Source organism: Lygodium microphyllum, chromosome 27, assembly GCF_053477565.2.
Source record: "Lygodium microphyllum isolate KBCC chromosome 27, Lygodium_microphyllum_v1.1.10, whole genome shotgun sequence".
In the NCBI taxonomy this organism is placed as follows: domain Eukaryota; kingdom Viridiplantae; phylum Streptophyta; class Polypodiopsida; order Schizaeales; family Lygodiaceae; genus Lygodium; species Lygodium microphyllum.
The window spans coordinates 119,027,733-119,099,821 of NC_141161.1; the positions used below are offsets into that span (position 1 = coordinate 119,027,733).

The 72,089-nt window shown below is 43.0% G+C and overlaps 1 pseudogene; it reads right to left on the reverse strand.

Annotated features, from left to right (window-relative positions):
• Positions 1-25,673: 25,673 nt before the first annotated feature.
• Positions 25,674-26,487, reverse strand: LOC148012756 (tryptophan synthase beta chain 2, chloroplastic pseudogene; annotated as a pseudogene).
• Between the last annotated feature and the right edge of the window lie 45,602 nt (positions 26,488-72,089).

The window sequence follows — 72,089 nt, forward strand, 5'->3', positions numbered from 1 at the left end:
TATTTGCAGTTGGAGATTGCTGATACAGATAACTTCTTGGGGCGTGGCAAAGGATCGAGAGCTGCTAGTAACACATTCAAAGACATTGCACTCGGCCACTACTTGGCTAGGATTGACCCTGATTCCTTTTTTGTACTTCATAGTAGTTTCTCAGAGGATGCAGCATGGCCCATACTTTGTATTAAAGCTCTTACAAGGCTTCTAGGTTTCTCAGGATTACAATATAATGCCCACAAAGTAATGTTTCTAGAAAAGACTGCAGCAATTAGGATTTTTGGCTACGGTCCAGGTTACTCTGCTTCTAGAGCAGGATACTTTTTGGCGTTTTCATCCTACGCCTTAGCTGCAGACCGAACTGATGTAAAATCTATAGCTGGCTACAAGAGAAAAAAAATTTTACGTTATAGAGGAAAGACTCCTGAGGAGGAAGAGAATGTGAGAGTTTTGGAAAACTAGCTTTGTATATATTCTTTCTTATATATAAAAGTGCGATTGCTCATGTGTCATTGGCGTCTTTTATTTGCATTCTTTGAAGTTGTTGTCGAAAAAACCAGTTGAATAGCTCCTCCAAAGCATTGCTTTTTGTAACTCCTCCCCCATGCCTTGTGCTTCGAAAATAACTTGTGCATTCTTGATAGTGGGATTTTTCCATCCCTTGGTTACTATAAGTTGCTAAGGGGCCATGCTCCTCCACAAAGAAAGGTCCATGAATATGAAGAATATGCTGCAATACAAAGTAACACAAATTTTATACCAATTGAAAAACCTATCAAAATAAGCCCATATTAAATAATTATTACTTTACCAGATAAAAAGTGATATATTTTTCTCCCCATGCCTCTTTTATCGCCTGAACAAGCTTTGTGATTGATCTTTTGAACTCTTCCGCATATGTATATGTTGTCTTATGTTGCCTGAGGAGTTTCAGAAAAACATCAAGGTGTATCCAGACCTCCATTCTAAGAAATGCAAGCCTCGGCGTGCTTGCAACATTTGTTGTGATCTCACATAGCTCTCTCCAACACTCCCAAGCCGCATTCACCTGCCTTCCTGAATGGTTTCCTAAGAATCGTCTAGCTTTTGAGCCTCCCATAGAGACATCGACCAAGATATCTCTTGTTTTTCCTGAAAGTATTGGATCCTTTCTCAAGTGAACTTGGCCCCCATGAAATCCCATTTTCAATAGCAATGCCTCGCATTTATCAATACACTCATCTGATAAAGATAATGGCTTAATGGAATATGCGTAGTCAAGATGCAACCTGAGAAGCTTATCGATTATTCTAATCTCTGCATGCAAAGTACAAATATGAACATTCTTAAGAGAGATGGAAAGAATGGGATCCCAGATGTCTTCTATGTTTTTAAATTTACTCAAATCTATAGAGTCTCTATTTGGGGCTCTTCTTACTGGTCGCAAACTACTCCAATCTTTGGATCCAATACTTTCCATGCAATAAATGCAAGGGTATTTTGCATTTGCACCATTACATATTCCAAGCATACATTTGATAGTTTTCAAATCAGCACTCATATGCCATTCCACATTAAATTTACCAACCCCATCAACTACCAACATTTCGCCTTCACTTTGAGACTTAATGATATTTGGAATACCTGTATGGTTGAACAACCATTTCAATGTTTGATGATTTTCAATTGGTACCTGGGCTGCATCAATCCACCAAATCTCCATCTCGGATTGGATCTTAAGCAATGGAGCTTTGCCCTCACCATTGCCATGGTCCAATGCCATGTTCATGAGGCAAATGCTAATTCTTTCCATCTTCTGTCCCTTTTGAATCTGTGCTTCATCCAACTTCAAGGCAAACTTTAGAACACCATAACTTTCTTCTACTGTGATTTTATACATGTGAACCATTGCAATTTGCACCTTTTTTAGATCAACCCATATATTGTTAAACTCATTGTAATAAAAAATTGCCTGTTTTTTTTGTTTTTCATAGGACATAGACCTTTCGATGTGAATGTAATCTCCAAAAACATGTCGAATCTTGCGATTCATGGAAATTCTTGCAGTCGAAACTGCAAGGGCTCAGGGCAATCCAAATATAGTTACCCTATTGTGTTTAAGATTTTTAAACCATAATCCAGAGATAGCACGATAACCTTTTCGACTTATACCCACAGTATCACATGTCTCTACGATTTCATTTGCTTTCACTGTGCCTTTTAAATCCTTCACTAACTCTCTCAAAGTTGGACCTCTCAAATCCACATTTTCTGGTGACTTAAGAATCCTCAAAATATCTTTCTTATTCATGGTTTCCTTCAAAAGTTTAATTCTTTCCTCATTCTCTCGGATATTTATGCCTAGTATGTTAGAGACATATTTCTTTGTAAGATTTAGTCTCCTTTTGTTTGCTCTCTCACACAAGCTGGTTATATTTTTTAATGGTCTCTTCCTCTCTCTAAATCCTACTGGAGTTTCTCTCAAGCGTGTTAGCTTATCCTACAATGAATTGTTAACATTTTTCAAAATATCAATCTGATTTGTCAACTCTAAAATATTTGTTTGTGTAGTTTCTAGTGCTTCTTTCATTTCGTGCACTTGAGCTATATATGTGTAAGATGCAGAGTATAACCTCATACAGTAGCCAAGCATTCCATTGTAACCTTCTCCAGCATATCTTATATAGTCATGGACATTCAAAAAAGGAGGTGGTTTACCTGTAGAAGGATCCCTGGGATAGATATTTCCATCCACCCACAAATCTATATGCTTCATTCCTTGTGTTCGCAACCTGTTGGCTTCAATCTCATCTATCAATACTCGATGATGTATACTTCTCCAAGATGTGTAAGTCGGATCTAGCTGAATAGATAGCTTGTATTTACGTATGCTTGCGCCTGTGTTATTTGAAGTAGTATTGCTAGACATTCTAGCAAATGAACCGAGCAAGAATCTCACAGTGATAGGAAGCAAGTGCAACAAAAGGAATGGTAAAAGAGAATAGTGTGTAGAAAGAAAACACGGGAGCAAACAAATGCGAAGTTCGTACGAAAATCACGAAAATACAAAATCTCTCGAGTTCCAAGACAATAAACGGCCGAAAAGGTGACCCCTGCTGGCCTGGATTAAAAGATGAGGGGAATTAATGGCCGACCTCTTCAATGAACCAAATATTCTCTCATTAATCACATCTGGACAACCAAATTTAGAGGTTTTATTCTTCCTAAACCTCAACTAATTAGCAACTTAATCACTTTCTTACAAGTGCCATTTTTGAAGTGTTTTTGGCCCTAATGGTGTGAAAGTTGAACTTCTTGGGCAAATAGAGTTGTCTTTAGAAAGAGGTCATGTATACAACTTCACATCTTTGGGCATTGGAGGATCTGGCATTTCTGCTCTTGCTTTTCATGCTCTAAAACAGCCTGCCCAGCCTGGGGTCACATACATTTAGATTCCTAGTGTGCAGGATTTTTCTGTTCTTCCAAAGGGTTACACATTGTCAAGCTTAGAGGCATTGCAGAAGGAAGGCTTCTGGAATGTGCAAACTGGGACAGCATTTGTGGATGTGCAGTTTCAGTTTCAGGAGGAGGTGAAAAGTGGGAAACTTTCTTCATTGAAGGTGGTCTCTCTGACATTCAACAGGTCTATCGAGGGGGCTTTTCCCCGTGAGGTGACATGTCGCTCGAGCTCCATAATGTGGAGCTTCTAATCAGCCAGTCTATCAAGGAGGCGAAGAAAGATTTCAAGAAGGATGCGGATAATGCCTTGAACCAAGAAACCCGCCGGCTCCATGAGAGGATCCAGCGACCGGAGGAGATGGTGAAGACACTCACGGAAGAGAAGAGGGATCTCAAAACCGACCTGGACAAGCTACAAACGGAAGTGTCACATCTACGGGAGGCAAGAGAGGATGCGGATTTCAAAGCGGACCTCCAAGAGGCTATCACGAAGGAATGTCGAAAGGACCTCCAGGTATGCATTAAAACCGAAGTTGAGGCTTCGAGAGAGGGATGGGAGGAAAAAATCAAAGCAAACATGAAGGAAGAATTAGAAGGGAATAAGGAGGGGTGGATTGAGGTAGTGAAGAAGAACATTAAAAATGGCCATATTCAGGAGGTCTTACATGCTTCCTACATGGGGGGGGAGGGGGGGGGCGAGAGTACTATAGATTATCTGCTTGGACTGATCGATGGGATGCATACTATCGAGTCCTTCGGCCTTGGGAGACTTCCACTCAGTGCCAATCACACCTTTCTCAGTTTCTCACTCCTCACCTCATTACCATCACCACCTACAGATATCATACCCCACATGCATACTACCATACACTTCACTCATGAGCTCTCACATGTTTACTCACAGCATCTAGAGGAGCACATCACGTCACTTGATCCATACGCACCCCTTGATACACTGACCACTGATATCACACGCATTCTGCATGATTTTGCTACACTCAGTTTTCCACATCACACATACACGTACCCCCCTCGGGCCGGTACCATGCCACAAAACAGGTGGTATGATGATGAGTGCAGAGATCTACATTGACAGCTACGCGATTTGGAGGCCAAAGGAGAGATCACACACAGATAGGCGCAGAGATGCATGCATCGCTTGACCCACCGTAAAAAGTGGGAATGGGAGGAGGAGAGATATTGGGATATATACCACCTTCTTATGAGCAGAGATTGTGCAGAGGCATGGAGGCAGATCAGAGAACCACGCTCACCGACACCGATACATGACCTTGCAGTATGGCATGGATATGCACAGAGTTTATATCATGTACCCGCACAGCCGTTGATACCCACACCATGTACACCGAGACCAGGTATTTCATCCTTTTTCACCACTAGTATGGTGAAACATGCTATCTCACGGTTACAGCATGGCCGCGCTCGAGACCAGTTTGATCTTCAAGCAGAGCATATTATATATGGCAGAGACACATTGGCTCCACTCATTGCTCACCTCTTTAACCGTGCATTGTCTGAGGGGTTCCCTGACTCGTGGACAGAGCACACCATTGTACCTATCCACAAGTCAGGGGATCCTACGGATCCTAACACATATAGGACCATCATGATTGGGCCAGTTTTGTCCAAACTTTATGGCACGGTGATGGAGGAGGAGCTCAGCACGCTGGCAGAGAGAGAGTGCATGCGCACACCCGGACAGGCAGGGTTCAGATGGGCATTTTCTACCATAGACCACATCTTCACTCTCCGTTCTCTGATCGACCAGACACGAGTGAAGAAATAGAGATTGTACTGTTGCTTTGTGGATTTCCGCAAAGCCTTTGACACGGTTCTGAGAGAGAGGCTTTTCATACGCCTACTTGATCTGGGGGTGGATGATGACATGATGTGGGGTATTTATGCACTATATGAGCAGGTTACTGGCAGAGTCAGATGTCTGGGAGGTATATCAGATCCCCTTGTGAGCACCATTGGTGTGAAGCAAGGATGCCCACTCTCACCGACTCTATTTGGGCTATACATTGATGAGATAGCAGAGTTTATTCAACAGCGAGCCGGTGGAGGTATAGATCTCAGTGGAGCCACAGTTCATATCTTACTATATGCAGATGACATTGTGTTGGTCTCAGACTCAGCTCAGGGATTACAGCAGCATTTATTAGCATTGGATGATTTTTGCATACAGAGAGGCATGACAGTGAACCTTGGTAAAACCAAGGTTCTTATATTCCATATATCAGCTCAGATACGCAGACATAGTATTTTCATGGCAGCAGGAGGGAGTATTGAGGTCACTGGATCATATGTATATTTGGGAGTCACCTTTACAGCAGCTTCAGGGACTTTCTCGATGACACAGGCAGCTCGTGACCACCTCACTAGAGGATACTCAGCATTGGCTCTTATGGAGCGACAGTGTCATCAGGCACATTTCCAGGAGACCCGCACCAAGGGGTGGCTCTTTGATACTCTAGTCACTCTAGCACTGATGTGTGGAGCAGCTATATGGGGGCGAGGCCTTGCTGATTATGTATGGACATTGATGGAGAGACCTCGGGTGATCATGATATCTAGATTGATTCGCAGCAAGGCCTCAGTCCCACATGACATTGTGCGAGCAGAGCTTGCCACACCGCCCATGCTAGTCGAGGCATTATTTCAGACAGTCTGCTTCCTACACAGATTTCAGGATATGGACAGAGATCGCATTGCATATAGAGCATATATGGCATCTCAGGAGAGGGCTCGAGCGGGGGATACCACATCATGGTATGCACAAACTAGAGCTTGGTTTGACAGACATGGGCTGGACATTGATAGACTCCCACCTCTTCTATATGATACTCAGGCTCCCACTTACACCCTCTCTCTCTCTGAGAGGAACAGAGTCATCAGATAGGAGATATGGCATATTTATATACAGAGGACATGGGTCAGCCCTGCACAGCCACTGCCATCGAAGATGGTGCCATCGAAGATGGCACATTATTATACACAGTTCTTGAGGATATCAGAGCAAGGATTCATAGAGATTCCGAGATATATGCAGGTCTATATGCCACATCGATTGAGAGTTCTTATTGGACAGCTCAGGGTATCATGACATCAGCTTATGATTGAGAGTGGCAGAGCCAGTGGCATCCCGCGGGAGGAGAGGATATGCCCCCTTTGCAGATCAGAGGTGGAGAGTGAGGAGCATTTTGTTCTCAGATGCCCGGCATACTCAGAGTTGAGATCTAGATACACATTGAGTAGCTCACTTCAGGGATGTATGATTGATATGGATTAGAGATCATTTGGCCGTTTTCTGGGAGAGGCATGGCACATCAGAGAGCAGAGTACACAGCGGGTCCCAGTCAGAGAGGGGCCCACCCATACGACTATTACACAGTTCTTTTAGACAGACAGAGTGAGAGCTACTGTACCTGCCTCCAGCCAGACCTCCGAGCTCACACTACAGCAGGCTGAGGACTAGCGTACCCGACGCCGCACGAGGATCCGTGGGTTTCGGACCCCACAGCCACACCGACAGGAGATCCGGAGGATTCTTGATCTACATCGATAGCATACTGAGATCCGACGACACTCGACACATTGGATCTCAGATCTCCAGTTTGCTCTTTCTCCACCGCCGATGTACCACATCCTGCATCCAGGAGGGATCACCTGCTATTAGCGACTTCAACGACTACTACTACATCCCAGGATAGTATATCTCCCTGCATCTGTTACATATACACATCGCACCACTTTATCACAGCCGACAGTTGTTCCCCTATCACAACCGACATTTGTTCCCCTCTTGTAGCCATTATCTGGAGTACCAGAGCTACATACGCACATACACATACACGACACTTATCACACTCACAGCACCGTATTTTCAGTTTCCAGTTTTTAGCTTTTCATTCAGCACTTTTATTTTGGATAGCTAGACCTCATAGGCTAGTTTTGGTCTTTAGAAGTCTTTCTTTCTCTCCCTCCCTCTTCTTCTTCTTTCCTTCTCTTCTTCTCCTCCTCTAACTATTCGCGCACTGAACTGGTTTAAAAACTATTATCCATGCTCTACCATTTCATGCATGCAACCTATCACTTGGAGTAAACACAAATCCTAAGGCTTGTTCTTGTTCCATGCATGTAACTACCCCTTTATTTCTTCTTCAAAAAATAATACAGAATTATTTATAAAGCTTAAGATATCAAAAGAACCTAGGTTGGATTTGTGATCGTAGGGGTATTTGTTGCGTTGGTCGCTCTGCTCGCCTCTCCTGCATTACCGGTACCATTGGTAGCTCTAACACATACACTTCCTGGAACTCTCTTTTTGGGAGCCATTTTCCATGCAAAATTTGGATAGTCCTGACCGTAACGGGCCCTCAAGATGACAGGCTTGGGAAAGGAAAGGTTGTGAGAAGGTGACCTTCGCCTATGAGGGGGGGTGGCTTGAAAAAAATGGTTTCTCGAACGCGGCTCCTCAACACCTTCTCTACACTCCAACTCTCTCTCTCTCTCTCTCTCTCTCTCTCTCTCTCTCTCTCTCTCTCTCTCTCTCTCTCTCTCTCTCTCTCTCCTTCTCCTCTTCTCCTTCTCTCACTCTTCCTCTTCTTCTTCTTTTCTTCTCTTCTTCTCCTTCTCTCTCTCTCCCTCTCCTTCTTCTCCTTCTTTTTCTTCTCTTCTTCTCCTCCTCTCTCTCCCTCTCCTTCTTCTCCTTCTTTTTCTTCTCTTCTTCTCCTTCTCTCTCCCTCCCTTTTCTTCTTCTTTTCTTCTCTTGTTCTCCTCCTCTAACTATTCATGCACTGAACTAGTTTAAAAACTATTATTTTATGTGAAATAATGCAAAAACCTTATCATTCTATGTGTGTAAAACCTATCATTATATGCACATAAACTTATGCAAACTCCATGCTCTACCATTTCATGCATGCAACCTATCACTTGGAGTAAACACAAATCCTAAGGCTTGTTCTTGTTCCATGCATGTAACTACCCCTTTATTTCTTCTTCGAAAAATAATACAGAACTATTTATAAAGCTTAAGATATCAAAAGAACCTGGGTTGGATTTGTGATCGTAGGGGTATTTGTTGTGTTGGTCGCTCCGCTCGCCTCTTCCGCATTACCGGTACCATTGGTAGCTCTAGCACTTACACTTCGTGCAACTCTCTTTTTGGGAGCCATTTACCACACGGAATTTGGATAGTCCTGACCTGAATGGGCCCTCAAGATGATAGGCTTGGGAAAGGAAAGGTGGTGAGAAGGTGACCTTCGCCGATGAGGGGGGTGGCTTGAAAAAAAATAGTTTCTCGAACGCAGCTCCTCAACATGGCCCTCAACACCTTCTCTACACTCCAAAACTCTCTCTCTCTCTCTCTCTCTCTCTCTCTCTCTCTCTCTCTCTCTCTCTCTCTCTCTCTCTCTCTCTCTCTCTCTCTCTCTCTCTCTTCTTCTCCTTCTCCTCTTCTCCTTCTCTCTCTCTTCCTCTTCTTCTTCTTCTCCTTCTCTCTCTCTCCCTCTTCTTCTTCTTTTCTTCTTTTCTTCTCCTCCTCTCTCTCCCTCTCCTTCTTCTCCTTCTTTTTCTTCTCTTCTTCTTCTTCTCTCTCCCTCCCTCTTCTTCTTCTTTTTCTCTCTTCTTCTCCTCCTCTCTCTCCCTCTCCTTCTTCTCCTTCTTTTTCTTCTCTTCTTCTCCTTCTCTCTCCCTCCCTCCTTTTCTTCTCTTCTTCTCCTCCTCTAACTATTCATGCACTGAACTGGTTTAAAAACTATTATTGTATGTGAAATAATGCAAAAACCTTATCATTCTATATATGTAAAAGTTATCATTCTATGCACATAAACTTATGCGAACTCCATGCTCTACCATTTCATGCATGCAACCTATCACTTGAAGTAAACAAAAATCCTAAGGCTCGTTCTTGTTCCATGCATGTAACTACCCCTTTATTTCTTCTTCGCAAAATAATACAGAATTAATTATAAAGCTTAGGATATCAAAATAACCTTGGTTGGATTTGTGATCGTAGGGGCATTTGTTGCATTGGTCGCTCCGCTCGCCTCTCCTGTATTACCGATACCATTGATAGCTCTAGCACTTACACTTCTCACAACTCTCTTTTTGGGAGCCATTTACCACGTGGAATTTGGATAATCCTGACCTTAACGGGACCTCAAGATGAGAGGTTGGGAAAGGAAAGGTCGTGAGAAGGTGACCTTCACCGATGAGGGGGGTGGCTTGAGAAAAAATGGCTTCTCGAACACAGCTCCTCAACATGGCCCTGCCAGACACCTCTACACTCCAACTCTCTCTCTCTCTCTCTCTCTCTCTCTCTCTCTCTCTCTCTCTCTCTCTCTCTCTCTCTCTCTCTCTCTCTCCTTCTCCTTCTCCTTCTCCTCTTCTCCTTCTCTCTCTCTCTCTCTCCCTCTTCTTCTTCTTTTCTTCTCTTCTTCTCCTTCTCTCTCTCTCTCTCCCTCTCCTTCTTTTTCTTCTCTTCTTCTCCTCCTCTCTCTCCCTCTCCTTCTTTTTCTTCTCTTCTTCTCCTTCTCTCTCCCTCCCTCTTCTTCTTCTTTTCTTCTCTTCTTCTCCTCCTCTCTCTCTCTCTCCTTCTTTCCTTCTTTTTCTTCTCTTCTTTTCCTTCTCTCTCCCTCCCTCTTCTTCTTCTTTTCTTCTCTTCTTCTCCTCCTCTCTCTCCCCCTCTTTCTCTCCTTCTCCTTCCTCTCTCTCTCCTTCGCTAAGCATAGGGGGGGTTTCTTTGATCACGGTCATCAGGAGGGGGGGTTTCAGACGATGGCCACAGGGGGGGTTTCCACCTGACGAGGAGGGGGGGGGGGGCTCTGTCAAAAGCCTAAGAGGGCACAGCTACTACCGCAACGGAGGGGGGGAAGGTAACGAGCACGAGGGGGGGAGGATCTATCGTTTTTTTTTTTTTTTTTGCAAGGAGGAGGGGGAGCTTCCCTTATATGGTGGAGGGGGGAGTGAGGGGGGAAGACGGCCGCCACCCCTCCCACTTGGGGGGCTACATGCCCCCCGAACACACACTTCACTCCCTCTCTCTCTCTCCTCGATGTACTATCGGTGGGGAGAGAGAGAGGGATAAAAAAATTTGCTCTAAAATTTTATAAAAATTTAAGGGGGGGTATATTATAGTTTGAGACAAATTCAATCAAGCATCGTGAAAATTAGAGTCATGCAAATAAGTATCTTTCATAGTATCTAAGGAAGATGTAGAAAGCACATAAATATTATCTATAGACAATCGACAACTTAATGCATCACCTACAATATTTTCTTTATGGGACTGATACTAGATTAAAGGATGGAAAGACTGAATGAAAGATTCCCATTCAATATGCCTATCAAAAATTTGTGGCTGAGAAAGAAAATGTTTGATATTTTTTTGATATGTCTTAATCATAAATTGTGAATCCATTAAATAATGTTTTCATATTCGTAATGCATGTACTACATCTAAAAGTTCCTTGTCATATGTACTATACTTATGTTCAGAGAGTCTCAATTTACAACTAAAGTACCTAATTGGATGGTCATCTTACATCAAAATGGCACCAATGCCAGAACCATTAGCATCCATTAACGACTAGAAAGAATGGTCTACTAAAATCGAGGAGTTTTAAAATAGGTACATGATTTAATGCATCCTTTAATAAATTAAAGGATCGTTGATGGTTGCCTCCCAAATGAAATACAATATCTTTCTTGAATAACAAAGTTAATGGCAAAGCAAGTAATGAAAAGTCTCTAGTAAATTTACAATAAAAAGTAGCTAGTTCTAAAAATGAGCAAACTTCATGCATATTTTGGGTGTAGGTCATGTATTAACAACCTCAATTTTTCAATGGTCAACATGTATTCCTTTAGCAGACACAATATAACCTAAATATTCAATTTCTATTTGAAAGAAATTACTCTTTTCTAGGCTAGCAAAAAGATGATTTTGTTTTAGTAAACTAAAGAGTAAAGATAAATGATTTTCATGTTCTCTTTCAGCTTTACTAAAAACAAGGATATCATCGAAAAAGACAATAACACAATGCTAAAAATTTAGAAATATTTGATTCATCATCCTACTGAAAGTGGCAAGTGCATTAGTAAGATTGAAGGGCATTACAAAAAATTGGTAGTGGCCAAATTTGATCCTAAAAGTAGCTCTGTAAATATCAGGTGTCACCATGCTGACTTGATGATAGCCGAGGACTCAAGGTCAATCTTGTTAAACATAAGAGCATAGGCTTGCAATTTATCTAGCAGGTTATCCACACGAGGAATTGGATATCGATTCTTAATAGTAATTTTATTTAGAGCTCTATAGTCTATGCACATACAATAGGTTTGATTATTTTTATTTACTAAAAGAATAGGAGCTCCAAAAGGTGAACTGTTAGGTCAAATTAATTTTCTATTTAATAGTTCTTCAACTTGTTTTTGGCTTTCTTTTTGCTCTATGTGATTATGGCAATAAGGAGCTTTACAAGGAGGTTGACTACTAACTAGAAGGTCAATTTGATACTCCTCGAGTCATGATGGAGGAAGTTAAAGAGGAAAGTTAGAATAAAAACAATCAGAAAATTTATCAATAAAATTTTGCTATTTTATGGTTAACTTAGACTTGGTAGCTTCAAATTCATTAATTAATATGAGAAAAGCTTTATATTTTTTTCAAATGGCACACTTCGCCTGAGTATGACTAAATAATGGGTATAGCTCAGTGTTTGTTAGTCCTTTAAGAAAAAGAATTTTAACTTCATATTGAATATGCATCAAATTATGCATGTCATAATCAATGTTAGGATTAAATTGATGCTACCAAGACATACCTAAAATTACATTGGCAGATTGTAACGGTGCTACTAAAAATTTTCCTTTTTTCCTATAGGGTCCAATTGAAATTTCTAATCCATGTATTTCTTTAGTTCTATTATATCATTGCCCTAAAAATATTACCTTAATTTTATAATTAAACAAAATAGTTTTAAGTTACAATATTCTAACTACCTTTTTTGAAACAAAGTCATGTGTACTGCCATCATCGTGCAAGATAATCATTTCATGATTATGGATTTTATATCTCATTTTCAATAAAGCATAGATAGAAATTTACAAGCAAGTTTGTTAGCATCGTTAGAATTTTCTCCCATGAGCGTAGCTTCATAAAAAATCAGGCATCACTTTAAGGTCTTTAGTTGCTTCATCAGCTCCAAGATAATTTAAATGTGTAGTAGGCTTTTGCAAATCATGAGTGTTGCCCATAGAACATTGACTTGCAATGTGGCCAGAGTAATTGCATTTATAACAAATTACATTCTTGAAATTGGTATTTGAGACACTTGGATTAACATTTTTAGGTTCAAATGACTTAGGCAAATTATAATATTTTTAGGTTTAGACAACTTAGACAAATTATAAGGCAAAGTAGAAATCTTGGATTTAGAATTTGAAGTAGAATGTCCTACATTATTATTAAAAAAATCTCATCCAAGGTCGACAATTAGGACGATTCTTTCCAAATTGAAAGTTGGAGGCACAAAAAGAATTAAAACAAGAGTTTCTATTACCCATATTATTTCTTGTGAAAGCTTAAAGTTATCGTCGCGATCTTTAGTTTATTTCTTTTCAGCGTCAAGCGCTAAAGAGATAGCCTCATCCAATGTGTTGGGTTTAAGCATGTTGACTTTAGCTTGGAAAAATAGAAGAAGGCTAGACATATACTTCCTTTTAAAAGTCCATTCGGCTACAAGCTCAACCATTTGAAATTGCAGTAAAGTGTTCCATAATCTTTCAGTGTACTAAGAAATGGTCTCTCAGTCTCGCTGCATAAAGACATCCCAATGTTTTTGCACGCAAAGCTTGAATGGCCAAGAAAAAAATTAGTGAGAACCTTCTTACAGAATGCATGTCACGTAAGAGGATGGTCAGTGCTTTTGCATGTGACATCCCACCATAAAGAAGCTTTGTCAATAAAATAATGTGAAGCACACTTGATTTAATCATTTTTAACATAACTTTCATTATCAAAAAATGAGTCGAATCGACTTAGCTAGGAGAGAACATTATGACCATCTTTAATACCATCATAAGTATTAAATTTTAAGGTATGTTTACTTATCTTTGCCTCTTTACAGATGGATTGCGCTTCAAGGGTGGTATTGATGGTGTGGACCATAGCATCATCCACAAAAGAAATTTGGGATGCAGGTTTCTTGAGAGATCACAGGTCTTACTCTAGTTAGGCTTGATGTTGCCGCTCTTCTTCTAGTTTCATGGCTAATAAATCAGCTTTTGCATCCTTAAATCACTTGCCAAGTCCTTTAGCCATTGTTAATGTGTAAATCTTGAGATGGCTCGTATGATTCTTGTGCATTGATAACATTTTTGCTTGATTTTTTTGAGCTTAAGTATTTGCTAACTAATCGCACTCCCTCTACTGCTTTCTCCTAGCCCAGGTCATATGTGAGTATTTCCTTTCTCATTTCACTTCATTATGATCGTACTAGTTCCCTTATGATCATGAGATTCACTATCCTAACATATCTGTTTGAATTGTGGGGTTAAGTGTTCCTCTTCTGTTCCTTTGCTCATTAATGCTTTTTAGAGAAGGTGTTAGCTTGCTCCATCATGTGGAGGACTCTCTACTTCCATCACAATGTGACATAATTGTGGTCATACATATGAAGGTGAAGAGAAGGAATGGTGTGGCATAATGTCACATTTGAAGAGGAGGATACGAAAGACATGCTACTTCTTCGTGTGGTGGATACCATGGTCATGCTTGGTGGAGCACAATACCATGTACATGTCTACATCATCTTGGTTTTGTTGAGGCTTATCGATGACTCTAGTGGATGGTTCTTCTTGGCTCTAATGATATTGCACGCTCTCACATGCTCTGAGCCACAAGGGGCAAGTGTGCAGGTGAAGAGAGGGCATGCTGATGCTCATTCATTATTGGTGGATTTAATGTGTATTGTCAAGTTGAAGGCCTATGAGAAGGCTGAAAGAGTGTATGCTTCCATACCTGGGGCGAGCCTAAAGAAACTGAGCCTAGGACTCATCTCGAGTATGTGGAAGCCAAGGTGTTTAGGACCCAAGGTCGAAACTAAGAGGGCAACATGTAAAGATTTGGACGAGATGCAATGGGGTATGGGACCCAATGTGGAGCTGAAGGATTTGTGGCATGCAGGGGATGAGGATGGAATGTGTAACCGGTATCTAGAAGCATGTTTCAGACTTGTTTCCTTACAAAAATAGGGGTGAAGACACTTGTGCAAGAGAATGGGACCCTATGTATGAGTGGATGCATTTCTTATAATGGAGCCCTTCATGAGGCAAGGGTAGTTGATCTCGACCCCGGAGTACGAGCAGGGGGCAGGGCAACTGTAGGAACCAACCAAGGCAAATTGCATTGTGCTAGGGAACACGTGAGATATACTGTAGGAGGCTACTATAAGTGTTGTGCAGTGGAGCCCTTCCCATGGAGCCTTTGCAGTGAGATGGCTAGTCTTGCCATATATGCTCGGAGCCGACTGGTCTGTGCGTCCGATGCATAGGTGGTTTGCCCCAAGTTATAGGGGAAAAGCAACCCTTCTTGGATATGGCACAAGGCATATGATGGGACGCAGCTTAGGCCTTGGTTGAAGCAACATCAAGTCTACTTGCCTAGGAAATGAAGGGGGGAGATAACTTTGATTCAAGTTCAGAAAACAACTCAAGGATGCAAGTGGCAATTGTGTCTTTGATGCAGAAGCTAGAGCACGTGGCAGTGCCTCAACTATCTAAATGAGGAGAGAAGCAATCAAGGCAAGTGACCCTTCTTTGGTCTTTGGATCAAGGTCGGACATGCAGCCTGTGGGTTGAGATCTAGTCAATCAAGGTGAGCTCTTCCCCCCCGTGCAAGGTGGTTGGGGAATCTTGCAAGGGTGCTAGAACGTATTACAAATGACCCAAAGAAACTACTGCCTCCAATCTAGAGTGATCTACACCAAAGGCATTTGAATGGTTGATGAATCCTCATACGACTCCTCTTCTGAGTGATTAACCTTGGTCTTTTTCATAGGGAACCAACTCAATTCAAGTGGACTCGAATATTCGATCGTGGCTTCTAGCTATCCAAACCTTGATTTGTGTGTCCAATGCCAAGTTTATGCTAGGATGTGTAACATAATGTGTTCATGTGGTCTCACATGAGGAGAGCTGAAGTGCATGCTGATGCTCTAGGGGTTGAATCTTGGTGTCACGGCAAGCTATCGATAGAGCTTGTGTGGCTGCAAGAGGTGCAAGGCGACTAGCTTGACTATTTTACTTTCAGAAAGGGCTTATGATATCTGAACTTCTTCTTCAAGATGTTACCAAGGCACATCTAGTGGAGTGCATGCTAGTAGAGTATCCATGGTGCATCTTCGGTCTTCTTGTTCATTACTTGTTCACCTATGCTCTAAGAGAGGGTGTTAGTAGTGATCATATCACAAATTCACATGTGCCCATGGCCTTACTTTTATGAGCACTCGCTTTATTCTTTATTTGGTAATTTTCCAGCCTATTTTATGATAGGAAAACTCCTTTTTTTTTAAAATAAAAGGTGAGAGTGTGGCCTCAGTGTGGCCACATTCCACTATCATACTTGTACTTGCAAGTTCTTGGTGTGGAGAGAGGGAGCTTGTGGAATGTTTGAGTGGGCACTCAACCATTGTACTCTTGTCACGGTGGATTCCTATTCCTAGTTACATTACGTGCTTTATCTCTTTCATCAATCTTGGGTCTTTCATTATTCTATTGTGTGTTTTACTCTTCTAAGAGGATTCTCATTCTACTAAACCATACCAACACTAGTTACAATTATGGTAGAAAGAAATGAAACCTAGTCCTTATTGATAAGACATGCAACTAACTTGAAATGAAGGGATGTACTAAATGAAAATCATGTTAATGATTAAAGGTAGAATGGATGAGCTCTCTTTTTAGCTCACATCTCTATCTCTCATGCTCTTTATTATAGAGTGAGCATCCACAACCTCTTTTATAGGCCATTACAATTTGCAAGGAAAGTTGTATAGTGACATCATTGATGACTGCATATATAATTCTTCCCTAACTACTAAGAGCTGGTTCTTGTGAGCCTATTGAAAGGGCCTATTTGCAATACCCTTCATAGCCCATATAACAATTTAAGGATACGATAGATAGGATAAATATTATAAATAGGATAGGTAATTTAGATAGGGGATGCTACTTAGTGCTCTGTCTAAAATGATAGAAGATGAGACATCTAGAACTTACCTAACTAGTCCAAGATTATAAGGTTTCAAGACATGTGGCACTTATATAAGTCTAGGACTACAACAAAACATCTAAAGGTCTAGGATTGTAAGGAAAAGAAATATCTCAAACTTACATATCAATTCTAGGATTACAAGAAATATTTAGGAGATACCAAGAACAAAAAATACTTAGCCATTACAATGATAGGAATTGGAATGCATAGTCAAGAAAGGCTGATGTATATGCTATAGTTTCTTCTTTGTCTTCTCCTTTGTTCTTCATCAAATTTTCTATAGTAGGTTCCTTTGAAAATTTTATGGTACTTTGCTCCATGGATTAGTCTTTCACAATTCTTTCAAGCATACATTAAGAAGTAAAACTCTAACCGATGAGTGGTTTTTTTGCATTACATGCATGGGTTGAGCTTCCTAGCACTTGTAAAGTCTAGGGCTATAACAAAGCATCTAGAGGTTCAACATTGCAAGGAAAAGAAACATATCAAGTTCAAATATTACAATAAATGTTGAGGAGATACCAAGAACAAAAAAAAAACCTCGCCATCACAATGATAGGAATCAGAATGCATATTCAAGAAAGGTTTGGCCATATGTTGCTATTTTTCATTTATCTTCTTCTTTGTTCTCCACCAAAATTTCTAAAAGTAAGCTCCTTTGAAAAACTACAGTACTTTGCTCCATGGCCTAATCTTGCACAATTCTTGAAAGGATACTTCAAGAAGTAAAACTCTAACTTATGATTGGTCTTCTTGCAATGCTTGGATGGGCATAGCTTCCTCATTTCAAGTTCATAGGCTAGCTCTCCTTCATAGGGTGTTAGTACCATGTTATTCTCTTCTTTCATAAAAGATTTATCACAATCTCTATGCTTGGAATTGGTTCTTTCTCCTTAAGTATTTTGACCCTTTGATCAAAGTTGGATGGCATGCTTTTTACTCACTACCACAACATTTGTATCTTTAATTGATTTGCCAACATTAGAAAGTTGGGTCTTCAAGCTCTTTCTTTATTTGACTATGGTGGCAATAGATTCTCCATCTTCCATTTTCAAACCATAAAGATCAATTTTAAGATTGGCAATGGAATGTTTACCTTTGGTTCCAAATGTAGTCTCCAATATATGCTAGGCTTCAAATGTAGTATTTACCCCATCCACATGATGGACAAGTTCATCTACAAGGCTAGTTACAATGATTCCTAGCACTTGTTCATCTTTCTCCTTTTGCTCAAGGGTTAGTTGAGTTACTTGATCTTGAGTTCTAGACCTTGCACATGAGACACGTTCTTCTTCATGAGGTAGCCCTTCATCTTTGGTTACTAAGTGTAGAAAGGATATTACATCAAACTTGGTGGTCTGTCAATGCATAATGAGTCTTAGGTAAAAGCAATGAGGGTGAAAAAACAATTAGAACATTCTTCCAAAGAATTTTTCATCCATTGGAAGCACTAGCAAATGGTTAGAGAAATGAGAGAAAAGAAGTGTTTGTGAAGCTTGGCTATGGTTGCCACTATACAGTGTCTAAGTATTCTGATTATAGCAACTAATAGGAGAAAATTTTCCCTGATATCTCTTTGTTGAAGTCAAGGTGATATATAGGCTATAAAATCTCTAAAATAGTTCTTGAGATTATCCTTTCCATGAGGAGCTAGATTAGGTTGAATCTATACTTGAAAAATTTGCACACCAGATTGGGGAGAATCCAAATGCTACCTGCTACATAGAGCAAACCCACCAATTTTTGTGTTGGAGAGGGTCAACTTGACGTGATTGAAGTCCTTAAAATCTTATCTCAAATAATTCGATGATTGGATAGAATCAAGCCCTCCAAGACGGGGTGGTAGCTAGCTACCTATTCTTGGACTTGGGAATGTTAAGTGTAAATGCTAAGTGGGTGGATGGAGATTCTTTCCCTTAATGTTAGCTGCTAACGCATGCTCTTGGAGTGAATCTACTTGGATACCATGTTGGAAACATGGATCCTCATTGCAATAAACCAAATAACTCTAGTTATAGATATGGTGGAAAGAAATGAAACTTAATCTGTTAGCCCCAAGTCAAGATAGCAAAGCCAAGATGGCGAAAAATGGAGGAAAAGCAAAGGAAGATGAAGAAAAAGGGCGAAGACACGCAAGCGGCCCCTAAAAGCACAACCATAAAAAAAAAGGCGCCTCAAAAAACTCAAAAAATCTTTATAAAAGAGCGCCAGGCTCCCTCCTGTGCCCATTGTAAAATATTAGACAGGTGTAGGCTAGAGGCACGGGGCTAAAAGAGAAAAATGGAAAAAGGACCTTGCCACAATGGCCAGTCATGTAAAAAAGGGATGGGTGCCCATGGGATTTTAGGGTTTGTATATAAAGTTCAAAAAGTGAATAAGAGATCATTCTTTGGTATGTGGCAAAAGGAGTCTTCTTCTTCTTCTCTCCTTCTCACCTTCTCGCTTGTGTGTGCTCTTGAGAGAGTGTGTGTGAGAGTGTGAGGGAGTGAGTGTGTGAGAGCGGAATTTTGATGCCGAGAAGTGCTTAAAAATAGCTAAAAATTACGAATATCAAGGGAAAAATATTCAATGTCGAAGGCGGCGGCTCGATCTAGGACGATTTTAAGCATCAAAGTGCTTTAAAGGCACCCGAGCGACACTAGTTGATTTTTCATAATTTTTCAGACTGTCGTGTGGGTTGACAAGAGTTACCTGCCAATGCGGGATGTCAAGCCAGACGCCCAAGATTTTTTCAGAGCTCAATTCGGAGTCCGGACGAGGAAGGAGCCAAGAAATGGGCAAGATTTGAAGAGGTGGACACTTGGGAGGCCAAGTGGGCATGCCCTTTGGGGGGGGGGGGGGGGGGGGGGGCATGCAACTTTTAGTGTAGCATGAAATTTTTCATGCAAGAGAGGAAAAAAAAACGTGGAGAGAGGAGGCACCTACAGGCACTGAAAAATGCGCCTCCTCCTCTCTCATCATGATCATAGGGTTGAATGCAACCCACCCAATGAATCTTGGGCAGTGAATCCCCTCTGTCTGCTAACTATATCACCATCCTTCGCTCCTCCAATGGTGGTCTCTATGAGATATGACAAATAAAAACCCGCAACCCGCAAAGAACGGTAATCCAATTTTTACAAAGGAAATTGATGTTTTATGCAATTTGCTTCATGAATATTTGTTCCCATGGGATGATTATGCATTATAATGTTGCTTGCTATGAGTTTGATCAGTTGATGCTTAGAAAATCAGAAAATCATAAGTGTTGTGATTGAAATTAATAGTGTAAAACCCGTAAAACACGCGAAATATGGAAAAATTGGGTGTTTTTTATATATAAATGGAAAATATAATAAGACACACCAACTAAATTTATGGTTCTGTTGCAAATGAACCTAAGGGCCACATCCCACAACTCATTTTGTATTTTTAGTCATTTAATATTGCAAAAAATACAAGAAAAATAGGGAAAATAGAGAAAAATAGGGAAAAAATAAATTTTGAGTGCCGAAAATTAAGGAAACATAAGAACCATGTTTGTGGATGTATGAGGGGTCTGAAGTATGAGGTTTAGCCTCAGTTCAGCCCTACTTTTATGTTTTAGTGAGTTTTTATTGCTTTTCATACAATAAAAATGTGGAAAATGAACCCTAAACCTATGTACCATGCACAACCTAAACGGGTGAGGGGGTAGAGTGTATTAAAGGTGTTTAAATGCTGAATGAAATTATGAAAAGCTTGCTGGTTTTTATGCATACAATTTAGGTTGGTCGATAATTAAAAATTAAGAACCTAGTAGCACGAGGGTTTCTCGGTGCTAGGTTCATGCAATGTCGCATACGAGCGATAGTCGAAATCATTGAAAGAAATGTTTTCCACATGTGCACCAATGCTCATTTTCTTAATTTTTTGAGCACATAGACATTCACAATTTGCATAAATCATAAAGAAACTTAAAGGTATCAGACAATACCTCCTGGATGCATGGCAATTGCTTTCTAGAGGAACATGAAAACAACAAAATTTGATAGGAAGTAGATACCCAGATGAGGGTGTATCTTCGAGGTTTAGCTGCAAATGGTGTGGTGGGCAGCATTATCCACGAAATTGCCCAAATGTCAAGTGCAACATTTGTGGAAAATCCGGCCATTTAGCAGCCACTTGCTGGAGTAAGATTAGTTCTCTCCAGCAAGATAGTTGGCAACCAGGCCTTGTTAATCATCGTGCGCAAGGAAATGATTCCTAGCAAGAAGACGGACCTAAACAAATACTCCAACGACCAAAGACTATAGTGGAGGAGCTGCCTAGTGGTAGTGGGGTTAGTTTGATTGAGGCTGTGTGCATTAATGACGCTGAAACCTCTAATCTGTGAGCTGTCCTTACAAGAGGTCAAAAGGGTAGAGAGGCCGACAAGGATAAGCCTGTCAATGGAAACCCTAAACAAGGCGACAAAGGAACGCAAGTTTTGGATCCTGCCATGGAAGGGGGACCTCTGAAGCCCGTGGAGAGTAAAGCCGATGTTAAGAAGGATAAGGAACCACCGAGGAAGAAGGTGAAAGTTAAAAAAGAAGCAATAAAGCTGGTTCATCGACCTAAAGAGTGGATGGTTTGGCGTGAAAAGCGAACTTTGCCGAACTATCATGAATTCGATTTGGCGAGCTCTCTTTGCGAAGTCAAGCCAGATGTGAACCTTTTACAGCTTATTAAGCTTTCCTTAGGAGTACGCAAGGAATTTAGAAAGATCCTATATACTGGGTATATCGTAGAACCTTTGGGTATTGCACGAGTTGGTGATGACTCGTTCGAGCAAGCTGAGAAACATTGCCCAAGGGTTGCAGCCTATGTCGATGGGATATTAGTAGATTATGCCATTGTCGACACGGGATCATCTGTTAACATTATGAGTTCTGAACTAATGGAAAGGTTGGGTCTTGCGATCTAGAAATATACCTCCACAATTCTCAGAATGGCGGATTGAGACAGCCGGAAGGCTGCATTACTAAGGTCCATGTCACTGTTGCAAATGTAGAATGCCTGTTGGATCTTGCAAGCGGACTGTCAAGTGGATATACCCGCCAGTTGGCTAATATTCGGCAGAGGTGCTCAGCACGTGGTGATTGATACCTATCCTGAGTCCCCCGCAGAGTGAGAGAGCTCCTCTATCTTCCACAGAATTGGAGACATTAGAGGATTTATCCACCAGTGAGACATCATCGAGTGATGAGTCCAAAGAGGGATCCACCACGGAAGACATCTATCAGATCACTTTGAACGAGCCGATAGAGGCCCAAGATCGTATAAGAGATGCAGATGTTATCGAGCTAGACCTTGGTACGCCTGATGAGTCGCGACCAATCAAATTAGGGTCCATCCTTAGTGTCCAAGAATGCGAGAAGTACGTCTCTCTGATCCAAGAGTTCCGCGATATTTTCACCTGGAGTTATGATGAACTTAGAGGCATTCCTCCTAGTTTCACCGTTCATACAATTCCATTGAAGGAAGAAAGTCACCCTATATGACAGAAAGTAAGGCGTATGCCTTTTGAACTGAGGGACGGGATGTTTGAAGAGTTACAAAAGCTTCAGAGAGCGGTTTGATTTTTCATGTGCAACACACGGAATGGTGTTCGCCAGTTGTGATCAAAAAGAAGAAAAATAATCAAATCCGATTATGTGTGGATTTTAGAGAGCTGAATAAGAAGATAGTTAAGGATTACTACCCGTTGCCATTTATTGACCAAATTTTGGATCAATTAGCGGGTAGGGAGATATATTCATTTATGGATTGCTTTACAAGATATAACCAGATGGCAATTGCAGAAGAGGACAAGTTGAAAACAAATTTTATTACTGTCTTTGGTACTTTTGTGTACTATGTGATGGCCTTTGGTTTATGCAATGCGCCTGGTTCGTGGCAACGAACAACAGATAAGACATTCGGTGACATATCCCCTGAAGAGTTGAAGGTGTTTATTGATGACTTAGGGGCCGCCACCATGAGAGAAAGGCAGTTGATCATTTGAAGAAAATGCTTTGAGCGCTGCAGACAATTTTGTATCGCTTTAAACCCACAGAAGTGTGTTTTTGGTGTAGCTTATGGGCTATTGCTGGGCCATGTGGTCAGTTCAGTAGGAATTGTGACAAATCCCGAGAAGGTCAAAGTCATAGTTGCTATGAGTCCACCACGTACTCCGAAAGAGGTTCATAGCTTTCTGTCATCCATAGGGTACTATCGAAGGTTTATAAATGCCTTGGCAGAAAGAACGTTGCCATTAACGAATTTATTATCCTATAACTGTCTATTTGCATGGAGTGATGCTTGTAAAATATCATTTGAGGATGTGAAGCAAGAGCTAGTAAAAGCACCCGTTTTAAAAGCACCTAAAAGAGGCGAGGTGTTCTATATATTTTTAGCAGCCACTATGTATAGTATAAGCTACTGTTTAGCCCAAATCTGGGGGGGAAAGTGGTATCACCCGATAGCCTTTGCTAGTCGAAAATTGGGCATGTCAGAGATCAATTATACCTATATGGAGAAGTTGTGTCTTGCGATGGTCTTTGGGACTAAGAAATTCAGGCACTATATCCTCTATGAAAAAGTTGTGCTTTATACGAAGGCGGAGGGGCTTCGATTATTGATGAATAAGCTGCAGCTACTTGATCGTCTAGCGAAGTGGTTAATCACTTGTTTGATTATGAGATCAGGAGTAAGCCACCAAGGTTACAGGGTATTGTGGAATGTCTTGTGGACTTTGGGGAGCTGAAAGAATCTGTGGCTGAAGGTAGTGACATGGAGTCGTTATTTAAGATAGATACGGCATCTATTCCCTCCTGGTATGCTGCAATAACGCATTATTTATCGACAGGAGAGGCTGGATCCGAACTATCTAAAGCTGAGAGAAGGAAAATTAAGCAGCAGGCATTAAAGTTTGCCTTGATCGGAGGTAGATTATATCGGCAAGGGGTTGATGACATCTATCGCCGATGTGTGATGCCTGACGAGGTGCCATTCATTTTGGAAGAGTGCCATGATTCTGCTTGCGGAGGTCATTTTGCTGGATGGCTTACAGCACAAAAGGATTTACGAGTAGGTTACTGGTGGCCTGCCATTTTCCAGGATGCGTTCGCATATGTTAAGAGATGTGATATTTGTCAACGACATGATAGTCGAGAGAATCGGAAAAGACCACTCACCCCTATTATGGCGATACTCCCATTTGAGAAGTGGAGAATAGACTTTGTGGGGTCCTATTACTCCATCGTCGACTGCGCAAAAGAGGTATATTATTGTAGCAACTGACTACTTCACAAAGTGGTCAGAAGGACATGCAACAAGGAAAGATGATGCTAAAGAAACTGCTAGTTTCCTTTTAGAGCAGATAATATGCCGTTTTGGTCCCCCGAAAGAATTAGTGTCGGACCGTTGTTGAAGGGTTTGTGAAAGCAAAGTCGCGTCTTCAAAAGACCTTGATATATGTCAAGATGGAAGATCAATCAAATGAATAATCCAATGTCAGAGATTAAACTCATCATCAAACTAGTTTTAGCATTCAACTCTGAGTCATATATTTTTAATAGCCATACAACAATTCCAGAACTCAATCAATAAATTCTGATTAGGCTTCAGCATGTCATACAGGTAGATAAGTGATATTTGTGTAAGGAACGGCTTTCCAAGGGAGCTTGCAACACTTGTATTTGTCTTATTCAACACCAGAGAAAAAGGCAAGCTAAAGTACCCTGTTCTGCAATTTTTCCTTTCAGACAGATTTCAATTTATGTTCCAGGATAATAAGAAGAGGAAAGAGATTGGATACAAAGCTTAGCTGTTATTAAGAAAACTTCTCACGAGGTTATTATTTCGCAAGTCTAGTTTGAGGAGGTTTGGGAGATTCTCAAAAGATGAGGGGATGATTCCCTACAAGTTATTGACATGTAGATCCCATGATCTGAAATTCACTCTGCAGACGATGATATTTACTCCTAATGAAGGCGAATTTTTGCTGATGTTGCAGAGCTTGATGAATGCCAACAAAACCCCCTCAAGGCAATCGCAACCAGTCCAAAAGGTAGAAAGAAAGAAGATCATGGGTTCAATGGCATCTCCCTATAACGAGCCACCTGTTAACAACAACAACACATGAAAACTAATCTGCTATGGCAATCACTCTACCCTGTTCCACAACTCGTGAAGCAACCATGGCAAATGATCACGATTTGGAAAATCCCAAAACCACTCTGCGAACAGGCGAAGGAGGTGCTGCATGCGCTGTTGACGCGTAGCCAGAGTCTACAATTGCACCACGTTGCATCACCACGAGCATACTTTCTTCCCCATGGTTAGTGGGGAAGGAAGTGAAGCCATGACAGACCGCCATGTCAAACCATGGTGACTTCTTGCCTTGAAAGTCCCTCGTGTGTAAGGGTTATGAACAGAGTACAATGTCGTTGTCGAGAGAGGGAGAGAGTGTGCCTGTAAATAAGAAGTTTCGGTTCAGCCTTAGCATTGAGAATTGTCTATCTCCCGTCTCTCAGAATTCTCCATCTCTTTTCACGCCAGTTTTTGTTTTTCTTTTTTACGCTCTTCCCTTCATTCCTCCCTTCCAATTGACGACTTCTTCTTCCGTTTTTCCCCAGAGCAGGCGACGATTTCTCCTTTCTTCCTTGAAGATAAGCATCATGAATTGAGGTACTGAAACCTCATTGGGCCAACGAAAGCAGAATTGTTAACGAACAAGGAAGCGGAAAACAAATGTCTGTGTGTGTATCACGTTTTCCTGTCTGTCACGCACTCTCGTCACAAATTAGCTTTTCTTCCCCAATGGAGCAGCAGAGTCCAGGATTCCGAAATGTTTCTCATTGATGAAGCCTCATCACCAGTCGTCAGACTTCTCCTCTCCCAGATTAGCCTCGCCTTCCTTCCTTTTCATCCCACCCGCTTACTTTTCCCTCCCTCCTTAGCTTTTGAATCTGCTAATTAGCGGCTCTCCTTCCGTGTTTTTTTTTTCCCCTTCTGTTCCTCCCCACTTATCTAGAGCCTATCGTCGAGTCTCTTTGCCAATAATGGCGTGAAAATCTCTCACCAGCATTGGATAAGGGTGAGGTCTAGCTACGGACCCTAAAATATAGTGTGTGGTCTCTACATTTGTAACCCAGTCTCTTATTGCTTCTGATGTCGCATCTTTCAACGTACCTGTACCAGACTGGACAGCACGTACCTCAGCTCCAAGGAGTCTCATTCTAAATACATTAAGAGCCTGTCGTTCCATATCTTTGGCGCCCATGTAAACAACACATTGTAACCCAAAGCGAGCACACACTGTAGCAGTGGCAACTCCATGCTGCCCTGCACCAGTTTCTGCTATGATACGGTTTTTACCAATCCGCTTAGCCAGCAAAGCTTGCCCAATGGCGTTGTTGATCTTGTGAGCACCTGTATGATTCAAATCCTCTCTTTTCAGATAAATAAGAGGCCCCCCCATCTTGACCTTGCTTATAATGTTATGTCAATCTCTCTGCAAAATAACGTGGTGATTCTCGCCCAACGTAATCCTTTAGGATTCCTGCAAGCTCTTCTTGGAAGGCAGAATCTGCCGAGAGATAAGTGAATGCGGCCTCCAGCTATGCTCCATGCCCCATGCTTCTCATAGCACGTTTCAATGCTTGGCCTCCTTCTTTCCAACTCCTGGATGTGGAGGTTTGGTATCATTAGGTATTTTTGATGTAGCTGGGGAAGGAGAAGACAAAGTCCTGAACGAATACGTGTAACATGTTCACCAGCATCAGTTGTGCTTTCCACTTGACCTTGCTCAACATAGGCTGAAAGCATCTCATCGTTCACCACTATGCCTCCAACTCCTCCCCACTATACTCATACGCAGAAAATAAATGTAAACACAACAACTAAGTATGTACAAAGTATCAAATCACACACACAATTTTTGGATGGTTTTCACACCTCGAATGCGCAGCAATATGACACCGTGGAACCCATTTTTTGAATAAGGTGATCAAAATCTTGACAGAGGCTTGGCAAATCAAGCACAATAAAATGACTCCTTATAATCCACAAGCGAATGGGCAAGTTGAAAGTACTAATAAACAGCTTGTGGGTATCCTGTCTAAGATAGTCTCTAAGAAGAAACAAGACTAGGACAAGAAGTTGTATGTGGCAGTATGAGTGTATAATACCATGTTCAAGTGAGCTACCGGCCATACTCCATTTAAATTGGTTTATGGGGAAGAGTGTGTGTTACCCCTTGAAATCGAATTGCAGACCATACGGTTTGCAATTAACCACTCTTTGGGAGATGAGGATCCCCTTTTTGAACGTTTCACGACTATAGCCCACCTGGATGAGCTGAAGTTGCAGAGCTTGTTACACCAGGAGGTGGCTAAATGTCGCATGAAGCAGTTGCATGACCTTAGAGTGAAGAAATATACCTTTTAAAAATGCCAATTAGTCCTCTATTACGATGCGCATAGGGAGTTGTTTCTAGGGAAGTTGGAACCTAAATGGGATGGCCCCTACAAGATTGTCAGGTTAGGGAAGAATAGGTCTACGGCCCTATTAGCTAATCTACAGGGAGTAGAGTTTAAGAATAAGGTTAATCTTAATAAGATTAAACCTTATTACTTCTAAGTATGCTAATACAAAGAAAATGCATTGCAGGTCCATGCTAGGAATGATCTGAGACCTGCAGAAGAGCTTAAAGCTAGTCAATGGGTTGGTTAATCCCTCATTTGAAGCACCCATATCTGGAGCAAAGATACCATCAGGGGAAACTCATCTGGTGGAGCAAAGGGTATAAAGTGATTGAGCAAGAAGACGGAACCTTTGTGTGGGAGATCAAAGTCTTCTACCATCACTGCTTACGATTGTTGAAAAGTATCCCTGTTGAGTTCAATGAAGAAGGTGGGATGGAGCCATCAGTTCATCCTCTCAACATGCTAAACTTTGATTATCATAATTATGAATAGAGGAGTTTGTGATGGCCAGCTGTGTAAACCCATTGTGGATGTATACATTATATTTTGACGGAGCGTCCAGGGGCCCTAATAAAAAAGGAAGTGTTGGAGTAGTAATGTGAGATCCCCGACGTAGAGTGACAATAAAGTTAGTTGCTTGTCTCGGGGTAGGATTCACTAACAATATGGCGGAGTATAAAGCCTTGATTATGGGACTGTATATTGCCAAACAAGGTGATATTCGTCGATTGTTAGTAAAAGGGGATTCCTAGTTGATCCTGAATCAGTTAGATGGGACATACACAGTGCGGAATCCCATTCTTTGTATGTATCATCGAACTGCGATGACCCTACTTGAAGAGTTTGAGAGAGTGTCTCTTCAGCTGATGCCACGTTATTGGAATCAATTTGCGGATTCATTAGCAAATCTTGCTTATGAAGAAGACCTCTTATTTAATTGTGGTCCTAGTCTGGATATTGTTATGAATGATGAAACAGGACCCGGTCGCTTGTGGGGAATGTTATCAGAGCATGCAATATATGGCAGACGATGGTTGATATGGGTGATGCAAAGAGTAGCCGAGACCAATCTTACGTTATTATCTAGGACCCATAGGTTGATTAGACAACATGTTATGCATACGTCTCTTGCTATTTATGCACGAGGGATGGGTCATAACCTTATGCATTTAGTTTAGGGCTACGAGCTTGTTTTTCCTCCTTGGAAAGGAGCTTATTATTGTATATCTGGATTCTTCCAGGGAGGGATGTGTAGGTGCTATTCTGTTTGATCTCGTTAGGCCAAGAGGGCCCGTGTTGCAAGGTTTTGAAATGTTTTATTTCGTTAGGCCAAGAGGGCCGATTCAGTTTTGTAGTGAAGTACTTTATTTCGTTAGGCCAAGAGGGCCAGTTGTATGTTTAGTGCAAGTGCGGTTAATGGTTTCTTGTTTGAGTTTTGTGCTAGATAGGTTCAGAAGAATAGCTTGGAAGAAGCCTTTTGTTGTGTGAAAGCTTCTTGTGGCCCTATCCAGGTGATATCTTTCCTTTATGAGTACTGTGGTTTTATGTTATATGTGTTTGTGTACTTGTTAAGGAGGGTTTTTCGTTTCTTATTGGGGATCAATGTCCAAGGCATGAAGTCTCGAGGTTTAGGTTAAGTATGTTTGGGGGAGGTCTGAGTAGTTGTTGCCTCCTGTAAAGACATTGTCAATCATCAGAAGACTTGTTTTAGAAGGGAGCCCTAGTGACCCTGTTCTGCTAGCCTGCTAGGCAGCCATTCTAGGAGTTCTTGTTAGTTGTGAGGCAGTTAGCGAAGCCTGCAGAACGAAAATAAAGAGGATAAAGGGAAAAAAAAACCCTGAATATCTTAAAGCTAATAAAGATATACAAAGGTGTGTAAAAATGGGTTCTAACCCCTATAAAAATCGAAAAGGAAAGAAAGAAAAATTTATAAGTAGTTGATCATCGCCTTGCAAAGGCCTGGTAGGTTCCTGGGGATGAGTCAGACCCGAGGCCGATGCCTTGTCCTCCTAGGGGTGGCATCTTGCTGAAAAAGAACAAAATGAGGAAGGTTGGAGCGAAAATAAAAGTGAGCGTCAGAAAAGAATTAAGTGTCGCCTTGCGAGGGCTTGGTAGGTTCTTAGGAACCAAGACAGGTCCTGAGGCCGATGCCTTGTTCTCCTTGGGTCACTATGCTCAGCTCCCTCCTTTTTACATGCCCGAGTATGTCAATAAAATAAAACCCTAAAAGAAGAAATGTGCTGAAAGAAAACACTACTTGATCAGGCTATAGGAGTCCTCGCCTAGTAGGAGTTCCTAGTTGTGTTGTCCTTAGTTAGGTAGGTAGTTCAGACCACCACTTAGGGCAACCTCTTTGATAGTTCTTTTTAGTTTGGCCGTGTTGGAGCAGTCGGTTAGTGACTAGCCTTGGACCTTTTATCAAATTATGCTAGGCCTACTCCTTGTGGATGTCATGCCTTGGTTCTCTCAGGGGGTAGGGAGAGCGTTGTGCTGTGTTTAATATGTATTTATTTTGTATCAGCTTGATGCTTCCTTTGGTTGTTTTGTGCAGATATATTGTGGGATTCGATGGGTTGAGTCGCTCTATCCCGTGGTCACCAATGAGAGAAAAATTTTGATGCTGAGAAGTGCTTAAAATAGCTAAAAATTACGAATATCAAGGGAAAAATATTCAACGTCGAAGGCGGCGGCTCGATCTAGGACGATTTTAAGCATCAAAGTGCTTTAAAGGCACCCGAGTGACACTTGTTGATTTTTCATAATTTTTCAGACTGTCGTGCGGGTTGACAAGAGTTACCGGCCAATGCGGGATGTCAAGCCCGATGCCCAGGATTTTTCAAAGCTCAATTCAGAGTCCGAACGGGGAAGCAGCCAAGAAATGGGCAAGATTTGAAGAGGTGGACACTTGGGAGGCCGAGTGGGCATGACCTTTGGGGTGGGGAGGGGGTGGGACATGCAACTTTTAGTGTAGCATGAAATTTTTCATGCAAGAGAGGAAAAAAAACGTGGAAAGAGGAGGTGCCTATAGGCGCCGAAAAATGTGCCTCCTCCTCTCTCATCATGATCATGGGGTTGAATGCAACCCACCCAATGAATCTTGGGCAGTGAATCCCCTCTGTCTACTGACTATATCACCATCCTTCGCTCCTCCAATGGTGGTCTCTATGAAGATCTCTGATTTCAGTATTTCTCTCTCCTCCCTCTCTCTCCCCTAAGGGCAGATTCATGTGGTGAAGAAGAATAAGAAGAATGGATGACGGATGCTTGTCCAATGAAGACCGGATTGCTCCGTGATGCAAGAGGAGGGAAGATTGCTGATTGTGGACTATCATGAGCATTAATGGTGGCTGGAAATCAGTCCCGAGATATGATAAATAAAAACCCACAACCCGCAAAGAACGGTAATCTAATTTTTACAAAGGAAATTGATATTTTATGCAATTTGCTTCATGAATATTTGTTCCCATGGGATGATTATGCATTATAATATTGCTTGCTATGAGTTTGATCAGTTGATGCTCAAAAAATCAGAAAATCATAAGTGTTGTGATTGAAATTAATAGTGTAAAACCCGTAAAACACGCGAAATATGGGAAAATTGGGTATTTTTTATATATAAATGAAAAATATAATAAGACACACCAACTAAATTTGTGGTTTTGCTGCAAATGAACCTAAGGGCTAGAGCCCACAACTCATTTTGTATTTTCAGTCATTTAATATTGCGAAAAATACAAGAAAAATAGAGAAAATGGGAAAAAATAGGGGGAAAATGGATTTTGAGTGCCGAAAATTAAGAAAAAATAAGAACCATGTTTGTGGATGTATGGGGGGTCTGAAGTATGAGGTTTAGCCTCAGTTCAACCCTACCTTTATGTTTTAGTGAGTTTTTATTGCTTTTCATACAATAAAAATGTGAAAAATGAACCCTAAACCTATGCACCATGCACAACCTAAACGGGTGAGGGGGTAGAGTGTATAAAAGGTGTTTAAATGCTGAATGAAATGATGAAGAGCTTGCTAGTTTTTATGCATACAATTTAAGTTGGTCGATAATTAAAAATTAAGAACCTAGTAGCACGAGGGTTTCTCGGTGCTAGGTTCATGCAACGCCGCATACGAGCGATAGTCGAAATCATTGAAAGAAATGTTTTCCACATGTGCACCAATGCTGATTTTCTTAATTGTTTGAGCACATAGATATTCACAATTTGCATAAATCATAAAGAAACTTAAAGGTATCAGACAATACCTCCTGGATGCATGGCAATTGCTTTTTAGAGGAACATGACCAACGTTGAGTGAGTAAGGTTGTCCTAAGCTGTAGGCTAGGCGTTGGGTCTAGGGAAAAGAAAGTGAGGAAAATGGTGCATTCCTGGATACGATTAATTGGTAACTGTCCACACATCCAATGCGTGTACTGTGGCATAAACCACTTGCCAGCCGAGTGTCAAGACCCTAGGTCATGATCTTGCGCTAACTACGGTAGGTTTGGTCATGATGTTGCGCATTGTAGACTGCCAAGGAGATTTCCATACTCACAACCACACGACCAGCCTTACATAGTGAGCAGGCCGCAGTCATTCTTCGGAAGGGGAGCCCCATTAGCCCTTCCCGCACCCAACGACGTTAAGCCGGCTGTTCCTAGGATGGAGATAAATCCTATAGGCATTCCTAGGCTGCCTTGTCCTTACGTAACCCACCCAACCGAGTGATGCTCCTGTCCATTATGTGGAAGAACCAAACGAGGAGAAAGCTTACATATGCGCTTATGTTTCGCATGACGATGAGGGCAACGTTGTCCTCATGGACTATCAACCAGTCCCGGTGACGGCGTTGGGAAGAGGACGAGAGGTAAGGGCCTAGGAGGGCAGGCACAGGACCCAATTACCTGTTGGACATGTGGCCACCCAGGTCACGTCTCGTCGTGCTGCCCTAAGAGGGAGCACAAAATAGAGATAAGGCTGACCAAAGGTGCGCTGAGTGCGGAATCACCCATCTTTTCATCAATTGCCCAAGGAGAAAACTGTCACCTAGTTCAGCCAATGAGCCGCCTGTCCCATTAAGGCTGTTCGGTGTCAAGAACCACGACGGGGAGGCCACGCCTATCCCGTTTCGGGTCATGTCCCATACCCAAACAAAGGAAGCTGGCATCTCTCTGCCAGGACCTAGCAATCTGGATGCGGCCTCGATAGGGAAGAAGAGCCATAGACGGTGGAAGAGGAAGTCGAAAGCTAAAATCGCACTAAATACTGAGAGTGTTACAACTCTGCCCGCTGGAAAGAAGGTCTCCGACGAGGAAGTAGAGACGTCAGCCCCTAAGACGGCCGAAAAGGGAAGCGCTAAGGTAGGAGAGTACCCGCAACCAAAGCGACAATTAGAGGCCATAGAGAAGGTGAGGGAATGGGTGAAGGAAGCCCAAGAACACCTAAAGGACGCTGAGCCCATCATAGAGGATGGGATGGATGACCTCTCCAACATAAGTACGCCGACCTCACTCCCACAACCAAAGTCAAGAGAAGAAACTGCACCACAAGCAGTGCTATTAAGGCCAAGCCTCGATGCTGCTATAGGGCCGTGGTTCAGTCACGGCCACTGGTCATGACAATCCAGGTTAGGAGAGAGACGAACACCCAATGATCTCCTAACCACACTAGTGACTACACCTGTAACACTCAGTCTGGGAGATCTACTTAGGTAGCGCCCCACCCTATGGCAGGACCTTAAGCAATGGGTTGAAGGGACACAAGAGCAGGTCACGACAAACCCTCATGACCATGAGGCAGAAACGCAAATACCAAGTTTGACGATGCACACTGCGCCTAAGTCCTTGCATGTCAATGCCTTTTGGGAAGGCTCCGAGATGCATGCAATCTTGCCAGTTTTAGGCCTAGGCGACACAATGAGGAAGGGAATCGTAGACACGGGAGCCGGGGTTAGTGTGCGTAGCCACACAGTGCTTCAGACTTGGGGAAACCCACCTTTTTTGAGACTGCCAGGTTTGATGTCATGCTAGCGAACGGTATGAGAGTTAAGCCATTAGGGGTGCTTAAGAATTGGCCAGTGAAGATCGCAGGTGTCTAGTTCTCCATTGACTTTATAGTCATGAAGGGAGTGGACTACGACATCCTATTAGGCCGCCCCTGGATGCGCAACGCTTTGGTCATCGAAGATTGGGGCAACGGCTTGATCTTTCTTGGCAATAGGACAGACGTTGTGAGAGTGGAGATGGACACTTGGAAGACTTCATCCGTCGACTTAGATGCCATCTCTCCTATGCTCAAGGGTAATGCTCAGGCCAAGAAGTCATACGGGCCCTTGACCAGGTACATCCCATGCCCAGAGGACGAGCGGGATTGGATGCATGTCCTTGCTACAATCGACCTGCCGTTCTCTGAACACGAAGCATGTGAGCAAGCCATCAAAACAATCGGCAAAGCTGACAACACACCCTCCATGCCAATCTGCATGATGGCAGGAAGCCTTCAAGGGAAGCGAAGCCCGTCAACTCCCATGTTCCAACCAACAAAAGGGAACTCTAGGAGATACTAGAATATCTATCGAAAAAGCTAACTGGCAATCCTGCTCCAAATCTCAAACCACTGCAGGACCTCTTAAATGAATCCAAGTGGCAATGGACCAGAGTGCATGACTTAAACCTCATGTATAACTAGGCCCTGGTGCCTGACCAACGACCAAGGACAGACCGAGTCCTAGGAGATGACGAGCAGTCTAATGAAGGAAATTCGAACGACAAATACGAAGACTGTCAGTCCTTCAGTGATGAAAGTGAGGGTGAGGTAGATACTGTGGAATATGACACTAAAGGACAAGAAATAGAGCAAATACGAGCAAACTCCAAGCCATAGAGAAGGAGTATCTTCCTGAGGGAATGAGGAGTCATGAGCGTGGAATGTGACCGTGCTTGGTTGGAACACGTAGGAGCCATAGACCTCGAGCAAGCGAGACTAGCCCGGCCAGGAATGCCATCTGTATTGAGAACTAAATCACCATCTGAACCACCACCTCTTCTAGCAAAGGAGGGGAATTCGACTCTGAATCAGAGGTTAGCTCGGAGAGTGATCCAAAGATCCCTAGACTGCCCACAACCAGACGCACCAAGGGGGACCTACTGGTCCACCTGAGGCGTAGGCGATTGAGACAAGAGAAGGCAAAACAACCCAGGGAGGATCGAATGGAAGAACAGCGGAAGCCGAAGGACCTCCCTAAACGATTCACGAAATTCAAAAAGGGGGATAGGGTGGTAGTGCTGTTAGGTGCCAAACGTCAAGCACAAACAAGCGAACCAATCGAGGGACCAGCCGGGGTCAAGGAGATTGACCTAGCCCAACACGGGGAACCACCCCGACCAATCTTCATTGCTGATGATTTGACTAATGAAGAAGAAACGAGTCTTGTCGCTCTCTTGCAAGAGTACATAGACGTGTTCGCCTGGTCCTTAGGAGAGCTTAAGGGGGTAGACCCAAGTGTTGTGACCCACAACATACCCATGATGCCGGATGCAATACCGGTCAAGCAGCGACCGTACCCTATGAATCCTAAACATGCTCATGCTGTCAAGGAGGAGATTGATAAGCTAATGAGAGCAGGATTCATTTATGAAATTGAGCACACGGACTGGGTATCACCCATAGTCATCGTGATGAAGAAAAATGGAAAAATCCGAGTGTGCATCAATTACAAGAAGGTGAACGTTGCCACCAAGAGGGATAACTATCCGTTGGCGTACACCGAGCACATGCTCGAGAGAGTGGTAGGCAAGGAAGCCTACAGTTTCTTGGACGGCTTCTCAGGGTACAACTAGGTGCAAGTGCATCCTGCTGACAAGCATAAGACTGCCTTCACCACTGAGTGGGGTGTCTTTGCTTACATAGTGTTGCCCTTTGGGTTGACTAATGTCCCTGCCACTTTCCAATGCCTCATGTGCACCATCTTTAAGGACATGCTTTGCAAGGAGTTACAAGTCTTTGTCGATGACCTCTGTGTCCATTCAGCATGGGTCAAACACTTAGACAAACTCCAAGCAGTCTTTAAGTGGTGTCGTTTATACCGCCTCTCCTTAAACCCCTTAAAGTGCCAATTTTGGGTGAAGCATGGATGCATTCTAGGGCACGTGGTTTCAAAGAACGCCATTTCCACTGACTTCTCGAAGGTCAGGGTCATCGTTGACCTTCCACCCCCGAGCAACTACAAAGGAGTTCAATGCTTCCTAGGCCATACCGGGTACTATCAATGGTTTGTACTCAATTATGCGCTGATCGCCAGACCATTGTACAAGCTACTTATAGTCTTCGAATGGACTGAAGCATGCCAAAGGGCATACAAAGAGTTGAAGAAGGCTCTAACCATAGCACCAATCCTACGAGCCCCCGATTGGACCATCACCTTCCACGTGTATATCAATGCTTCTAAGTTTGCCGTGGGGGCAGTGTTGTGCCAGCCTGGCGAACACAATTTAGACTATCCAATGAGCTTTGCTAGCAAACAACTCACTGAGATAGAAATGAATTACTCAATGATGGAAAGAGAAGGACTAGCCATGGTATTCACAGTGAAGAAATTCCGGCATTACCTCTTGGCCACACCCTTCACCTTCTTTGTGGACCATCAAGCCTTGCTATATCTAGTAAACAAACCTTGTGCTACAAGACGCATAGCTCAATGGCTCCTTCTGCTTTTAGAGTTTGACTTCTCCATAGTGGTACGGAAGGGAAAACAGCATTACATGGCTGATCACATGTTGCATGTCCCCACCGGAGAAGCCGCTGGACAAGGTGTTATTGATGAACTGCCCGATGCACATTTGTTTAACCTCTCCAGCAAGAGAGACCTAAGCACGAGCCACATGAAAAAACGACGCTAGAATGATGGCTAAGTTCTTATGGGATCAAGTAATCTCACGATTCGGTTGCCCCATCAAACTGGTCAGTGACCAAGGCATGCACTTTATCAATGAAGTGATCGCACATCTCCTGTCCACCTTCCTCATCATCCATCGCAAGTCCTCGTCGTACTACCCGCAGGCAAACAGCTAGGCCGAATCAACAAATAAGGTTCTCATCAATGTCCTAACCAAGGCCATTTCTGCTTCACACAGCGACTAGGACAACAAGTTGATGGCAACTCTGTGGGCTTACCGAACCGCCTATAAAATGGCTGTAGGTCAAACTCCCTTTAGGCTAACATATGGGATAGAAGCGATTCTACTAGTAGAGTTCTTCGTCCCTAGCTTGAGAATAGCGCTTCAAGAGCGATGGGAAGGGAAGGAGGCATGGACGCAGTGACTAGTTGAGCTCGAATGTCTCTCAAAGACTCGTCTTCTTGCCACCCATGCACTGATCTACAAAAAAGCCCGATGCAAGAACTGGTTTGACAAGCACGTTAGGTAGCACGAGTTCGAGCAGGGTGACTTAGTGCTCCTCTACTCAGTTAAAGGGCATAAGCAAAAGATGAAATTTAGAGATCTTGGACCATTCAAGGTTCGTGCAATTAGCCGAACAGGCAATGTCGAACTCGAGACCCTAAACAGTCAAGGAATAGGCTTCTTCAATGGCAACTGTGTCAAGAAGTACTATCCCCCTACGCATACTTTGCATGAACCGCCAATGTTAGAACCGCCTGTCAAGGTTCGAATAGCCACAATCACTGAAATTGACGATGAGGACAAGGAAGCTGTGGAACCCGCATACCTTCGTATCACGGTCATGGCCAAACAAACATGTGCTTTCACCGCCTTGATTGACGAGGGAGCAGACTTCAACGTCCTGACCTACAATCATTGGACTCAACTTGGCCAGCCACAACTTCAACCCACCACTGCAAAATTAAGCCCATATGGGGCTCATTCCTATGATTACTTGGCAAGTGCAAGATAGTCGTTTCTATCGAGTCTGAGACTGTTCCTATGCTTTTCTATGTGCTGTCAAATGCTAAAAACGTAGGCACAGAGTCACTATTGGGGCGCACCTTCAAAAAGCAGACCCACTACAATGTCGACTACACATCGCAGCGCATCCACCTAGCAATAGGCAATGTTCTCATTGTTATAGCTTTCAGCAAGGGTTACGCGACGTCATCCCGGGCCACCCAGCCACCACCGATAGAAACACCCGTAGGCAATTCTAAGGAGGGGGGTGGATTGCGACTGCCACTCCCCGAGTCTCATCGCCCGCAACCCATACCAGCCCAAGCTAAGGCCCCACAATCCCGCCTCTAATGGGTGCCTAAACAACCGCAACAGCCACCTAGGAGTCGACGCTCCTACCCTCAGAAGACCAGAAACTCTAAATCTAGGAGGCCCAAACGTAGCCACAGGAATAGACGTGTAATCAGTCAGAGATGGGTCCCCAAGGCTTTCTTGCGCACACAAGGCTACTATGAGGGCAATGCTTGGCTATGGATACCTAAGGCCCATGTGGCCAGAGGCACCACTCGCACGCCAACCTCAAGCTCGATCATCCCAAAAATTGTAAGACCTCGAAACCACGAGTCGCAGAGCTTCCCCGATCCGCAACCATCGAGTCCATCCATACGCAAACCAACGTGAATCACCCAAGCCTGTCAGACCAATCAACAACTGCAAGCTCGAGCATCATTATAAGCAGGAAACGATCCGGGTTTCCAACTCCATCCTGAAAGTAATAGGCCATCATGCGAGGCCGCTACTAACCTAGCTTCCATCCCAACGACCCAATCGCAAGCTCCTGAAGTCCTACCACAGCAACTCTCTATAGTCAAAGGCTCAAGTCCTACCAAACCCCAACCACCCACAAGCCTTAGGCCCTCGTACGAGAGGAAATCCTTTCTCTCGCTAGCAGCTGATTTAGCTGAGGAAACAAGGGATGATGTGGTGGATTGCATTAAACGAATGGACGCTACTTTTGTGTCGCTAGCTCTGAGCTACGATCGCCTCGACTTAGGCCTATTGGATGAATCCTTCGCAGCCAAAGTTCAAACAATGCCTTGTTCTTGGGAAACATTTGAATTTGCATTTGCAAAAGCCCCTACCTCCGTTGCTAAGTTGCTTAGTAGTGAGATCTCAAAAGAGCAGGCAATCAAACAACACCTCATCACGTCGTATGATCAGTGAACCACCTCCGCCATCACTGACCAAGAAGTGGTAGAGTTGTCAAATTTGGCTGAGACGAAATCCTAGTTCTTGAGGCACTAGTACGATCTTAGACTGCAATGGGAAGTCAAAGGATGCTGAGTAATGACCAACACCGAGCAGCGACGCACTATCAAGACGGCAGAGTACGACCCCACATACATCACGTCGACATCATATCGAGTGTTAACCATGCTGCGAGGCCATCCTGTAGAAGACCACATCAAGGGACACCCCTACCTCGACTGCCTATTGACTGAAGAAGAGTTACACATCGCTAGCCGAGTCAACTCAGGCGACTTTCTAACTGATGTTCTCACATACATCACTCAAGTAGGAATTAAACCCTCCGATCTGGACCATGAAGCCCATTTGGAGTACAACCCCAATTTCTATACTTGGCTCCTTCACAACTAGTCGTCCATGCTGAAAGACCTACACCTTCTAACCCTCATCCTAGGAAGGATTCTTCTCAAACAAAAAGGGGAAGGGGTAAGGTGAATCAGATCAAAAGTAATAAAGCAAATCAAAGCCATGAAGTATGTAGACATGCATTGTGGAAAACGGATGGGGTAGAAAAGAGGACACAAAAACTTTGAATTAAAAGGCAAAAAGTCAAAGTCTGAAAAGTGAACCTGCACTAGACTTTAATGAGTTCATTTAGAAGCATAAAGTTTTTTCTATTGTAACAATTACTATGTCATAAGCACTAACAAAAATTACCGCTATGATAGGAACAAAAGATGACACAGCATGACCGAGCCCACTGACTCCCCTTCACAGAGGAAGAGAGAATGCGGTACAACATCAACCTGGAGAACCGCGCCTATAATCAGCTGAAATTCTGAACTATCCACAATTTGGAAGAATTAGTGGCCAAGGAAGAGGCGGCCAAGAGCATCGTGGAAAGTTGCAACCTTAAAAAGTACCTGGAAAGTTTCTCACGAGAACCTGAGCACACGAGCTGTGTGGAATTCCGCATGATCTACAATCCCGATGGAGAGTGCGGCACTGTCACAGTGGGGAGAGGACAAAATGCTAAGCGGATGCTGGTCCATCTAACCCCAGCCTTGGTGGAGAAGGCACTAGGGCTAGAACAGAAGGTGGATAAGAAGCAAAAGAGAGACGTGTTTGCCATGCTGGGGATGAGGAAGGAGGAGGTGCTGACAAACGATGGCATTAGTATCCAAGACATCCTCAGCGCAGAGACCAGGCTACAAGCGAAGCTTGTACATGCGCTCTTCTCCAGCCAGTGCTATAATGCGCTAATGCATAGGAGTAGCGTACCAATCTTGGAAAATATAGCGATCCAGACCCTGCACAAAGTCGACTAGAACGGCTGTGTGCAAGACTATCTATCAGGCAGCTCGAGCTCTAGCATTAGGAAGCCTGCCAAGCAAGAGGAGAAACCAATATCGAAGGCCGCAGAAAGAAAAAGGGCTTCCTCCAAAACCTCATTCATCGCATACGGGGGCATTTTAACGGTGCTTATCCAGGAGGCCGTAAAGGAAGCAGAAGAGGGGGAGGGAGAAACACCCGACCGATCACCGCCCCATCAACACCAAGACAGGTCTAGCGATAGGACGGAGACAGAGGAAGAAGGGGAAGAACAGAAGAGCAAAAAGAAGGTTAAGGAGACTAAGAAAAAGACAACACAGAAGAAGAAGAAACAAGATGAAGGCCGTAGAAAGGAGAGGGAGGACTTGGAGAAAGCAAAACGACAATCCCTCAAGGAGGCAGAGGAGAGAGAAAGGAAGAAGAAGCAGGAAAAAGAAGAGACAACGGAACAAGTAAGGCAGGCTAAAAAGGCATCCAAGCGAGAAGCCGAAAGGAGAAGAAAAGAAGAGCAGGAGGAAAAAGAAAAACTAGAGGAAGAATGCAAAAAGGTCGAGGAGGAAAGGAAAAGAAGAGTCACAGAGGAGGACAAGGAGTTAAGAAGAAAGGAGGAGGAGGACCTGGTAGAAGCTACCCACCGGCCCATTGAGCAGCAATGCAAGGCAAATGACCCAGAAGCCTAGAATCAGCCTAGGGAAGAGAGGCCTAGCTCTAGCATGCAGGCCCCAGAACCCGCGCTCCCCGCAGCTCCAGAAGGAAAAGGAAAAGCACCCCTACATCCCATCCCCACCCTCATGGCACCCCCGCTGAACCCACTACGCCCACCCCTAGCATCCCCACCAGCTTGGAAGTGTCCAAGCTAGTGGCCTGGATGCAATACTTCATCAGCAAGGAAATGGCCCAAGGGAAAAGCACGGAGACGATGACCACGGGACCAAAAAGGCCAGCTGCAGATGTTGAATCAAGGCAGGATCAAAAGCGCCCGCGTATGGAGGCCTCCACCACCCCCACCCACATAACAATGACGCCACCAGCCGGTTACGATGACTACATCGCTAAGCTGCTCTCCCAACTGGAGAGAGCAAAAGAGGAGAAAAGGATGGCTGTGGCTGAGTTGATGGCAGAAAAAGAGTCAGTGGCGGCTTTTCAATTGGGAAAAACCCGCATCATCGCCATGCAGCAATGCCAAATTTTTGAACTCAAGCAAGAGTTGAAGGCCAAAGAAAATAAGGAAGAGAGTTACAAGCAGCGGCTAGAGGACGAGAACCAGGAACTTGTGTAGATGCAGCGGGAGTACAAACTCCTCCTGATGCAATATAAGGAACTAGAGTCAAAGCATAAGGAACTGGAGTCAAAGACCGCCACCATTGAGCAGATGATGGGGGAGTTGAACGCCAAGGAAGAGGAGAGGAGCCAAGAGAGGGAGCAACAACGAAAGAAGATCGAGTCTATCTCCGATCAGCTACGTCTCGAAAATATAGAACACGACAACATGAGCAGAGAGCTCAGGGCCCAAGAGCAGAAGCTTGTAACCCTAGCTCAAAAGCAGGGGGAGAGCATGGAAGGAATAAGCAAAAGGGCCAAGGAATGGGCTATGCAAAACGAGGCGCGGGTGAAGGCTCTGGCGCGGTGCCTCGCCTTGGTGGAGAATGAAAAAATCTTGGCAGAAAGCAAAGCGGGAGCCATCCAAACAACCTTCACCACCCAACAACAAGCCTTCCTCAATACGCTGCTGGATACAACTCAACCAGAGGGAGCGGAGCCGTTGGAGGTGGTAAAGAAGAAATTAAGCATCGCATGCAGAGCTCTGCACACGGTGCTGCAAATGCCACCCCAACCTGCAGAGGTAAGGCTGGGCCTAGAGGAGCAGCAGAAGTATCTACTACTGGCCGGCCTAACTCCCTAGGAGGCAAATGCCCTCGGCTTTGAGAAAAGAACACAACAAGAAAATTGGTAGGGAGAGGAAGTCGAATTCAGAATTGACATGAACAGATTCAAAGAAGATGTAATCCCGCAGCCCCCCTCACCACACGAACAAGATCCAGCAACAACCGACCCGCCCCTGGACAGACGTGCCATTCTTAAAGAGCAGCGAAAAAAGCTGGTGGAGGAGGCCAGAAAACGGATGCTGGCCAAGCCCGTCATGCAGCCATCTTCTCCCCTCCCACCATGCCCCAAAGATCTACCTATGCAATTCCACGCGAAACTGGTGGTCTGGGAATGGCAAGAACTGGAAAAGGACCCTTTCTCCTTCAATTTCGTTATGTTTGATAGTTTGAGAAGGGTCCTGCCAATCAAGGCGGTGGAGGAGGTGATAGCGGCTGGCAACTGACTAGGCCAAAGATTGTTGGAGGACAGGGCAAGAACCCGCACCTTGTGGGGCACGGAAGAGGTTGAATTCTGGCAAGACAAGATATACGAGGTGCCACACATGGTGAGGGGCTACGACTGCCAACCCCTCTGGAGGAGGCGAATATGTAATACCAACATGCTTGCCTGGATGGCTATTTGTAACACCCTACCCCACGAGCAGAACGACCCCACGTTTATGGCGTATCCCTATAGGGTAGGTGTGGATTTTGTTGCCACCCTCCATGGGAGGCACGACTTCCCCATTATCTACAATGCCAATGCCACTTTCTTTGAAAACGCTCTACTTTTTGATCTAGGAAGCCTGCCCGCCTCCATGACGTGTTTTCTTGCCGAGTTCTTCTTCTGCCCAGATCTCGCATTCATAACCACCTGTAATTACCTTAGGCTCCTTAAACTCCTACTTAAGCAAGATCCAGAACCGCAAGAAAGCGGCTTGTCTCCCCTCTTTTTTGATCCTAACGCTATCAATAGTTGCGCCATGACCCGCTTAATGATGCCGGCTAGCCTTCTACCTCATTTTGCCTAGCGCTCCTAGAGGATATGAGCGACAGCCAATTCACTAGGTGCAACCACCCCTTCCTATCCAACACCTCTCTCCATGTCTGCATGAACTTGAAAGGGTACATGCAGAGCCATCAATTTTTACGCAAATCCATCCGCCCGCCCTCCCCCCCTCATTCTGACGACGAGAGCTAGCCTTGGCTATCCTGCTCCTCATATAATACTATCCCGCAATGTTTAAAAAAAAACAAAAAAAAAAAACAAAGATCACTGCACCTAGGGGTCCTTAAGTTAGGCGTGTCCAGTGACCTTGGTTGGCTGGCTCCGCTCCTAACCCCCTAGCCCTTTTTGATCCCCCACGTCACGCTTAAGGCACATCAACAGCAGGACACACCTAGGGAAGTAACACTCCCCTATGGTTCGACCTGTCACCCTAAGCCACTAGCACCACTCCCCCTTGGCACAAATGGGGTCCTCAAGTGTGGGAAATCACCCGGGTCCACCTGCGGTTAGACCCACTTCCCCATTTCACTAGCACGAGCACACCACACCAACACGCTCACGACAGCACCCCCCTAGGTAGAGCACCGCACCTTCTTCTTCAGGTACACCACTTCCACCCAACCACCAACTTCGGAGGCCCTCGTTCACCCATGCAATCCACAAAGCTGCTCCAACGACCATCGTTCTTGAGTTTCCACAAACCCCTGAGTCTACATGTGGCCCTTAACCTTACACCCATGCCAAAAGTGCCATGGGACTGGCACCCATCTAAGAGGGGGGTAATGTTAACCCCAAGTCAAGATAGCAAAGCCAAGATGGCGAAAAATGGAGGAAAAGCAAAGGAAGATGAAGAAAAAGAGCAAAGACATGCAAGCGGCCCCTAAAGATGGACCGGGGCAAAAAGCGCAACCATAAAAGAAAAGGCGCCTCAAAAAACTTGAAAAATCTTTGTAAAAGAGCGCCATGCTCCCTCTTGTGCCCATTGTAAAATATTAGATAGGTGTAGGCTAGAGGTACGGGGCTAAAAGATGAAAATGTAAAAAGGACCTTGCCACAATGGCCGGTCATGTAAAAAAGGGATGGGTGCCCATGGGATTTTAGGGTTTGTATATAAAGTTCAAAAAGTGAATAAGAGATCATTCTTTGGTGTGTGGCAAAAGGAGTCTCCTTCTTCTTCTCTCCTTCTCACCTTCTTGCTTGTGTGTGCTCTTGAGAGAGGGAGTGTGAGAGTGTGAGGGAGTGAGTGTGTGTGAGAGTGAGGGATCAAGAGGGTGAAGCTCTTCACCTTCTCCTCTTCTTCTTCTTCTCTCCCCTTCTCTCTCTTCTTGCATGTGTGGCTATGGAGGATGGAGCTTGGAGGTGGAGGAGGCTTGAGGATACTTGAGCTAGCATCTAGGATCGTGGAGCTACCAGTGTGTGGAAGAGAGGAGGCAACTCATATCGGCTCTAAGGTAAGCTCACTACACCTGTAGGATCGATGACGCGTCGGCTAGGTGAGAGATAGCCATTAGAGCTCGCTTGGAACTCTTGAAACAATAAGCGGTCCATGGGTGTTGGTGGTTGAGCGAAAGCTCCCACATAATCATTAGTGAGAAGAGATGCAATTCAATTGAGATGAAGAGATGTACCAAATGGAAATCATGTCAGTGACTAGAGAAGATACAATGGATGAGATCTCTATTTAGTTGGAAGTAGCAAAATTGATGCATTAGCTCACATATCTAGCTCTCATGATCTCTATTACAAAGTGAGGGTCCATAGTCTCTTTTATAGACCATTACAAGTTGCAAGGAAAGTTGCATAGTGACATCATTGGTGACTACATACATTATTCTTCCCTAACTACAAGTTGGCTCTTGTGAGAGTGTTGGAAGGGCCTCTTTCCAATAGAGGGCATTTCTAGATATATTCACAGGAAAGAAAAGTAGCCCTCTAATCAATACCATCCTACCCAACATGATATGATAGTACTTCAAGATTTGCACAAATTTTAAGATTAAATCATCAAAATAATCCCATTTTATATGAAATTCAAATCAAATATATAGGGGATCATGTGTAGGATTGCCAAAGTGTTACAACCCTCATTAATACAACAAAATATAAAAGGATTGCAAATTGTTATAGGTAGACTAAAAATCTGTATGAGGGATCATAGCTTAACAACAAAACACCATTATGAAACTACACAGAATAATCAAATCAAAATAATAAGGTCATGGAATGAGAGATGGCCACATAATTAAAGGAAACATCCATCAGAATCTTGATTCATCATAATTTTCAATACATTCTCTCATCATGAAGTGTAGTTGTGACTACATAGCACATTTGTAACAACCCTCAATTGCCAAATCATATAATAATTAAAGGCATTTATATAGACTAAAACATAATATTGGGGGGTGTCACCACCACACAACATAGGATTCCCTTATGATAAATATTTGGAAAAGAGGATAGATTTATATAGGGGAATTTTATTAATTATAATTAGGGGATATTATTTAATTAATTATAGTATTATTATTATCTTAAAAAATTATTAGATGAGGGATTACATTTGTTGTTGTGTGGGATGTGGCCTTGCCAATATTAGTAAGAGAGAGGAGGAGGAGCTTGATGATGAGAAAAATGGAGGAGGGAGACTAGAGATTGATTGGTATGATTTTGAAGCACCAATTTTATGGCAATGGTGGAGGCCATTAATGGCCATGTGGCACTCATAGGAGGGGGGAGATGTGGGGGGAGAGGAGCGTGGTGGAAGGGGGGTCACTAATGGCCTATAATGGCCACTACCCTACATTTAATCCCTCCTTCCTTAGTAAGTAATTATTTTTTTAATTTAATTACCTAATATATTAGTTATATTAACTAACATACCTTAGTTAAATACTAAGTAGCTTCACTTAGTGAACTAACATAACTACTAGATACCTTACTAACTTGCTAACATATTTTGCTTGCATACTTTTCTTGCACATGAAGTGACTTTGGGTACTAGATGGGTGCAATATTAGGTAGGCATCTACATGAGTTTATTATGGGGAAGGAGGTATATTACAATAAAGTAAAGGATCCTTCCGTGGAAGGCCTTATTAGCTATCTTTATGAACTCAAGTCCAACTATATAAATCAATCATTTAGGGATATCAACCTTAGAGTACAAATGTAACTCATCCACCATCAAGCAACACTCTAATGCATTACAATGAAGAACCACTAGTGAAGAAGAAGCTTACATGAAAGAATATGTCACCAATGATGAAGAGGGAAACACTATCCTAATGGGCTACAACACTATTCCAATGGTGCTATTAAGATGTGATCAAGAAAGAGAAATGATGTAAACTTATAAGACAATAGAGTTTCAAAAATGCGGTCAGTTTTGGCACATGTTGCCAAAATGTCATAAAATCATGAACCCCTCCAAGAAGATATGTAATGAAAGAAGCTGAAAGGAGAGAGAAGAAGAGCTGAAGAGAGAGAAAGAGAGCAAGAAGAAGAAGGAAGAAGACTAGAAGAAGAGAGAGAAAGAGAGAAAAGAGAAGAGAAGGAAGGAGGAAGCCGAGAGCAAGAGATGAAGGTGAAGAGTATGATCTTGATAATAACTGGTTGTGATGGGACCTAAAATGGTAGCTGGACCTCATTTACTCAATAGACAACCCCACCACCTGGCCTCGTGGGTGAGGAGCGTCTGTCAAGGGATACACTATCCTAACCACTAATCACTGCATGTTTATAGTCTGTAAGCTAATGAATGTTCCCTTTCCCATCTCCTCAAAGAGAGATTATACACATATCGACAATAAATGCCACGTATCACAAACACAGGGGCACCCCATCGACTAATTGCAGTGGCCCTACTGCAACTCTCCTACATCTTGGGGATTGGCCCCTCAATGTGCTACTTCCACATATAGGCACATTCGAAACAAACTCCCCTCTTAGTGCCAATATATTTATCGTTCCATGAATGCACTGATCCTCACTTATCCGTCCCCTTGGACCCACTTTCTAGACCTACAACCGAGTTGCTCACTCTCTCTACGTGGGTCAAGTCCTAAAGAAACCAAGTGCTATGCATCCAAGAGCTTGTAATTGATACCATTTAATGATGCTTGATGCACATGTGTATATGATTAAGTGCTCAAACAATTGAAAAAATAGCCTTGTGCATTGTGCAAATCCATTATTTTCATGTTTCCATACACTAACATGTAATTGCTACGATGAGAGAAGACACCGACCCTTACACTTGTGCTGTACTTCCCTTTATTTAACTTAACGTCATCCTATATGAATAATGCAGCAAATGCATCAAATTTTATACTATATTTCAACACTCAAACTTCCCTCCTCTACTACCATTTAAGGTTTTGCCTCGTTGCATAGGTAAAGGGGTGATTTCATGTGTATTTTGCACGAAATACGCATTAAATACTCACAAAAATATATAAATGGGAATAACTTGAGGCAAACCCTCATTCTTTATTCTCATTATACACTCATAGATACATCCATAATTTTCCTTGTCCGTTCCCTATTTTTCCCCTTTTTAAAAATATTTTTTTCTATTTTTCCCTATTTTTCCTTATTTATTATCAATAAAAAATAAAAGAAATTTAGTATTATTTCAAAGCAATGGCTCTTGATTCTTTGAACAGCAAACATGTAGATTTTATTGGTGTTTTGTTTTATGCTTTTCCAATTTTAAGCCCAAAAACCCCATTTTTTCTCTAAAAACCATGCTTTTTCGTGTTTTTTTCATTTATTTTCCACACTTTAAGTGTATATTTTCTCTTTTTTTTATTATACAAATAGGAAACTAACAACAAACAACATGTCCATCAATTTTCAGCCCATAAGAACATTGTTAACCCCATCAAATGCGAAAAAAGAGCCATTTCCTTTGTAAAAATGCCATTATCGTGTATCTTTTTATTATTTCGGGTTTTGAAACTTGTTGCAGGTCTGCAAACCAGGCCCTGTTTGATGCTCAGCCTGCTTCCACAGTGCCATCTTTAGCCCATCTTCAGTTTATAAGGGATTCGATACCGTGCCGAACGAGCATTCACCAACCGGGTTTCATTATTCTTCACACGCACGAACTGCCCCTTGTAGGAGAGAGAGGGAGAAGAGAGAAAGGCTGAAATCTGATCTCCACAACTGGGCAGCAATTTGACGCGCGGTCTAGAGTGATGGGGAGCGAAGATCAAGTGCATCTCTCAGGCATCCAGTCGGTTGGGGGATTGCTTACAGCCACCATAGCCCCCCCATCCACAAATCGTCGCCTACACAAGGTGGAATACTTCAGTTCAGAGAGTTTAAGTTTGCAACTAGAATAGGATATGGGATGTGAATCTTGTTTTAGGGGGTGCCCAAGACCCCCAAAGGGTGGCATCCCTTCAACTCTCATGTGGTTGGCCAATTTTCGGCACTCCTCCCACCGTCCGGCGTCCAAATCGACCTCCAAAAATTCCTGGGCATCCGTCTCGAAGTCCCCCACTGTCGAGCATCTCCTAGGGTCTCGTCTGACATGCTAAAAATTTATGAAAATTCACCAACTGTCGTGTAGTGGGTCTTTTAAGAATTTCCAAGCATTGCCGCTTAAAATCATACTGATTGCCACCACCGGCTTCGACGAAGTCTATTTTTTCCCTCAAATTTGAAATTTTTGGCTATTTTTAAGCACTTCTCGGCATCAAAAATCATATGTCATTGTCGACCACGGGATAGGGCAACTCAGCCCTTTGAATCCCACAAACAAATTTGCACATAAACACAACCACAAAGAACATCAAGCTGATACAAAATAGATACACAACAAAACACAACACAGCTCTAACCCTATCCCCTGTCAAAACCAAGGCATGAAATCCATGAGGAGTAGGCCTAGCATAATCTGACAAAAAACCTAAAGCTAGTCACTAACCAACTGCTCCAACACAGTCAAGCTAAAAAGATCTATCAAAGAGGTCATCCTAAGTGGTGGTCTGAACTACCTACCTAAGGACAACACAACTAGGAGCTCCTACTAGGCGAGGACTCCTATAGCTTGATCAAAAAAATAGTTTATTTTAGCACATTGGGTCTTTAACCTCTTATTTTCCATACTCCGGCGTGTAAAAAGGAGGGAGTTGAGCCTAGTGACCCAAGGAGAGCAAGGCATCAGCCTTAGGTCCTGTCTCGGTACCCAAGAACCTACCAAGCCCACGCAAGACGACACTTAATCCTTGTCTGACGCTCACTTTTATTTTCACTCCAACCTTCCATTATTCGTATTGTCAGCTAGATGCCACCCCTAGGAAGACAAGGCATTGGCCCTGGGTCTTGACTCATCCCCAAGAACCTACCAGGCCTTTGCAAGGCGATAAACAATAGTTCAAAGATTTTTCTTTCTTTCCATTTCTATTTTTATAGGGGTTAGAGCCCCTTTTTACACACCTTTGTATATTTATACATTGTCTTTTAGATATTTAGGGTTTTGTCTCTTTCCATTATTATTTTACTAGGCTTCTCTAACTGCCTCACAACTAATAGGAACTCCTAGAACAGCCACCTAGCTGGTTAGCAAAACAGGATCATTAGAATTCCCATCTAAAACAGGTCTTACAATGCATGACAATGCCTTGCAGAAGGCAATGACTACTCAGACATCCCCTAGACATATAGAGCCTAATCCTCGGACTTCATGCCTCGAGCGCCGGTCCCCAACAAACAAAAGAAAGTAACCCTTATACACACATATATCATTAATTGCTTAAGGGAAAAGACTCGGAAAGGGGACCAAACCACCTGGAATGGCCACAAGAAGCTCCTTCACAGCAAAGGCTCTCTCCAGCAACTTCGTTAACCTGTATGATACAATCACTACAACAAAAGACCATTAACTGTACCCATGCCAAACAGTCAAATGGCCCTCTTGGCCTAAATAAATAGCACATTTCACTACGAACTTGCTGGCCCTCTTGGCCTAAAGAAATAAGACATTACCAACTTTAAAGAAAATGACCCTCTTGGCTTAAGGAAATAGATCATTAAAATCTAAAAACAACTGGCCCTCTTGGCCTAAAGAAATCAAGCAAACCTGCTCATATAGATCCCTCCTTGGAAGAAAACAGATATACAAACACACACTCCACTCCAAGGGGAAAGACAGGACGCTCAACCCTAAACTAAATGCATCAAGTTATGACCCATACCTCCAGCATATATAGCAAGGGGCATATGCATAACATGTCGTCGAATCAACCTATGGGTCCAAGATAATAGTGGTAGATGGGTCTCGGCTACTCTTCTCATTACCCATATCAACCATCGCCTGCCATGTAACGCATGGTCTGATAACATTCCCCACAAGTGACCAAGTCCCGTCTCATTATCAATAACAACATCTCGACTAGGACCACAGTTGAAAAAGAGGTCCTCCTCATAAGCACAATTGGCTAATGAATCCGTAAACTGATTCCAATAATGTGAAATGAGCTGAAGAGATATGCTCTCAAATTCATCAAGTAGGGTTATAGTAGTTTGATGATACATACGAAGGATAGGATTTTGGACTGTATATGTCCCATTAAGTTTATTTAAGATCAGCTCTCCCTTTTACTAACAACCGTCTAATACCACCTTTCTTAGTAATATTCAATCCCATAATCAGGGTTTATACTCTGCCATGTTGCTAGTGAATCCCACCCCGAGATAAGCAGCTAATTTCATTGTAACTCTACGTCGGGGATCTGGGATAACTACTCCAACACTCCCTTTTCTATTAGGTCCCCTAAACGCTCCATCAAAGTATAACATGTACGTCCACAATGGGTTTACACAACCAACCATCAGGAACTATCCTATTCATAATTATGATAATTAAAATTCAACATATTTAGAGAATGAACTGACGGCTCCATCCCACCTTCTTCATTAAACTCAACAGGGATGCTTGTCAAGATTTGTAAACAGTGATGGCAGAAAACTTTAATCTCCCAGACAAAGGTACGGTCTTCTTTGCCAAACGATCAGGCACCTGTAACTTATTCAACAACAATCGAAGCCCTTCCCCCTTCATATAAAAAACCACCCTCCCATAAAGAACATAGTGCCTAAACTTCTTGGTTGCAAATACCATCTCAAGGCACAACTTCTCCATATAGGTGTAGTTAATTTTTTATATACCCAACTTTCGACTAGCAAAAGCTATCGGATGGTACCACTTTTCTTCCCAAATTTGGGCCAAACAACAGCCGATACTATACATAGTTGCTATTGAAAATATATAGAAAATGTCACCCCTTTTAGGTGCTTTTAAAGCAAATACTTTAGCAAAATCCTGCTTTACATCGTCAAAAGATACTTTGCAAGCATCACTCCATGAAAATTGACAATTAAAGGACAATAGGTTCATCAATGGCAACGTTCTTTCTACCAAGGCATTGATAAACCTCCGATAATACCCTACCAATGACAGAAAGCTATGCACTTCCTTTGGAGTACACGGATGACTCATGGCAACTATGATCTTGATCTTTTCAAGATTACTCACAATCCCTACAAAACTTACCACATGGCCTAACAAGACCCCATAAGGGACTTCGAAGTTGCACTTCCATGGGTTGAGAGCTATGCAGAATTGTCTGCAACGCTCAAAACACTTTCGTAAGATAATTAATTGTCTATCCCTTATGGTGGCTACCCCCAGATCGTCAATGAATACTTTCAATTCCTTGGGGAAAATGTCACCAAAAGTCTTGTCGGTTGTTCTCTGCCACAAACCTGGTGCATTACATAACCCAAATTCCATCACATGGTACACAAAGGCACCGAAGACAGTAATAAACGTCATTTTTAGCTTGACTTGCTCAGCAATCACCATTTGGTTATACCCTATAAAGCAGTCCATAAATGAATAGATTTTCCTACCCGCTAGTTGATCCAAAATTTGGTCAATAAACGGCAACGGGTAGTAATCTTTAATAGTTTGCCTATTCAACTCCCTAAAATCTACGCAAAGCCGAATCTGAGTATTCTTCTTCTTCCGGATCACAGCTGGTGAGCACCATTCAGTATGCTAAACAGGGAAGATCAAACCCGCTTTCCGCAACTTCTGTAGTTTCTCGAACGACCCGTCCCTTAATTCAAAAGGTATATGCCTTACTTTCTGATGTACAAGGCGAGTATCTTCCTTTACAGGAGAAGTATGCATAGCTAGACTGGGAGGAATACCCCTAAGTTCATCATAGCTCCAAGCAAAGATGTCACGGAACTCCTAAATCAGGGACACATAGTCCGCTCTCTCTCCTGAACTAAGCATAGAACCCAATTTGATTGGCTGTGAATCATTAGGCGTACCAAGGTCCAACTCAATAGCATCGGTGTCTCTTATTCAATCATGAGGATCTATCGGGTCATTCAAGGTTATCTGATAAATATCCTCTGTAGTGGACCCTTTTTTAGATCATCGCTCGATGACGTCTCACTATTAGATGGATCATCTACTGTTTCTAGTTCGGTGGGGGATAAAGGAGCTCTCTCACTCTAAGGATACTTAGGGTAAGCATCCACTATTACACGATGGGCACCTCGACCTAGAATCACTCGACCTGCGGGTATATCAACTTGAACGTCTGTTAGTAAAATCCAGGGCCTTCCTTAGCAAAACTCGATAGCTAGGACGTCCTACCAACCTTATCACCCTAAAGTCCAGATAGCATTCCACACTTGCAACAGTAACGTGGACTTTAGTGATGCAACCTTCCGGTTGTCTTAGACTATCATCTGTCATCCTAAGAAGTGTGGAGCCATCTTTTTGAATTTGGAGACCTAGCCGCTCCATCAAGTCTGAACTTATGATATTGACAGAGGATCCACTGTCCACGATAACATGCTCCACTAATATTCCATCCACATATGCTAGAACCCTAGGGCAATGCTTTTCATCATGATTAAACCAATCTTCTCCCACTCTAGCTATGCCCAAAGGTTCTACTATATACCCAATTCTTGAATTCCTTGCATACTCCTAGAGAAAGTTTAATCAATTGTAGGAGATTCACATCTGGTTTGACTTCGCAAAGAGAAATTGCTAAGTCAAAGTCATGGTAGTTAGCCAAAGTTCTCTTCTCGCGCCAAACCATTCTTTCCTTTGGTCTTTGGACCACTGGCTTTAGTGCCTCTTTTTTGAATTTTTTCTTCTTTCTTGGCACCTCCCTATCCTCCTCAAGATCCACTTTACTATCAATAGGCCTTAGAGGTCCACCTTTCATATCCAGATTCAGGACTCGCTTTTCCCTAGCATCCTGCTTAGGGTTTCCATCGACAGGTTTTACAGTTCCTTTATCACCCTCTTTAATCTTTTTCCCTCTTGTTACGGATGGTAGATTAGAAGTTTCAGCATCATTGACACGTACAGCCTCAATAAGGCTGACTCCAGTGCCATGAGGCAACTCCTCTACAATAGCCTTTCCTCTGTTCTAGTAGTTATCTTGGTCCCTCATCTTGCTGGAGATTATTCCCTTGTGCGTGATGATTAACTAGACCAAGTTGATTACTTCCTTGTTGGAGAGAATTGATCTTACTCCAACAGGTAGCAGCTAAGTGGCTAGACTTTCCACAAATATCTCATTTGACATTTGAGCAATTCCTAGGGAAATGTTGGTCACCACACCACTTACAGCTGAATCTTGAGGGGCCACCCTCTTCAGGGCATCGACTCCCTATCAAATTATGTTGCTTCTTAAGAAAATTGACATCCACAGCTATTTTTCAATACTGTTTAGAGATCATATCGGTGTAGTGCTTCATCATGTCCTTAACTTCACCAAGGACATTAGAGGCACTCTACTCATAGCTGCGATCGTCAGTTTGTCGTCCCATGGGCCTAACCACTTGATTAGAGATTGGCCGTTGACCTACTGAGACAACATTAGGATTCATTGTTTGGCCCCCACTATTTAGTGAGCCTGCTTGACTAGCCATGGGCATAGTCATGCTAGGAGGAGTTGGTAACATAGGCAAATTCGGCATGATACCTCCTCTCCCATTCGCATTCGACATGGGATCCCCTTGACTCCCATTGGTCAAGGCCAAGTTATTACCATTCCAATTTATCATTGCTACATAAGCCGCTTGCAAGCACGACTCTACTCCTTTTGCTTGGGTAATAGCAATGTCAATGTCAGCCAAAGCAACACTACTCAGCTGCACCTAGATATTAAAATCCAATCCATGTGGAGCCCCAAGAGGAACACCAAGGAAAAGAGAATTCTCTTGCAAGAAAATCTATCTTGTAACACCAACAAGCTTATTTATTAGGTTTTATATGATCACAATGAAGAAAAGAACACCAGGCACAACAAATCTTCATGCAGCATCATGTAGATCTCCCACGGATTTGATAGAATCAACCATATTCTTCAATATCTTCACAAAATCCATCAATATAACAAAGAAATCAAAGGAATACACCATCTTTGAATGGAAATACATCACATAGTATTCATCTTCAATATCTTCATAGTCTTCTCTCTCAATCTCTCATATACAATCACTCTGTTTTAGTAGGTTTGGCTATCTCTGACTCTCTTTCTCTCTCTCCATCCATAATACATCATCTCCTCACTACAATCTCTCATAATCACTCTCAATAGTCCATCTAAGTTCGTGGATACCCCTCCCAAGAGGTATGTCTGATATGAAGAGTCACCAGAGCCACTACAGTGTCCTTTCATAGCTCACTACTGTCACTTCACTTCAGTCTTCACTTGAGTCTTCAGCAGCTACTTCTTTCACTTTTTTTAGCTCTTTTGCACTTGTATTCACCTCTTTCAAAGGCTAGAAAACTTTCCCAAGCTACACTCTCATCCATCAGAACACATATAGAAGCATACAGAACAGTCACAGTACAGTACCAGAACAGCTACAGTACAGAACAGAACAGAGACAGAAGCTCTACAGAAGACCTACAGAAAGTTACAGAAGGTCATCAAAACCTCATAACTCATACTCAAACCATTCCAAACTCTCACAAACCATTCAATAAGCTTTCACAAGATCTCAATCTTCATCAATCATCAATCCATCCCTCCTTACAGAAGACAATCAGAACAAAACAGAAGGTATACAGAACCAATCAAAATCTATCAAAACATCACAGAACCTCATATCTCCACTAATAAACATCATGAACTTCCAAAACACAATCAATATCATCCAAAACACTCTCAAAACACTTCCAAACCAATCAATCATCTCATAAAATCAACCATTCAACTCTCAAAAACAACAAAAATCAACCAAAAAACAAGTCATTTCAACACTTAACATATCCCCACACTTAATAAGGAAGCGTCCTCGCGACCCAGAAAAAAGGGAATACAAGTTCATTCAAAAACTCAATTTTGATCTTCAATAAATCCTCAAAAACAATCCATCCAACCACGACCCCAACTTATAACTTGTATCTGATATAAAAATACAATGAAAGGAAAACCCTTTATACATTAACACTTCTTATCAAACTGAAAATCACAACAAACTTGTAAAGGATATAAGAGGTTGTCTTCTTCTTCTTCTGCATCATCTTCAACTCTCCAACCACGACCCCATCACCACAAGTCTCCAAAAATGTAGCTCACACGAAAGCCAATCCAATAGGCAATCACCACGACCTTTTTACATAAATTAACCTAAAACACAAACACTACACACAACACAACCATCTGAATGACTCCTCTAAAAAGAGAGATTTTTATTAAAAAACATCCACCATACATTGGAAAAGGTATCAATGAAGATGATCCCTCTTGAAAGATTGGTGATTTCGAAAACGATCCATAGACAAGGATTCATCTACAAATGTTTTGGGAGGATTCTGAAAAAACTGAAGGCAGCACATCCTTTCCAACAGGACAAGGTATCTGCTAGGCAAACAAAGAGTGTGAAAATACAATATATCCAGCTGTTGGGAATCAATGCTCACATTGACATTCATGCACAACTTTGGAATAGGCTTTGAATCATTATGAGAATGCCTATGCATATACGCCAGATACCAAGCAAAGTGAGCAGTTAATCTCACTGAAGGATCTGCAGACTGTGAATACTGCTGAGCAAAATGAATATAGTTCTGGTATGCTTGACTGGCAGTTGTCCATTCTCCTGGAATTACTGGCCAGTTTATCTGAGGTCCTGTAAGGGAATCATTCGAGCTCCATCCCCTTCTTCTGGAAATCTGATGATCAAACCCATCATAGTCACTAACCAACTGAGGTGGTTGAGATATAGAAGTGTTAGGAGAGGGAAGTGGAATAAGAAAAAGTGGATGAAGAGAGGGGTAGGAAAAATCATAAAAGGAAGAATGATTTAAAGAAGGAGTGGCTGAAATTTGTAGGGAATCAGTTAAAAAGGGTGTTAACTGATAAATAGGAAAGGTGGAAGGTACATGAATGGATGGAGAAGGACATGGTGGAGAAGGGGAAAATACTCTATCCTCAATAAAGGAGCAGTATGTAAAAATGGAAATTTGAGGAAAAGAAGGGGTAAAATAGTTGTGGAATTGGATTGACAAAGGGAAAGATATATATCATATCGGTGAGCCATTTGTTGGTAATACAAGAGGGTAGGAACAGAAGGTCCTAACAGAGATCTTCTATGATAGACATTAAAAAAAATAGAATCAAACGGATTATGTTTGGAAAGATAAGCTAAAAGATCCACCCTCAATTGATTAGTACTCTGGGCATAGGTAGGGGCTGTGTTCTGTCTTTGATTTAGAACCACAGAATCAATCATGGTATGCCAGGAATTATCAGGGCAATTAGCCACTTTGGAGGAGTAACTCTGGAACATGTCATCTATACGCAACTCCAAATGGTTGACATACAAAACAGCTTGTAGAACCACGTCTCCCACATACCAAGCCATATCCACTTCATCTGGAATCAACAAGTCTCCACGTAGATACATGTAGGACATCAACATGATATCTGTCATGACAGAATCTTCAAACACCATCCTTACCACCTCTGTCAGCAACTCAGTAGACCAAGCCCCACTCCATCCATCCTCTGGAAGAGGTAAATCCATTGTGGAAAGCTTCATGTAGAAGGCCAACTTCTGTAATTGGTAGTGGACAAAGAAAGAATGGTCTGGAGGAACATATTCCTGAAACTGCTCAAATGCAGACCATAGCAAGTCCATCCTGGACTGCAATCTTTCCACTTTATCTTGGAATAGAGGACACAAGGTAGCCTGTCTCTGAAGAGCAGCCAAGTCCTGCTGTGAAAGAGAAGGGATCAAGGGAACATGAGGGCTTGGAGGAACAGACCGGGACTGTGCCAGTTGATCTTGCAACTGCTTGATTTGGGAAGCTTGTGATTCCACTGTGTCATTAGCAGTCTGTAAGGCTGAAAGTTTGACGTCTAAAAGAGTTTGGAACGCCTGCGCTTCTCTGGACATCCTCTCCTTCTCCTTTGAAAGGCTAGTAACCTCTGATTGAACCTCTAGTAATTGGATCTTCAAAGAAGATATCTCATCTCTTTGGGTTGCAACCAGTTGGGTTTGTTGCTCCATCTACTTAAACAAATCTGCTAGGGTATCCTTAGCAGAGGCTAACTCGGATGTTGCCTTATGCAACTGGTCCTTAGACTGCATCAGTTCTTCATAAAAGGAAGCGTACAGCTATTGAACACAGGCTGTCACTGACAATTCAATGGAACTCTGAATGTCTTTACAGAGGAAAGGAATTGCATCTCCCGAGACTAGACTGTTCAGTGAGGGAACTGATATGTCCAACAAACCTTCTCGATGTGCTTTGAATAGGTTATTACAAGTGAGATAACCAGGGAGATCACTACCAGAGGTAGTAGGAATGGGCACTGAAGGAAGAACTGAAGGAGCTTTATCCGCTACCCGCTTCAAGCGTTTGCACTGTATGACCAGGGGAGGCGGAGAATCATCATCCTCTATATCAATGGGTTCCGACTCATCTGAAGGTGGAGGAGGAGGTACTGAATCTGATGGATGAGGTGGAGGCACACTCTTCTGTAAACCTGAGTAGGTCAAGAAGGCAGACAAGTACAATCCATAGGTGATATTTGTAACATTACCCCTGGTGACTTTGGCGAAATGTTGATCCATTTTAGTGAGTAGGTAAGTGCTCCAATCAATAGCGACTCCTTTCAACACCATCTGTGAAGCTGTGAAAAGCTCTTTAGACAAGTACTGGGATGGCGTTTTTGTAGGCATAAACCTGTCCTGGAGAAACTGACAGACCAACTTCCACACAGGATCAGTGATCATGGAAAAGGAAACTCCTGAAGAGTTGATCACCTTCTTAACATCCAGTATTTCCCTTGTCTGCTTTTGTAACAGCTTCAAAATCTCTTCATTAGAGAAAAGCTGGCAAGTGGTAACAAAGGGTTCACCTTTGGAGGGAAGAGAAAGAGCCTTCCCTAGGCCTCGAGGTGTCAAAGTCATAGAAATACCCTGGACTAGTCCCGACTTCTTGTTGTAGGAGGCCAGAAACTCATCACACATCGATGGATCCTCTGGAAGCAATGGAAAGGAGGTAGCTACAAAAGCAGCGAGTCCCGCCTTCGTGAGAGGCTCAAAAGTGAGTAGGGAAGAGTAATTCCTACTAACTAGTGGGACATACTGGATAGGGGGAGGTGTGTGAGAAGGCACCATTCAGATGGTTGCACACACACCACAAACACAGACAATCAAGGAGAATGCCTGCAAAGCAACAGACAAAAAACCAAGGATAAGAGAACAACCAAAACAATAAAACGTGACTCGACCAACTATCCCCAAGCAAACCACAGCCTAGAAAAAATTCGACATGACCTCGAGACATATGCGACCGAAAGCTTTATGCTATGCAACATGCAAACACCCAAAACCCCGTATTAGGCAATAAAGAAAAAAAACTACACATCGTACCCTGAACCATAACAAAGACACTGAACCAAAACATCACAACAACCTACACACATCAAGACCACAACTTTGATAAACCGATGTTTGACCATGGAAATAACTCCAAAGACTTTGCATACCCATCCCACGAAACGAGTTCGTTAAAAAGGGGAAATAAGTGCAGTGAGGGGAAAGCAATTTAAATGAAAGGTTCATTTTAATAAATTATTAAGAAATGGGTGAATTTTTATTAAGTGATAAACCTTATCAAGAAAACGATGGTTCCTTCTTAAAAATTTAATTACCAATTATTAGGTTAAAGCGGTGCGTTAATTCGAATCCCGGACTTCGATACCCAGACTGGGTCTCTAAATGTAAGTTCATTGATTACAAATTAAGGTGATGTGGAGCGCTTTTTTGCCAGCGCGTGCTCTTGTGACGGCGGGTTCATTTTAATTTAAAATATTAAAGTGCCTCTTTAGCGCACTTAGTGCGTACTAAGTGAACGGCGAGTTTATTTTTATTTTTAAAAAAAATGGTGTGTTTAGGGCGAATGCGCGTGTCATGGTGGTGGGTAGGGTTCATCATTTTTTTTGTGTTTTTTTTTTTAAGAAAGTAAACGTGATATTTGGGGAAGCTGAAAAAATATATATATATATATATATATATATAAAGAAAAATACCTGGTAGCGGATGTATGTAAATGCAAAGAATGCGCTCTCCTCAATCCAAAAATATCTGGATTGTTTCTCTGGAGGGTTAGTGGGTATGTGGAGGAAAAATGATTTTTTATTATATTTTTATTTTTAGATTTGTATTTTTTGTTATTTGATGAATTTAGGTGTGTAATGAAGTAGTTTTGCAACGTAGAAAATATGTCAAAAATATGGAAAAATATTAATGGAAGTATTATGAATTTTTTGGAAATTAATTTGGAATTTTCTAGCATTTTTAAGGAATTTATCGCATTTTTTTTAGTATATTTAAAAGAATTGTGAATTTTAAAATGGTTGGAATTTTTTTCTTTCTTGAAATTTACAATTTTTTTTAAAAAAAGGCAATGTGTTGTAGAAATAGTAGGAATTTAGCTCCTTTTTTTTTTTTGAATGGTTTCAGAATTTTAAGGGTTGTTTAATGTTTTTTTTTAAATTTCAATGGCTTATTTTTTAAAGGTTGCGGGTGTTTGAATTAAAAAAGCTGGGAAAATACCCAAAAAGAAGCTGCGTGGCAGCTGCCACGAACAGACGAACAAACTCCCACACCCGCGCACGAGCAATCACAAACAATATATCTCAATCACCCACTCGCACGTTTGGCTGCGTCGCGAGGGTGGCTGCGGATGAGACGGGGGTTTATGGAAGGGGTGGGGTGAGCTGCTACGAAGGAACAGGGGGCTGACATCGGGGTAGGGTGGGTTTAGTGTGAAGGGAGGCTTAGGTGGGGGTTAGGTTGGTGTGTGTGTTTTAGTGGTGTGACTGGGGGCTGACAGAGGGATGGGTTGTTTGTGGTGGGAAAGGGGGCTTGTGTGGAGGGGTGTGTTAGTGGGGGGGAAGGTGGGTTTATGTAATTGGGGGGGGGGGGGGGTGTTTTGTGGTGTTGGTTTGCTGGGGGGGAAGGGGGGCTTGGTTGGGGTGGGGCTGCACGTGGCAGAGGGCGGGTGGAGCGGGCACTGTCGGCGGGCAGAGGGTGATTGGCGGGCGACCGGGGCGGGCGGCCACGTCAGCGGCGGCGCATGTAGGCGAGGAGGCAAGGCACAGGGCGGCCAACGGGCGATGGCGGCCTGGCACGACGTACAGGAGGCTGTCGGCGGCGTCGCGCGGTGGCAAGGACGTCTGCTGAGGGAGGGCGGCGCGGGCGTTGGCAACAGAGGGGGCGTCAGGCAAGGCGTCCTCAGGCGGCGTCGCGCGGCGGCAGCAACCGGCGGCACGAGCGACTTCACGGTGCTATCAGGCACAAGGCGGCGAAGCAGGGACGGGCGCAGACGGCGGCCACTAGGCGACGTGGAGGAAGAGGGAGGGGAAGGAGGGGAGAAGAGCAGGAGGGGGAAGGAGGTGGAGGAGAGCAGGAGATGGAGGGAGGGGAGGGGATACGCAAAGAAGGAGAGGGAAAGAGAAGGGGAGGCAGTTGGGATGGGGAAGGGGTCGAGAGAGGGGAAGGGGGATAGGGAAAGGTGGGGGCGGGAAGGGGCAATGGGCGGGAGGGGTAGGGGTTGGGGGTGCCCGGGGAAGGGTAGGGGTAGGGTGGGTAGGGGAGCCCAAAGGGGGGTTGCCCAAGGGGTGGGGTAGGGGGAGGGGGGGGAAAGGTTAGGTTAGGGAGGCTAGGGTAGGGGCCCAAAAAGGAGGCGTATCCCCGTCCCGCGCGCGTGTGTGGGGCGGGGTAAAAAAAATTTGCCTTGACGGGATTGAAAGGGCGCCCGGATGCTGGGACGAGGCACGCGGATGCGACCGAGGCACGTTAAGACGCGTAAAATCGAAAACGGGTGCATTCACGTGCGGGATGGGCACGCAAAAACACATAAAAATAAAGAAAAATTAATAACTCCCAATCTGATCATCAAAACGAAATGGCGTGAAAACAAAAAGTGGCAGGATGACAGGGGGAAGACAGGAAAAATGTACAACGGAGGTTCCGGGGGGGGTAAAGGGCAGTCACGTGCAAAAAACGCAAAACGGGTCTAAAAACGCAATTAAAATTTAATATCGGAAAATCCGTGCATCGGAACGAGGTGCAGAAAAAAGGAAAAATGTGCCTGATAATCCTATCACGTCAAAACATGGTTCCGACTGAGATAAGATGCGTTCACGTGGGAAAACCCAAAAAAACAAATCCGAAAATGGGATCGGAAATTAATATTGGACGAACCATTCACCTGAAGGACATGCAGTAAGAAGGAAAAATGTCCACAGGAAGGGATGCACATGGTTGTCATGTTAAAATGTTGTTCCGGTTGAAGTAGGAGGGGTTCACAGGCAAAAAACACCAAAAATACGCCCGAAAACTCATTGAAAAATTAATAATAATAAATCCAGAAGTCAAAAGAGGGTGGAGTAAAAATGAAAAAGGTGGGGGAAGGCACAGGGAACATGGCTGTCAAATCAAATTGGAATTCCGATGCCAAACAGGGTAGGTTCACATGGAAAAATGTCAAAAAGACGCACGAAAAAGTCTTAAAAAACCGGAAAATTAATATTGGACAAACCGTACATCGGAATGACACGGAGTAAAAAGGAAAAATGTCAGGGAGAAAGTGCTTGTCAGGGCTACGATGTCAGATCATGGTTCCGAAGCAAGCAAAGCGCGTTCACATTGAAAATCGGCTAATTTGACAAAAAATACTTCAAAAATTAATAACTCGAAAACCATGCACCGGAACAGGGGTAGGTAAAAAGGAAAAATGGTCAGTTCAGAGGGAGGAACAGGGCTATAAGGGTGGATTTTGACTTCGGTGAACGTAGGGTGCTTTCACATGGCAAGACAGCAAAAGCATGGAATGAAGGAAAACTCCAAGGGTACAGCCCCAAGGGTGGGTGGAAAATGAATGAGTGGTTGGGAAGGGACCCCATCAGGGTAAAAGCAAGTCATGGCATAGAGGCATTAGCAGGTTGAGGCATATGCAAAGGGGTATGCAATGTAGATGCGCAGGGACGCGTCCCCACACTTAAGACCTTAACGGATAGGGTTAACCAAGCAACAGGGACCTAGAACCACATAACAGACCATTCACTAACGTCCCCACACTTAAAACATAAACGTCAGTGAGAAACAGAAGGTGTAGGGTTAGAAAAACTTGGCCCATGTTGTTGAGAATCAAGGTTGATTGTCGATGGCACGTCCTGTATTGTTGTCGGCTGCTGGAGGTACCAAGGTATCTTTACAGCACACGTCCTTCATGGCAGGGACCACGTGGCAGCACCCAGGGAGGTAGCTGGTTGAAGAAATCGCAGGAAATTCGTCGATGATAAGGAATGTTGCACTCAACTTACAATCACTCAAATGGAATGAAAGAACTGCCACTCGCCCCATGACTAATATCACTCGAGGAATAAGGATTGAAACCCATATCGCATACCCAGTTTAGGAATCGACAAGGGGGAATGGTGCAAAAGAAGTATGCCAGGGTGCACAGTTGATGGTGCATTAGTGCGTCGAACCCTTCTGGCATAAGTGCAAGGAGGAAGGCAAGGGAGCCTGACAGTGCAGTGTACAGAACAGTCCTGTGATGACGTTAAAGACCCATCCCATGGGTGCATAGGGAAACAGGAACATACCTGACTCCAAGTGTCGTAATATCCCTCAATCTCACCTCTCGGTAATTGATTGAAGAAACTCCAGTCACACTCAGCCCACCCTCTGTCTCACGCTCTGTTGATAGATACAGGAGGGCAACCATGTCCTGAAACCCATTGATGTAATCCTCACGGTCACTTGTGCAAAGGTTGTATGCCTTGTGCACATTGGATGGTGCAACTGTGCATCCCGCCCTGTGCCGCCATACGGTGTGAGAAGGAAGGCCAGGGAGCCTTATGGTGCAGTGCACAAAAACAAATTGTGCTTTGTGCATTGAGAGGCCCATCCCGTGCATGCAACACTTCATTCACACTTCGCACCTCTCATTTGATTTGAAGGGAAAAGACTGGTCTCTCGGCCCACCCTCTGTCTCACTCGTTGTTGATAGTTATAGAGAGCAACCATACTCGCTTTCCCATCCGGTTAGGATGAAAGCTCACGTCACTCGATTGTTTGTCGATGAAGATCGTGTCGTCAGTTGTTGAAGAGGCGTACCCAGGAGGTAGCCATCAAATCGAACATTGTGTTAAATAGGAACACGGCATCTGCTAGAGGACAGTTAGACGCTCTGCAGAAAGACCCAGGACACAGCGTACCAAGGGAGGTAGCTTCGAAACTGGATCCTGGAAATTTCAATCGATGATGCCACTTTCTGGACTGCTGGGTGTTGCCACCTTTTCCACAGCCAGCTTCTCGCCCAAGGGTGTGTGCCACCTTTTCTTGGAACGAGGCCTACTATGACAGGGAATTGCTTCCTTTTCTCCCATAACAGATTTGTTTTTCTTATCTTTTTTTTTCTTTGTTTTCCCCTATTCCCGAGGGTGTTTCCACCTTTTCTCGAAGAATAGGTCGGCATGACAGTGACCTAAGTCCTTTTCTCCCATGACCGATATGTATATTTTTTTTTCTTTTTTTTTTCTCTTTGAATTAAGCAAGGGAATGGTAGAAAGACCATGTATCAGAACCAACCTCGCCACTGTCGCTGGTGGAAAATAGAGGATAAGAGATCAAGGCTAGAAGGTAGGGTTGAGGGGACAGAGGGTTGCATCCACCTCATCAGGAGTAGCTGAAGAACGGCTATCAGAAGTAGCATAATAAGAAGTACAATGCCACGCCAACGAGGTAAAGGATCAGGTGACCGTGATTGTCAAGATCCCCAAGGAGGGAAGTACTTCTTCAAGCAATATCCATTGATCAGAAAGGGATCATCAGAGGCATCAACGGTCTGCACTTGGATAGAGCCATTAGGGTTGATGGCAAATACCTTATATGGGCCCATCCACCGCTGTTGAAACTTGCCAGGAAACTTGCCAAATCGTGAATCATAGGCTAGGACCAAATCACCTTCTTTGAACCTCCACAGACCAAGACTCCTGAAGCTTCTTCACAATCTCCCACTTGATGATGTCTGGAAACTTCTTAGTGAATGTCAAATCTTCCATGTATGGTCATTCTCTCTGTTTCTACTCTTCAGTTTGTTCCCAAACAGTTTGCCACCAAGATGCAAGTTTCTGTTGCTTAAACAAGAAGAGGAAACTATCCACTACATAGAGCATGCATCATGATGGTGATGTGTTTCCGCCATTATGGGATGAACTTCTTGTGGAAAGTGGCTCTGATTATGAGAAATTCCAATTCTTCAGTGGAAGAAGGAACTTTACAAATATCCATTGAATTCTTCTCTTCTTGGCAATGCCATTTCCTTCATTTTCAGCCTCTTCTTGTGCTTGTTGATGGCAAGATTCCCCGACTGCGCACCAAAAACATGGAGCTCCAAGAGGAACACCAAGGAAAAGGGAATTATCTTGTAAGAAAATCTATCTTGTAACACCAACAAGCTTGTTTATTAGGTTTTATATGATCACAATGAAGAAAATAACACAAGGCACAAGAAATCTTCATGCAGCATCATGTATATCTCCCACGGATTTGATAGAATCAACCATATTCTTCAATATCTTCACAAAATCCATCAATATAACAAAGAAATCAAAGGAATACACCATCTTTGAATGGAAATACATCACATAGTATTCATCTTCAATATCTTCATAGTCTTCTCTCTCAATATCTCATATACAATCACTCTGTTTTAGTAGATTTGGCTATCTCTGACTCTCTCTCTCTCTCTCTCTCTCTCTCTCTCTCTCTCTCCATCCATAATACATCATCTCCTCACTACAATCTCTCATAATCACTCTCAATAGTCCTTCTTAGGTCGTGGATACCCCTCCCAAGAGGTATGTCTGATATGAAGAGTCACCAGAGCCACTACAGTGTCCTTTCATAGCTCACTACTGTCACTTCACTTCAGTCTTCACTTGAGTCTTCAGCAGCTATTTCTTTCACTTTTTTTAGCTCTTTTGCACTTGTATTCACCTCTTTCCAAGGCTAGAAAACTTTCCCAAGCTACACTCTCATCCATCAGAACACATATAGAAGCATACAGAACAATCATAGTACAGTACCAGAACAGCTACAGTACAGAACAGAACAGAGACAGAAGCTCTACAGAAGACCTACAGAAGGTTACAGAAGGTCATCAAAACCTCATAACTCATACTCAAACCATTCCAAACTCTCACAAACCATTCAATAAGCTTTCACAAGATCTCAATATTCATCAATCATCAATCCATCCCTCCTTACAAAAGACAATCAGAACAAAACATAACAAAACAGAAGGTATACAGAACCAATCAAAACCTATCAAAACATCACAAAACCTCATATCTCCACTAATAAACATCATGAACTTCCAAAACACAATCAATATCATCCAAAAAACTCTCAAAACACTTCCAAACCAATCAATCATCTCATAAAATCAACCATTTAGCTCTCAAAAATAACAAAAATCAACCCAAAAACAAGTCATTTCAATACTCAACACCATGTAGGAAATCTTGTAACTGGGAAACTACTGGAATGGGGATATAAGTATTTAGTTTACGAAGAACTTGCTTTAATTTCTTGGCATAGGCCTGGACATTTTCATTTGGCTCTTGGCGTGTTGCATTCAAGACATGCAACCGTAAAGAATTGGGCACTGCTAGTTATGGTTCCAACTTCGAGACCGTGGTATCATATTGCCGCTCTTCCTTTTAATGTCATGTTGAAGAATATCATTAGGTGTCCTTCGTCTTGAATTTGATAATTGAATATGAGTGTTTGAAACTCCTTAATGTAGAGTTCTCCATCTTCTTCTGCTAACCCATGGAAAATGGGCAACGATGCTCCTAATGCTGGCAAATCCGATGTCCTTGCTACAATTGCGATAGGTTGTGCCATGGCTACAATCGGATTGACAACAGGAGTTTGTATAGATAAAACTACACCCCCACTTGTTGTGGGTTGATTAATTGGAGGTAGGGAAGTACTAAGACTTCCATTTGCACTCGAAGAGCTACTCATAACACTTAGATTACTAGAACCACTGCCACTTATGTGCAATGGGCTGCTCCTTTGAGAAAAATAACAACTTACAATCTCCAACCTCCATCTAGCCCTCTCAGCACGTTCTGCTTTTTGTATTTCGGCTTGATAGTCCTTGTCACAGGACATAAACCAACTATTTGGTCCCTAGAAACACTAGATTTGAGAACAACCACTTGTTGGCGACTCCCGGTAGAGGCACCACTGATGGGACCTAAAATGGTCCGGCACTAGCTAAGGCACTAGCTAGACCTCATGCACTCAACAGACAACCCCACCACCCAGCCTCCCGAGCCAGGAGCGTCTGTCGAGGGATACACTATCCTAACCACTAATCACTGCATGTTTATAGTCTGTAATCCAAAGAATGTTCCCTTTCCCATCTCATCAAAGGGAGATTATACACATATCGGCAATAAATGCCACATATCACAGACACAAGGGCACCCCATCGGCTGATTACCCTAGCCCTACTGCAACTCTCCTACATCTTGGGGATTGGCCCCTCGATGCGTTGCTTCCATATATAGAAACATTTGAAACAAACTCCCCTCTTAGTGCCAATATATTTATCATTCTAGAAATGCACTGATCCTCACTTATCCGTCCCCTTGGACCCACCATCTAGACCTACAGCTGGGTTGCTCACTCTCTCTACGTGGTTCAAGTCCTAAAGAAACCAAGTGATATGCATCCAGAAGCTTATAATTGATACCATTTAACGATGCTTGATGCACATGTGTATATGATTAAGTGCTCAAACAATTGAAAAAAAATCATCGTGCATTGTGCAAATCCAATCTTTTCATGTTTCCATACATTAACGCATAATTGCTACAATGAGAGAAGACACCGACCCTTACACTTATGCTTACTTCCCTAAGCTTTATTTAACTTAACGTTATCCTATATGAATAATGCAGCAAAGACATGATATTTTATATTATATTTCAGCACTCAAACTTCCCTCCTCCCCTACCGTTTAAGGTTTTGCCTCATTGCATAGGTAAAGAGGTGATTTCATGCGTATTTCGCACGAAATAAGCAGTAAATACTCACAAAAATATAAAAATAGGGATAACTTGAGGCAAACCCTCATGATTTATCCTCATTATACACTCACAGACACATCCATAATTTTTCTCATCCGTTTCCTATTTTTTCCCTTTTAAAAAATATTTTATCTTATTTTTTTCTATTTTTTCTTATTTATTATCAAAAAAAGGAAGAAAATTAGTATTATTTTAGAGCTGTGGCTCTTGATTCTTTGAACAGCAAACATGTAGATTTTATTGGTGTTTTGTTTCATGCTTTTACGATTTTAAGCCCAAAAACCCCATTTTTTCTCTAAAAACCATGCATTTTGGGTTTTTTTCCATTTATTTTCCACACTTTAAGTGTATGTTTTCTCAGTTTTTTATTATACAAATAGGAAACCAGCAACAAACAACATGTCCATCAATTTTTAGCCCATAAGAACATTGTTAATCCCATCAAATGTGAAAAAAGAGCCATTTTCTTTGTAAAACTGCCATTACCGTGTATCTTTTTATTATTTCGGGTTTTGAAACTTGTTGGGGGTCTGCAAACCAGGCCCCGTTTGATGCTCAGCCCGCCTCCACACTGCCATCTTCAACCCACCTTCAGTTTAGAAGTGATCTGGTACCGTGCCGGACGAGCATTTACCAACCGGGTTTCATTCTTCTTCACACGCAGGAACTGCCCCTTGTAGGACAAAGAGGGAGAAGAGAGAAAGAATGAAATCTGATCTCCACAACTGGGCAGCCATTTGATGCGGGGTCTGGAGCGATGGGAAGCGAAGATCAAGTGCATCTCAGGCATCCAGTCCGTTGGGGGGGTTGCTTACAGCCACCATAGCCCCCCCATCCACAAATCGTCGCCTGGACAAGGAAACGCCATCATCCTATTTTTTTCGGCTGAAAAAACAGCCCCCCCCCCCCCCCTCCCCACAAAATCAAATTTAGGGGGTGCCCAAGACCCCCAAAGGGTGGCATCCCCTCAACTCTCATGTGATTGGCCAATTTTTGGCACTCCTCCCATGTCCGGCATCCAAATCGACCTCCGAAAATTCCTGGGCATCCATCTCGAAGTCCCCCACTACTGCCAGGCATCTCCCAGGGTCTCATCTGACATGCTAAAAAAATATGAAAATTCACCAACTGTCGTCTAGTGGGTCTTTTAAGCATTTCCAGGCATTGCCGCTTAAAATCATATTGATTGCCACCGCCACCTTCGATGAAGTCTATTTTTTCCCTAAAAGTTGGAATTTTTTGCTATTTTTAAGCACTTCTTGGCATTAAAAATCGTTTGTCAAGTTGCCCTAATCTGGGGCTCTTACACCTTATATACTCCGGTCAGTGTGACTAGATGCTGCCTAATCGTTGTGTATCCCGCTTATTACAATCCATCCCCACGGTGAAGGTTTTCGCCCTCAAAAATAAGGAGAAGTAGAGGGGAGTGGTGGGTGGGCTAAGGAGGGGGTTGCGAAGCACTAGTCACACCCCTTTGACATTGAAAATTGGGCAGGTAGAGACTAGGAACAGCATGTTGTCCAAGGTGGCCTATTGAAGTAAACAGGTCATAACTTTTGATAGGCTGCTCCATATAGGGCATACCACATGTTGAAATAGAGCATATGATGAGTACTTTTAGCCTATGTAGGATGCACATGCCTAAGATTTGAATAAGTACAAAACTATTCTAAAACAATGTGCAATCTGCAAGCAAAGGGTGGTCAAATGGGGCATGATCGGCTAGTCTTCCAGCTGTTGGGCCTCATGGAGATAGGGGAATTCATTGACAATGGTTGATGGGTGCCAAGAGGCTTCTTTCAAGGGTAGGCCTTGCCATTTGATTAGATATTCTTTAATGGATTGAGACCGTAAGTGCTTATCTCGCTGCCCAATGATTACTTCAGCGATATACTGAGTGATATTGTCTTCATCTATAGGGAGAAATTCTTCCACATAGTCCATTGAGGAGCCTACAAAGGGTTTCAACTGGTTAACATGAAACACATTGTGGATTTTGGTGGTAGGGGAGAGTTCTAAGCGGTAGGCCAAGTCACCAACTCTCTTCAAGATCCGGTATGGTCCATAGAAGCGGTGGGCCAGCTGTTGCCCTCTTTGAGAGTCCAGTAGTGGGACTTAGGCACTTTCAACAGGACCAATTCCCCTTCTTGGAATTCCAAATGCCTTCTTTTCTCATCAGCATAGAGCTTCATGTGTGTTTTGGGCCTTTTGAAGGTTCATTTTACATTGCTGAAGTAAAGCTTGCATGCGATCCAATTTAGCCTGACTCTGAGGATTCATCTTATCATTAAATAAGACTCTGGGGAGGGGAACCTTATACCCATATAAGGCCTCAAAAGGGGAAACTCTAATGCTAGAGAGCATGGAGTTATTATATGCAAACTCAACCAAGTGGAGCCACGTATCCCAACTATGCTATACATCATGGCAAAAGTGTCTCAAATATGTATCAAGCCATTTGTTCACTCTTTCAATCTAGCCATCAGTCTGAGGGTGGTATGCAGTGGATGGAGCAAGCTTGGTCCCCATGGAGGTGAAAATTGTCTGCCAGAAGTTGCTCATAAACTTTGCATCCCGATCATGTACTATGACTTGTGGCAAGCCATGCAACTTGAAAACATTTTCCATAAACTGAGTGGCCACCTGAGAGGCAGTATATTGGGTCTTAGTGGGGATAAAATGGGCAGCTTTGGTGAGGCAATCAACTACCACATAGATACTATTCCACCCTTTCTTGGTCGCGGGAAGGCCAGTGATAATGTCAATTGTGATGTGAGTCCATTTCCCTTCTAGGATAGGGAGAGGCTACAAGAGGCCAGCGAGCCTGAGTGTACTGCCCTTGCTCTGTTGGCATGGAACATATGTACTCACAAAGTCCCTGACATCCCTCCATAAGCCTTTCCAATGAAAGCTCTTGGCAATCATGTCATATGTTTTGAAAACACCCAAGTGACCAGCAGTGGGGCAAGAATGCATCTCTTCCATGATCTTCTACGTGAAGGGGGAAGTGTGGGGGGATGACAATCTTGTCATGGGACCAAATAAGGCCAGCTAATATTGGGAGTTTTCAGCCATGACCCCATGCTATAATTTTTGAAATATGTGGCTGAAGTGATCATCTAACAAGTAAGCCTCTTGAAGCTCTTCAACCCAATCACTGTACAATTCATAGAGGATACTCTGCATGCCCACATTTGAGAAAGTGAATCAGCCACAATATTATCCTTGCCCCAAGTGTGCGAAATGTCAAAGTCATAGTTTTGTAAGGTTGCCACCCATTTCCTTTGCTTAGGAGTCAAAGTGGACTGAGTCAAGAATTACTGGAGGACTCGGTGGTCGCTTTTCACCTGGAAGCGGCTGCCATACAAATATGGTGCCATTTCTTGATGGCATGGAGGTATACATTCATTTGTATCTCCTTCTCATCAAGTTTGCGGCTCTCAAATGCAATCACACCATGCTCTTGCAATAATACTACACCAATATCTTGACCACTAGCATCACAATGAATGGTAAATAGCTTAGAGAAGTCATGGCAAACAAGGATGGGGGCTGCTTAATGAAGCATCTGTAGAATGAAGAGAGACCAAGGAAGCCATGCAAAGAAGTGGTGATGAAAGGAGTGGGCCAATCTCTAACACATTGCACCTTCTTCGAGTCAACCTATATGCCATTTTTGCTCACAATGTGTCCCAAGTACTCCACAGATGTCTGCATGAAGGTGCATTTTCTCTCCTTAGCAAAGAGTCGATGCTCTCTTAATATGTCAAACACCCTTTTGACATATGTCAAGTGCTCCTTGGATGACTTGCTGTAAATGAGGATGTCATCAAAGAAAACAAGCACAAACTTGAACAGAAAGGATTGTAGGACTTTGTTTATGAGGCTCTAAAATGTGGCGGGGGCATTAGTCAACCCAAAAGGCATCACCAGAAAGTGATAAAGTCCACAATCAGTCCTGAAGGCTACTTTGATCTCATCTCCCTCCCTCATATGAATCTCATGGTAGCCAAAGTGCAAGTCAATCTTAGTGAAAAAGCATGCCCCTTTCAACTCATCTAGCAAGTCATCAATCCATGGGATGGGGTAGCAGTTCTTCACCATGATTTTATTCACGTCTCTATAGTCAATGCACATGCAAAAGGAGCCATCTTTCTTTTTAACTAACAAGACAGGGGATGCATAGGAGGAAGAACTCGGTTCAATGAACCCCATCTTTAATAACTCGTTGACTTGCTTTGCAACCTCTTCATGGTCACACTTGGAGAGTCTATAAGGGGGCTTGCTTACTAGCTTTGGAATGGGGCTCCAAGTTAAGTGGATGGTCCACTTGTCTCTTAGGAGGGAGGGTTGTAGGCATCTAAAATAGGTCATTGTATTCCTCAAGTAAGCCATGTAAGGCTATCATTAGATATTGCAGAGGGCTAATGGGAGTTGTCCTTATTCAATTGCAAGACAAAGATTTGTGAGCATTTCTTAAACTCCCTTTTGAGTTGCTTTGTTGTAATGAGCTGAAAATCGGCATGATCTTGAACTCCCTCTAGGTGGATAGGTTGCCCGTGCATCATAAACTCCATGTAGAGTTGAGAGAAGTCCATAGCAATTTTTCCCAATTTTTTCAGTCAATCAAAGCCCAAGTCAACATCAATCGGGCCCATATCGAGGGCAATCAGATCAACCAGTGCCACATAATTTTTAGCCAAGAATAAGGGAATTGCAAGACATACATGTGTGCTAATTTCTTATTCTCCATTTTCTACTTGGGCATTCAAGGGGTGGTGTAGTGCCATAGGGGTGCATTTCAGCAGGTTTATTGACAAAACTGTGAGTGCTACCACTATCCACAAGGATGA